The sequence below is a fragment of the Ascaphus truei genome, chromosome 17 (genome assembly GCF_040206685.1).
Source record: "Ascaphus truei isolate aAscTru1 chromosome 17, aAscTru1.hap1, whole genome shotgun sequence".
NCBI lineage: Eukaryota > Metazoa > Chordata > Amphibia > Anura > Ascaphidae > Ascaphus > Ascaphus truei.
In genome coordinates this window covers 2,077,274-2,149,362 of record NC_134499.1, presented here as the reverse complement: position 1 = coordinate 2,149,362, position 72,089 = coordinate 2,077,274, and the positions used below count along the sequence as shown (strand labels likewise).

General features: G+C 46.3%; 1 protein-coding gene across 4 annotated transcripts; it reads left to right on the top strand.

Moving 5' to 3' along the window:
- The first annotated feature begins 18,205 nt into the window (after positions 1-18,205).
- On the top strand, positions 18,206-40,140 carry GALR3 (galanin receptor 3). Of its 4 annotated transcripts, none has more exons than XM_075573710.1 (4): positions 18,206-18,896; positions 25,085-25,353; positions 33,648-34,042; positions 37,314-40,140. In XM_075573710.1, the coding sequence occupies exons 3-4, from the start codon at positions 33,696-33,698 to the stop codon at positions 38,119-38,121; spliced, it is 1,155 nt and encodes a 384-aa protein (XP_075429825.1). In that variant the 5' UTR covers positions 18,206-18,896; positions 25,085-25,353; positions 33,648-33,695; the 3' UTR covers positions 38,122-40,140. The 4 variants fall into 4 exon arrangements, with proteins under 4 accessions (XP_075429825.1, XP_075429823.1, XP_075429824.1 ...); XM_075573708.1 differs by having other exon boundaries at positions 18,206-18,921; XM_075573709.1 differs by lacking the exon at positions 25,085-25,353.
- The last annotated feature ends 31,949 nt before the right edge of the window (positions 40,141-72,089 follow it).

Below are 72,089 nucleotides of genomic sequence, written 5' to 3'. Positions count from 1 at the left end.
TCAAAACCTGTAGTAACCGAGAGTACACCAAACACTTCCATACAGAGACTATGTCGAGTGATGACTGAGGGCTCAGAGATGCTAGATAAGGCTGGGTTGACCAATCAGGGATGGAGGCGGGTCAGGAGGACTGCAGGGATCCTCTCTGGATAGGTGTGGCTGATACAACCCAGGTGAGCACTGGTAGCACTCTGATTACACCCGTGTGGTGTATGGGGGCGGAGCCTCATAGCAGGAGTGGAAGTAGAAGAGTGGATGCTGGGCGTGCGCTCTGTAAGCTGTGTGTGCACACGACCAGCGTTGGAGGACACACGTGTGCGTGCGGGAAGGAGGACCCACGTCTGCCACTGAGAAGGAGGAGGAGTGGTGGGGCCACCGAGGGGAGGGGCCCTGCGGCGACGGAGGAGCTGACGGCCCGTGGAGGCAGGTAAGCGGAGGTTGCGATGCGCGCCCTAAGTCTCCCTGAGGGTAGTCTGTGTGTTGCACGGACGGCGCTGAGAAATCAGATTCCTAACAGTACCCCCCTCTTCAGGAACGGCCTCTGGACGGTCCTCAAAAGGTTTCTCCGGAAACCTCCTTCTGAAGGCTCTAAGAAGAACCGGAGCGTGAATGTCCTTTAAAGGAGCCCAAGACTTCTCCTCGGGTCCAAAACCTTTCCATTGTACCAGGAACTGGAGTTGACCCCTGGACATGCGGGAATCCAATAGAGATTGAACCTCATACTCTTCGTTATTTTGGATGGTAACTGGATCTGGCTTGCGAGTCTGGTTCGGGAAGAAATGACTGGAGACGAAAGGTTTTAAGAGAGAAACATGAAAAACATTGGGGATCTTCATACTGCGGGGTAGCTGGAGGTGAAATGCCACAGGATTAATCTGTTCTAAAATAGGAAAAGGACCCAGGAATTTAGGTGCCAATTTTAGGGATGGTACCTTTAAGTGGATATTTTTAGAGGAGAGCCATAACAAATCCCCTGGCCTGTACCTGGGCGCAGGACAATGGCGGCGATCAGCCTGAAGTTTAGATCTGTGGGAGGAGTTGAGAAGGGTCGTTTGAATCCTGGACCATGCTGTTTGGAGAGAAGAAATGCATTCGTCTACGGCCGGTACCTCAGAAGGAATGTTGGAGATGGGCAAGCAGGGAGGGTGAAACCCATAATTTATAATAAAAAAAAAGGCGACTCATGGGTGGCTTCATTCTTGGCCGAATTAACAGCATACTCCGCCCAAGGGAGGAGTTGAGTCGTGTCATCCTGGAAGTCAGATATAAAGCATCTTAGGTACTTTTCCAGGGACTGGTTAATCCTCTCCGTCTGTCCGTTGGACTGTGGGTGATATGCAGAGGAGAAAGAGGAAGAGATGCCCAATCTCTTAGTGAAAGTTCTCCAAAACTTGGACACAAACTGGGACCCCCTGTCAGAAATGATAGAAGAAGGGATCCCATGAATCCGAAGAATTTGATCCGTAAAGATATCAGCGAGGGCGAGAGAGGTAGGCTGTCCCTTAAAACTGCAGTTCAAGCTCCCGTTTTTTTTTTTTTAGTTTTTTTTTTTACTTCAATAGTTTCATGTGGCCAATCTCTACTTACCTAAAGAACTGCATAGCTGCCGGTCAATTCGTTCTCTGTCTATTGATCAGCAAAGTTTGGCGACATCTTTAAATATGGGGAATGTAAATGGTTGCTATAGTAACAAGCATGCTTGTTAAAATAGAATACAAGAAAATTGGTCGTTCAAAGTTGTTTTTTTTTTAAAACAGAAAATGCTAAAAGTATTTTTTCTTACTACAGAACTGATTTATTAAAAAAACACACTTGCAGAATATTGCTTGAACTGCAGCATTAAGTGGGATAAAATGAGCCATCTTAGAGAATCTATCCACGACCACCAAGATTGTGTTCATTCCTCTGGATTTGGGTAACTCCACAATGAAATCCATAGGTTCCACAGTATTCCAAAACCTTCCATGGGTTACACCTGACCTTATAGTACTCTACCAGTTCAGGGATGCCTTGTGGAAAAGCTACAAAGTAACTGGCACTACCAAGGATCTCAATCACTACAGATGCCTGCGGAACGTGTGCACAAGGCAAACAAGGTATGCAAAAGCACAATATTACTCTGACAATCTCCACCAAAATACATCAAACCCAGCTAACTTCTGGAAGGTTATCAATAACATATTCCAGCCTCCTAACCATCAACAACCAAGTAATATCACTAAGGGGGATATTACTCTGACAAACCCCACTGACATTGCAAATGCATTCAATGATTACTTTGTGGGGTGTGCCACTAACTTATTAGCGAAACGCAGCACAAACCCCAAACATGAATCTCATCCTGGGAGTATCCCTACAGTCCCACCCCCTCCCAACACTGCCCACAATTTTCAATTTAGCCCAGTATCTGAAGAGGAGATTACACAAGCGCTCCTCAAACTAAAACTAAGCAGCCAATGTGGACCCGACTTACTACAATCTAGGTTCCTACGACTTGGTGCCCCAGCCATTGCCAAACCAATTGCGTCCATAGTCAACTCTATCCTGTCTGCAGGCCATATCCCTAAGACCTGGAAAACTGCCAGAGTTGTCCCAATCTTCAAAAGTGGGGACAAAAACACTGTCTCAAACTACAGGCCAATCTCACTTCTCCCAATTCCAGCCAAAGTTATGGAAAAATGTGCCCACTCCCAATTAAGCGATTTCTACACCAAGACAAATTTCCCTAGCCAATTCCAGTCTGGGTTTCGTCCCAAACACTCCACCGTAACTACCCTGCTAAAAGTTTGCAATGAAATCCAGTGTGGAATGGAACGGGGACAACTCACTGGTGCAGTATTCCTAGATTTTGCAAAGGCTTTTGACATAGTTGATCATGTTATCCTGCTTAACAAACTCCAGAGCTCTGGAATAGGGAAACATGCTTTAAACTGGTTTCAGTCCTACCTATCAGGAAGATCCCAACATGTGTCCATCTCAGGCTCTAACTCCAACCCCCTGGATATCACCTGTGGTGTACCGCAAGGCTCTGTTCTGGGGCCCCTACTCTTCTCAGTGTTCATTAATGATCTTCCCACAGCTTGTAAGGAAGCCTCAATACACATGTAAGCAGATGACACAATCCTGTATGCACACAGCCATAGCCTCTCTGACCTTCAACACATACTTCAGTCTGACTTTTTGAGACTCGAAAACTGGATTTCCCAAAACAAACTGTTTTTAAACACTGACAAGACTGTAACAATGGTATTTGGGACCAAGACTAAATTTGTAAAGCTTCCAGTGACTGAGCTCCTGATTAGAACCAACGCTACCACCACCCTAACACCTGTCACTAGTTTTAAATACCTGGGCTTATGGTTTGACTCCCACTTAACATTCGGGATGCACATTGATACCCTGACAACCAAGACCTATGCCAAACTAGGGGTACTTTACAGGAACAAATCCTCCCTAAGTCTCCTGGTCAGAAAGCGTATTGCACAGCAGATGCTAATGCCAATTATTGACTATGGAGACATAGTATATGGCTCGGCTCCTCAAACCCACCTTAGCAAACTTGACACCCTCTACAATTCAATTTGTCGTTTTGTTCTCCAATGCAACTACAACACACATCACTGCGAAATGCTCAAAGAACTAGATTGGTCATCACTAGAGTCTAGGCGCAAAGTTCACCTTTCCTGTCTCACCCTCAAATACTTTCTGGGCAAGCTACCCAGCCACCTGAACAAGCTCCTCACCCCTACCACATGCAGTACCTATCACCTGAGATCAGACTCCAAAAGACTATTCATGGTCCCAAGACTAAACAAAGTATCCGGACGTTCCTCCTTCTCCTTCCGTGCACCCCAAAACTGGAACAACCTACCAGAGACTCTCATATCCACCACCAGCTTAAGTTCTTTCAAATCTAAGGCTGTCTCACACTTTAATCTGGTCTGTAACTGTTTCATACGCTCATAATATATATTTTCTTTAACTGTGCACGCAATGTCTTGTATATAATGTATACCCTGCTCATTATGTAACTGTATTTGTAACCATGTATTATTTTGTTTTACTCTGTGCCCAGGACATACTTGAAAACGAGAGGTAACTCTCAATGTATTACTTCCTGGTAAAATATTTTATAAATAAATAAATAATAGAAATATGGGACCAGGGACGGTCGGGGACTGGAAGAGGTAGGAGGAAACCTTGGGGTTTTTGACGAAGTGTCTTGTTCTGCGCGCAGATAGGACAAGCGCGGGTATAATCCAAAATATCTTGGGACATTATGGGCCACCACAAATTCCGACGAATAAGTTTGAAAGTCTTCTTAAAACCTGGATGGCCTGCGGATTTCGAAGAGTGACCCCAGGTCAGGACTTCAGGGACAAACTTGGGGCGTACGAAGAGTTTGCTGTCGGGAACCACCAAGTCCTTAGGAATGCGTCTCTGAGAATGCATCATTTTATCGAGGTTCTTAAAGGTAGATGTGGCGAGAATCCTCTCCTGTGGGAGACTGGTCTCCAAGGACTCCTCTGGTCTCTCCTCAGAGGAATGTTGTCTGGAAAGTGCGTCCGCCTTTACGTTCTTTGTCCCGGGAATATAAGAACAAAGTACTCCTGTACGAAACGCGAAGGTGCGTTCATTCAGTCCCCTTTTTCCCTGTATGTCTAGCCAGCATTAAATAACTTCTTTTTGTTACTACTTTGGAGTGGCCTGGTCTGTGTTCCTGGATATTTACCACAGGATGTCTGGAGCTGTGCTCTATCTACGCCTATCTCCTTCCTGTATCTACACCAGATGGATTGCACGCTGAAGATTTTGTGAGTGCCACTTGGACAGTACAGGTAAAGTGCCGCAGTGCCTTATTCAAATCCTGTCTCCCATGGACATTGTTCCTCTTTAATACTATTACTGATTGGGTGGTTATATTGTGTACATCACTGTGGATGTCTAAGCCGACTCCACCAGTCACATTCCCCTTAAGTTGTGTTATATTCATTTGGGGGGCACTCCACTACTACTGGACTACCAATTATGGATTTATGATGTTATTACCATATGCATACGGAACCTGGTTCAATTATAGAGCACCACATACACCACGTTTTCCCGGGAATATTAGAAAGGTGAAAATCAAATCTGGAAAAAAAAAGAGACCAACGTGGATCAAGGCGTCGGGCGTTCTCGATGTACTGTAGAGAAGGTTTTTGTGATCCGTGAGGATAGTAAGCGGTTCTTTCGACCCCTCCAGGAGCTGTCTCCACTCTTGGAGAGCCATTTTCACGGCCAAGAGTTCCCTGTTGCCCACTGTAGCAGGACATGTGCAGAGGTACACAATGGAGACTGTTGTAAGGTGAAATTATAACAATTCTTTATTGTGCCTGTCGATTTAAACAGCAAAAAAAATCAACATAAGCGAAAGAGTGAGTCAACCAAAAACCCCTATCTCTGCTTTGGAAACTATCTATACATGTAGCTCAGCCCTCTCTGACTGGGTTGGTTAGCTAAGCTATTTACCAGCCCCAAATCATGGAGACATTTATCAATACACAGACATAGATAATAGTCTTATACGAAAAAGTCTGATCTGTTAGCTGGGCTGCTGTAGGGGAAGTTTCTCTGCTCTCCTGGAACCGCACCCTTGTGTGCACAGAAAATGTCAGGCTCCAAGTTTAGAATCTTGTCCCCTTTGTCTTGTGGTCAGCTTGTCGCTCAAGACATCTGTCCTTCCTTGGTTCAGCCCCATTGTGGACTAAGGAATCTCTGCTCTGTCTCCAAAGTTCAGCTCAGGAGTGAGCTAAGGAGTCTCACTTCCTGTCTCAAAAGACAGGCTTTTCTAAGCAATCTAATCAGGCAGGTGGTGTTAGTTAATTGCCTACCAGCAATTAACCACCACACTGCTGGATTAGAGGCACATTTGTGAACAGAGATAAGTCCCCTGTTACGCCCACGTTGTAATTCCTCTCAGTCGGTGAGTATTTCTTGGAGAAGTATGCACAGGGGTGTAACTTGTCTTGGGGAGTAGGTCTCTGAGACAGCAGTGCCCCTGCGCCACAGTCGGAGGCATCGACTTCCAACATGAAGGGGAAATTGGGGTTAGGATGACGGAGGATAGGTGCGGATACAAATGCTTCCTTGAGTACCTTGAAGGCGGAGTGAGCCTCAGGTGACCAAGCAGATGGGTCAGCCCCTTTCTTCATAAGAGCTGTAAGGGGCGCCACAATGGTATAAAAATTACGTATAAACTTGCGATAGTAATTCGCGAACCCCAAAAAGCGTTTGTATGGCCTTGAGAGTATCGGGTCTTGGCCATTCAGTCACTGCCTGAAGTTTACCGGGATCCAGCATAAAACCCTCGTCAGAAATGATGTAACCCAGGAACTGGGTAGAGGTCTGGTGGAAGGTGCACTTCTTCAGCTTGGCGTACAGATGGTGTTCACGGAGGTGAGAGAGAACGTAGGAGGTGTGGCGAATATGATTCTGGAGGTCTTGGGGAAAAAATCAGGATGTCATCCAAGTAAACTATTACACAAATGTTGAGTACCTTACGAAAAACGTTGTTGATAAAGTCCTGGAAGACTTCTGGGGCATTACATAACCCGAAGGGCATTACAAGATACTCGTAGTGGCTGCTGCGTGTGTTGAATGCCATCTTCCATTGGTCCCCCTGTCTGATGCGCACCAGATTATAGGCTCCACGTAGATCCAACTTGAAAAAAATCTTAGCCCCTTGTAGTTTATCAAAGAGTTCGGTAACCACTCTTTGATCCCATGCTTGTTAACCTGCATATTTTAACCCCACACCCCTTTACAACTTATTTCACTGCAACCTCTCCCAAAACTGACTGCACAAAAATACCTCCCACACCAACACACCCCACCGAAACCCAGAACTGACTAGCATTGCAATGCAGCAAAACATTTGACAAGGAACAGGCACACCCCTGCTGTTTAGTCTGCACACACTCACAACAGCTCCATGCAGTACTGCCTACCTCTGGCATCATGAACCTGCTATGTATCTTAACTTTTTTCTTTCTCCTGGCCTCATGGAGATGTTACTCCCTCTATACACTACAAACTCCTCCATCCTGGCCCACACCCAACATCACCATACACCCTGGACTACTCAAACGCCTTTCACTATCTATGGAATGTTGGTGGAGAACTCTAAAAACCAGCACACCAACCACTGCTCACTCTAATGGCAAACACCACAAATCTACAACTTGCAAACAACTACCCAAATTTCTGCTCATACTATTACTCTCTTTAGCAGGTGATATTGAACCAAACCCAGGTCCTCCCATTTCAAATCTGTCCCATGCCCCATGAGAATTCCACCTTTAAATTCCAAAAAGGGCTATCTGTCGCCCATATAAATATTCGGAGCCTGCTGCCCAAACTGGAAGAACTAAGGGCATGGTGCCTTATGCATAAACCCAAAGCCATCGTTCTTACAGAAACATGGCTAACCCATAAAACCCCTGATGCAAATATCGCCATTCAGGGATACTCCATTTTTAGGAGAGATAGGTCAAAGAGAGGAGGAGGGGTGTTATTTTATATTGCAGACACATTACAATTTACACTGTTAAATTGCCCCCCAAGCCCACGCTCTTTTGAAATTCTAGTTGGCAAAATCTGCCTCCCCTTTCCTAAGCCCATCTTGCTCGCTGGCATCTACCGCCCCCCTAAAGCCCCTCTACAATCCCTGGCTTATATCACCCAATTTCTTGGCTCCATTTCCTCTCTGAACGAGAAGAGTGAACTGCTAGTTCTTGGGGATTTCAACTTCAACTGGCTTGACCCTAAAAAACATCAAATCCAGATACAACTCAAGTCACTTAATCTATCACAACTCATTTCCCAACCCACATGGACAAACCTGAAATCGCATAACCATTCTTTGCTAGACTGGATTCTCTCCTCAAACCCCAGCAGAATCCAATCCTCTGGCATCCTTCCGGACATTTTCAGTGACCATGCAATAGTGTACTGTGTAAGGAAAATTAAAACGCCCCATTCAAGCCCAAAAGTTCTCCTCACTAGAACATTTAAAAACTTTAACCCACAACAGTTTCTGGATGACCTTACCAACTGCCCATGGCACAGAATCGATTTAATTCCCGACCCTGATTCTGCGCTCGACTATTTCCAATCCAAGTTCTTAAAACTCTGCGATACCCATGCTCCACTACGCAAAATAAGGGTACGGGGGGCCCATCTTCCATGGGTTACAACTGACCTTATTGCACTCTACCAGCTCAGGGATACCTTGTGGAAAAGCTACAAATCAACTGGCACTACCAAGTATCTCAATCACTACAGATGCCTGCGGAACATGTGCACAAGGCAAACAAGGCACGCAAAAGCACAATATTACTCTGACAATCTCCACCAAAATACATCAAACCCAGCTAACTTCTGGAAGGTTATCAACAATATATTCCAGCCTCCTAACCATCAACAACTAAGTAATATCACTAAGGGGGATATTACTCTGACAAACCTCACTGACATTGAAAATGCATTCAATGATTACTTTGTGGGGTGTGCCACTAACATATTAGCGAAACGCAGCCCAAACCACAAACCCGAATCTCATCCTGGGAGTGCCCACATAGCCCCACCCCTTCCCAACACTGCCCACAATTTTCAATTCAATTACCCCGTATCTGAAGAGGAGATTACACAAGCGCTTCTCAAACTAAAACTAAGCAGCCAATGCGGACCTGACTTGCTACAATCTAGGTTCCTACGACTTGGTGCCCCAGCCATTGCCAAACCAATTGCTTCCACAGTCAACTCTATCCTGTCTGCAGGCCATATCCCTAAGACCTGGAAAACTGCCAGAGTTGTCCCAATCTTCAAAAGTGGGGACAAAAACACTGTCTCAAACTACAGACCAATCTCACTTCTCCCAATTCTATCCAAAGTCATGGAAAAATGTGTCCACTCCCAATTAAACAACTACTACACCAAGACAAATTTCCCTAGCCAATTCCAATCTGGCTTTCGTCCCAAACACTCCACCGTAACTACCCTGCTAAAAGTTTGCAATGAAATCCAGTGTGGAATGGAACGGGGACAACTCACTGGTGCAGTATTCCTAGATTTTGCAAAGGCTTTTGACATAGTTGATCATGTTATCCTGCTTAACAAACTCCAGAGCTCTGGAATAGGGAAACATGCTTTAAACTGGTTTCAGTCCTACCTATCAGGAAGATCCCAACATGTGTCCATCTCAGGCTCTAACTCCAACCCCCTGGATATCACCTGTGGTGTCCCGCAAGGCTCTGTTCTGGGGCCCCTACTCTTCTCAGTGTTCATTAATGATCTTCCCACAGCTTGTAAGGAAGCCTCAATACACATGTATGCAGATGACACAATCCTATATGCACACAGCCATAGCCTCTCTGACCTTCAACACATACTTCAGTCTGACTTTTTGAGACTCGAAAACTGGATTTCCCAAAACAAACTGTTTTTAAACACTGACAAGACTGTTACAATGGTATTTGGGACCAAGACTAAATTCTTAAAGCTTCCAGCGACTGAGCTCCATATTAGAACCAACACTAACACCACCCTAACCCCTGTCACTAGTTTTAAATACCTGGGCTTATGGTTTGACTCCCACTTAACATTCGGAATGCACATTGATACCCTGACAACCAAGACCTATGCCAAACTAGGGGTACTTTACATGTACAAATCCTCCCTAAGTCTCCTGGTCAGAAAGCGTATCGCACAGCAGATGCTAATGCCAATTATTGACTATGGAGACATAGTATATGGCACGGCACCTCAAACCCACCTTAGCAAACTTGACACCCTCTACAATTCAATTTGTCGTTTTGTTCTCCAATGCAACTACAACACACATCACTGCGAAATGCTCAAAGAACTAGATTGGTCATCACTCGAGTCTAGGCGCAAAGTTCACCTTTCCTGTCTTGCCTTTAAATTCTTTATGGGCAAGCTACCCAGCTACATGAACAAGCTCCTCACCTCTACCACATGCAGCACTTATCACCTGAGATCTGACTCCAAAAGACTGTTCATGGTCCCAAGGCTCAACAAAGTATCCGGCCGTTCCTCCTTCTCTTACCGTGCACCCCAAAACTGGAACAACCTACCATAGACTCTCACATCCACCACCAGTTTAAGTTCTTTCAAATCTAAGGCTGTCTCACATTTTAATCTTGTCTGTAACTGTTACATACGCCCATAACATATATTTTCTTTAACTGTGTATGCCATGTCTTGTATATAATGTATACCCTGTTCATTTATGTAACTGTATTTGTAACCATGTATTATTTGTCTTAACTTTGTGCCCAGGACATACTTGAAAACGAGAGGTAACTCTCAATGTATTACTTCCTGGTAAAATATTTTATAAATAAATAAATGAGGGGAAGGGGGTAACGATTTTTAACGGTGATGCGATTCAAACCCCTGTAATCAATGCAAGGCCTTAACAAGCCATCTTTCTTCTTCATTAAGAAAAATCCAGCCCCTGCTGGGGAGTTGAAGGGGCGAATGAAACCCTTCTTGAGGTTTTCTTGGATTTATTCGTCCATGGCCTGAGACTCTGGTAGGGACAAGGGGTAGGTCTTGGATTTATGCAAACTGTAACCTGGAACAAGATCGATCGGACAATCATAGGTCATGTGAGGGGGCAAAAAATCCGACTGGACCTTATTGAAAACGTCCCGGAATTGATGGTAAACGGAGGGAAGGATAATCTCAGGAACAGTGGCATTAGCCAAACGTTGGGATGCTTCGCCTGACCTCGGTTTCCAAGTGATGGGTAAAGAGGAAGTCCAATCAATCAGAGGATTGTTTAGCTGTAACCACGGAAGGCCAAGGGTTATGGGTATTCCAGGAGCATGGATGGCATCGAGTACTAGGGTCTCCTTGTGAGAATGGGAGGTCAGAAGGAGAGGAGCCGTCTCTAAGGAGATGTATGCTGGGGTAAGAGGACGTCCGTCTATACCGACCAGTGCGATGGGGCTCTCCTTCCTCACGAGTGGTATGTGGTTCAGCCTGGCGAATTCAAGATCCATAAAGTTTCCTCCTGCTCCCGAGTCAATGAACGCTGCGGTAGAGGTATGAAAGTTATCGCCTGTAAGAGAGACAGGTATGGTGAGCTTCTTAGGGAATTCTCCCTTAAGGAGGGGGCGAGGAGACATGACACCCAGCGAGAGCCCCTCTGTACTCACTGGGTGTTTCCGTCTCCCGGCCGCAGGACATTCCCGAACCAGGTGCTCAACGGATCCGCAGTAGAAACACAATCCCCCGGCGTGGCGGAATTGCCGTACAGGTGTGCGGATGCATTGTACCCCCAGTTGCATCGGCTCAGGTAGCTCCAAGGCAGGACGAAGAGGAGTGGTGGTACTTGTACTTGCAGGAGTACTGAGGAAGGGAGTTTGATCCACTCGGACTGCTAGTTCGATGAGAACCTCCAATTGATCTGGCCTGGGTTGGCGAGCAAGTTCATCCTTGATGGGATCAGCCAGGCCTTGCCAGAATACAGACAAGAGCCTCCTGTCCCCAGTTAGTCTCGGCTGTGAGAGTCCGGACTCCATGGCATACTGCGTCACCATTCGTCGCCCTTGCGTGATCTGAAGGAGAGAAACAGAAGCCATCTCCCGGCGTGCGGGGGAATCGAATACTTGTTGGAACTCGGCCTTAAAGGCTGGATAATCCTGGGTAAGGTCAGAACGTTGCTCCCAGACCGGGGAGGCCCAAGCCAGGTCGCTGCCTGTCAGGAGGTTAGAAATGTAGGCTACCTTCTTATGTCCAGTATCGAAGTGATGGGGAGCCATTTCGAACTGCACCTCACACTGGTTGAGAAAACCCCTACATTCTTGCGGTTCGCAAGCGTAGGGTTTGGGAGGCGGAATTTTTACGTCAGAGCTGCTAGCAACTGCTGTGTTTGCGTGCTGGGGGTTAACGCCAGAAGTGGGGTCGTCTGGTACTCGGGCCGAGAGTACCGCGACCTGACGCGTTAATGCCACAATTTGATCCGCCATGGCCTGGTTATGCTGAAGCAGATCGAAGAGAAACTGCCTTAGTTCAGTCTGCTCTGCGTCTTGTAGCCCACAACATAATGTTACGCCGGTGCTGCCCGCAGACCAGACCCGTCCCCTGAGCTGAAGGGGGAGGTAGGAATACACGCACCCGCAGCAAAGGGAGCGTGTCCAGAGTGTGGTATTAAGCGTTGCCAGGCCAGATATAAGTAACGTAGACAATACTTGCCGGTACCGGGTATAGGAGTAGAATAGTGATTGCCTTGCCGAGGTCAGGGAGCAGAGAGATGAGGAAGGTTTAAGTCCCATCCGTGGGATGCCAGAGTATACGTAGTCCAAGGAGAGCCGAAGTCGAGAGCCAAAGGGGGTAATCGTACGAGCCGTGTCACAACCTGTAGTAACCGAGAGTACACCAAACACTTCCATACAGAGACTATGTCGAGTGATGACTGAGGGCTCAGAGATGCTAGATAAGGCTGGGCTGACCAATCAGGGATGGAGGCGGGTCAGGAGGACTGCAGGGAGCCTCTCTGGATAGGTGTGGCTGATACAACCCAGGTGAGCACTGGTAGCACTCTGATTACACCGTGCGGTGTATGGGGGCGGAAAATCACAGCAGGAGTGGAAGTAGAAGAGTGGATGCTGGGCGTGTGCTCTGTAAGCTGCGTGTGCACGCGACCAGCGTTGGAGGAGGACACACGTGTGCGTGCAGGACGGAGGACCCGCGCCTGCCACTGAGAAGGAGGAGGAGCGGCAGGACCGCCGAGGGGAGGGGCCCTGCGGCGACGGAGGAGCTGACGGCCCGTGGAGGCAGGTAGGCGGAGGTTGCGCTGCGCGCCCGGAGTCTCCCTGAGGGTAGTCTGTGTGTTGTGCGGACGGTGCTGAGAAATCAGATTCCTAACAATGAGATATCATTGGATAATATGTCACTGGGGTTTTGTGTTTGCCTTCCTCTGGATCAATAAGTAAGTATAGATATAGGATAAAGTATATGTTGTCTAAATTTAGCATAGGTTGAACTTGATGGACGTACGTCTTTTTTCAACCTCATCTACTATGTAACTATGTAACTATGTAACTATGTAACTGTGTAACTATGTAACTGTGTAGCTGAAAAAACAGACAGAGATTTCAACAACAAAAAATCCTTTTTTTAAAAGAGTATTAGTATTTGAGCTTTATGTATACATTTATATTTGTTGATGTGTTTTTTTTAATGAAGTGTAAAGGAATAAATCCTATTGATTTCAGTGGATTATTTTTCTATTTGCAAAATGTTGAGCTTTTCTTTGCGCTGGCTCCAATTATGCATCTGGAAGACGTCAATAAATAGCTGTCTACTGTAATACTTTTATTAGATAACATATATTATGTTTAACTGTTAATGCAATTTCTTTATATACAATGTATAGCCCTGTTAACCTAATTCAACCATGTATTTGTCATCACAACTGTGTGTATATTTGTTTGTATCCCAGTACATTGGTAAGTGTGTCTCTGCATAGATATAGATCCATCGTGGGTTGTCGTATCTTTTATTGGCCTGACGAGGGTTCTTCATAGATAAGATTATAGTGGAAAAGTCTCTTGTGTGTGTGTCAGTACCTGTGTGCATGTACATGGATCTCTACATGCATGCCTGTGTGTGTCAGTACCTGTGTGCATGTACATGGATCTCTACGTGCATGCCTGTGTGTGTCAGTACCTGTGTGCATGTACAAGGATCTCTACGTGCATGCCTGTGTGTGTCAGTACCTGTGTGCATGTACATGGATCTCTACGTGCATGCCTGTGTGTGTCAGTACCTGTGTGCATGTACATGGATCTCTACGTGCATGCCTGTGTGTGTCAGTACCTGTGTGCATGTACATGGATCTCTACATGCATGCCTGTGTGTGTCAGTACCTGTGTGCATGTACATGGATCTCTACATGCATGCCTGTGTGTGTCAGTACCTGTGTGCATGTACATGGATCTCTACATGCATGCCTGTGTGTGTCCGTACCTGTGTGCATGTACATGGATCTCTACATGCATGCCTGTGTGTGTCAGTACCTGTGTGCATGTACATGGATCTCTACATGCATGCCTGTGTGTGTCAGTACCTGTGTGCATGTACATGGATCTCTACGTGCATGCCTGTGTGTGTCAGTACCTGTGTGCATGTACATGGATCTCTACGTGCATGCCTGTGTGTGTCAGTACCTGTGTGCATGTACATGGATCTCTACGTGCATGCCTGTGTGTGTCAGTACCTGTGTGCATGTACATGGATCTCTACGTGCATGCCTGTGTGTGTCAGTACCTGTGTGCATGTACATGGATCTCTACGTGCATGCCTGTGTGTGTCAGTACCTGTGTGCATGTACATGGATCTCTACGTGCATGCCTGTGTGTGTCAGTACCTGTGTGTATGTACATGGATCTCTACGTGCATGCTTGTGTGTGTCAGTACCTGTGTGCATGTACATGGATCTCTACGTGCATGCCTGTGTGTGTCAGTACCTGTGTGCATGTACATGGATCTCTACGTGCATGCCTGTGTGTGTCAGTACCTGTGTGCATGTACATGGATCTCTACGTGCATGCCTGTTTGTGTCAGTACCTGTGTGCATGTACATGGATCTCTACGTGCATGCCTGTGTGTGTCAGTACCTGTGTGCATGTACATGGATCTCTACGTGCATGCCTGTGTGTGTCAGTACCTGTGTGCATGTACATGGATCTCTACGTGCATGCTTGTGTGTGTCAGTACCTGTGTGCATGTACATGGATCTCTACGTGCATGCCTGTGTGTGTCAGTACCTGTGTGCATGTACATGGATCTCTACGTGCATGCCTGTGTGTGTCAGTACCTGTGTGCATGTACATGGATCTCTACATGCATGCCTGTGTGTGTCCGTACCTGTGTGCATGTACATGGATCTCTACGTGCATGCCTGTGTGTGTCAGTACCTGTGTGCATGTACATGGATCTCTACGTGCATGCCTGTGTGTGTCAGTACCTGTGTGCATGTACATGGATCTCTACGTGCATGCCTGTGTGTGTCAGTACCTGTGTGCATGTACATGGATCTCTACGTGCATGCCTGTGTGTGTCAGTACCTGTGTGCATGTACATGGATCTCTACGTGCATGCCTGTGTGTGTCAGTACCTGTGTGCTTGTACATGGATCTCTACGTGCATGCCTGTGTGTGTCAGTACCTGTGTGCATGTACATGGATCTCTACGTGCATGCTTGTGTGTGTCAGTACCTGTGTGCATGTACATGGATCTCTACGTGCATGCCTGTGTGTGTCAGTACCTGTGTGCATGTACATGGATCTCTACGTGCATGCCTGTGTGTGTCAGTACCTGTGTGCATGTACATGGATCTCTACGTGCATGCCTGTGTGTGTCAGTACCTGTGTGCATGTACATGGATCTCTACGTGCATGCATGTGTGTGTCAGTACCTGTGTGCATGTACATGGATCTCTACATGCATGCCTGTGTGTGTCAGTACCTGTGTGCATGTACATGGATCTCTACATGCATGCCTGTGTGTGTCAGTACCTGTGTGCATGTACATGGATCTCTACATGCATGCCTGTGTGTGTCAGTACCTGTGTGCATGTACATGGATCTCTACATGCATGCCTGTGTGTGTCAGTACCTGTGTGCATGTACATGGATCTCTACATGCATGCCTGTGTGTGTCAGTACCTGTGTGCATGTACATGGATCTCTACATGCATGTCTCTGTGTGTGTGTGTGTGTGTGTGTGTTTATGTACATAGACGTGTGTGTGTGTGTCTACGTGTTTGCATATGTATTTGTCACTTTGTCATGTCTATCTGTTTATACAGAATATGTATCTATATTTGTGTGTCAGTATGTGTGAATTTGTATATGTATCTGTGTGTATACATGTGTGTATCCCTAGGAAGGTCATGTCCATGTTTGTATATGTATCTGTGCATAGAAATAAATGTGTGTCTGTGTATGTTTGTGCGCCTGTATCTGTGTGTCTATGTGTGTACAGTATGTATGTCAACATGTCTGCATGTTACATGTGAATGTAATGTGTCTACCTCTATAAATATAGTTACATAGTTACATAGTAGTTATCTAGTTACATAGTAGATGAGGTTGAAAAAAGACATGTGTCCATCAAGTACAACCTATGCTAAATTTAGACAACAGACACTTTATCCTATATCTATACTTACTTATTGATCCCGAGGAAGGCAAACACAAAACCCCAGAGTCATATCATCCAATGATATCTCATGAGGGGAAAAATTAATTCCTTCCCGTCTCCAAGAATTGGCAATCGGATTACTCCCTGGATCAGCATCCTTCCCATGTATACTTATTTGGTATATCCCTGTATACCTTTCCCATCTAAAAAGATGTCCAATCTTTTTTTGAATATATCTATTGCATCTGCCATCACAGTCTCCATGGGTAATAAATCCCACATTGTAACATTTAATATGTCTGTTGGACAGACAACCTGTTTGTAAGTGCATGTCTGTGTGTGTTCTTGTGTGAATATATGTGTATCTGCGTGTGTGTTGAGTTATGTGTCAGGGTATTCAGACACGCAATAGGAGATTACCTGTATGCCAAAACTATATCCCTCTCTGCATCAGGCCAGCTTTGCTTCTCAGAAACCTGTAATATTGTATTACTCCCACAATGAAATGATTAGATTCCCAGAGAGCTCCCAAATCTGCCCGCCCGGCACATTACCATCACCACATACTTAAATGACACGTTATATTTATTTACAAACACAAAATAAAAGGCATTTTCCTCTGAAACACCAACAGTTTGAGCTGAAAATGCATATTTATATTATTTAGGGTTTGTTTCATCTGAGGATATCAGTAAGTCAGGTAACCCCTCTCTGGCAGCGGGTGTGGGGGGTGTCTGATTTTAGGGTGTCATTTGGCAGAATCATCTGTCTGGTTTTTTTGAAGGCCTGGGGGTAGGGAGGGGGTTTGAGGGGGTGTGGGGGGCAGAATGTGAAAAGACAAAGAGATGGCAAATAGAGACAGAGAGGGAGAAACACACAGAAGAAAGAGACAGTGAGAGAGAAAGAGACAGAAAGACAGAGATGGAGAAACACACAAGAGAAAGAGACAGTGAGAGAGAAAGAGACAGAAAGACAGAGATGGAGAAACACACAGGAGAAAGAGACAGAGGTAGGCACAAAGAGACAGTGAGAGAGACAGAGGCAGAAAGACAGAGAGGGAGAAACACAGGAGAAAGAGACAGAGGTAGGCACAAAGAGACAGTGAGAGGGAGAGAGACATGTGAAAGTGGCAGAGAGAGAGACAGAAAGACAGAGAGGGAGAAAGAGACAGACACAAATAGACAGTGAGAAACAATGTAGAAAGAGAAACACAAAGAGACAGAGACTCAGGGAGAGATGGACACAATAAGACAGAGAAAGACAGTGAGTATGAGAGAGAGAGAGAGAGAGAGAGAGAGAGAGAGAGAGAGGAGAGAGAGAGAGAGAGAGAGAGAGAGAGGAGAGAGGAGAGAGGAGAGAGAGAGAGAGAGAGAGAGAGAGAGAGAGAGAGAGACATGGAGTATAAGACAGATAGAAAAAGGGACAGAGAGGAGAAGACACACAGAGAGAAAGAGACAGCACGCAGGCACAAAGAGACCAACACAGAGAGGGAGAGAGAAACAGAGAGAATGAGACCAACACAAAGAGAGAGGAGACAGAGAGTGAGAGAAGGAGAGAGAGAGGAGACAGAGAGTGAGAGAGGAGACAGAGAGTGAGAGAAGGAGAGAGAGAGGAGACAGAGAGTGAGAGAAGGAGAGAGAGAGAGGAGACAGAGAGCGTTAAATGGAGCTTGCAATTTCCATAGCAAGGAGACGGCAGCTATACAGAGAGACAGTCACAGAAAGATAGGGAGTATGTATGTATGTGTGTATGTATGTGTATATATATATATACACACACACACACACACACACACACACACACACACACACACACACCCTATATTTCTGTGACTATATATATATATATGGAGAGACATACTGAAACAGGTGGAGAGAGACATAACAATGAGAAGAAACAGAGGAGGGGGGGCACAGAAAGATAGAAAGGAGCACAGCGTGAATTATACAAGTAAAGTCTTTGTATATAAAGGTTAAAAAGGAGAGGAGAGGAAGGCTGGAGAAATAAAGATTTGAGGGTGGAGAGAGGTAAAGAGAAAGTATCTGAGAGGAGGAGAGAGAGGGAAAGAGAGACAAATCTGAGAGGAGGAGAGAGAGGGAAAGAGAGACAAATCTGAGAGGAGAGAGAGGGAAAGAGAGACAGATCTGAGAGGAGGAGAGAGAGGGAAAGAGAGACAAATCTGAGAGGAGAGAGAGGGAAAGAGAGACAGATCTGAGAGGAGGAGAGAGAGGGAAAGAGAGACAGATCTGAGAGGAGGAGAGAGAGGGAAAGAGAGACAGATCTGAGAGGAGAGAGAGGGAAAGAGAGACAGATCTGAGAGGAGGAGAGAGAGGGAAAGAGAGACAGATCTGATAGGAGGAGAGAGAGGGAAAGAGAGACAGATCTGAGAGGAGGATAGAGAGGGAAAGAGAGACAGATCTGAGAGGAGAGAGAGGGAAAGAGAGACAGATCTGAGAGGAGGAGAGAGAGGGAAAGAGAGACAGATCTGAGAGGAGGAGAGAGAGGGAAAGAGGACAGATCTGAGAGGAGGAGGCTGGAGAGAGGGAAAGAAAGACAGATCTGAGAGGAGGAGAGAGGCTGGAGAGAGGGACGAGAGACAGATCTGAGAGGAGGAGAGAGGCTGGAGAGAGGGGAAGAGAGACAGATCTGAGAGGAGGAGAGAGGCTGGAGAGAGAGAGGTGAGGATGCTTTCTGAGACAGGAGGTAAGGAAAGGCAACATTTGTTATATACACATGCACAGCAATGCGGAAACGTACAGATATCCCCATGTGTATATACATACATCTATATGTGACTCACACATAGCCACACACAGGCTCACATCTATATATGTGTAATATCTACAGGGAGAAATACCTGCACACAATTCTAATCAGAGCTAAGCCGAGAGTGAGGAATGAGCCCGCGTGTGTGTGTGATCTGCGCTGTGTGTGCAGGGCACGAATGTGTGTGTGTGTGATCTGCGCTGAGTGCAGGGCTCGCGTGTGTGTGAGCTGCGCGGAGTGCAGGGATCGCGTGTGTGTGAGCTGCGCTGAGTGCAGGGCACGAATGTGTGTGTGTGATCTGCACTGTGTGTGTGTGATCTGCGCTGTGTGTGCAGGGCACGAATGTGTGTGTGAGCTGCGCTGTGTGTGTGTGAGCTGCGCTGTGTGCAGGGCACGAATGTGTGTGTGTGTGATCTGCGCTGAGTGCAGGGCTCGCGTGTGTGTGAGCTGCGCTGAGTGCAGGGCACGAATGTGTGTGTGTGTGATCTGCGCTGAGTGCAGGGCTCGCGTGTGTGTGAGCTGCGCTGAGTGCAGGGCACGAATGTGTGTGTGTGTGATCTGCGCTGTGTGTGTGTGATCTGCGCTGTGTGTGCAGGGCACAAATGTGTGTGTGAGCTGCGCTGTGTGTGTGATCTGCGCTGAGTGCAGGGCTCGTGTGTGTGTGATCTGCGCTGAGTGCAGGGCTCGTGTGTGTGTGAGCTGCGCTGTGTGCAGGGCACGAATGTGTGTGTGTGTGATCTGCGCTGTGTGTGTGTGATCTGCGCTGTGTGTGCAGGGCACAAATGTGTGTGTGAGCTGCGCTGTGTGTGTGATCTGCGCTGAGTGCAGGGCTCGTGTGTGTGTGATCTGCGCTGAGTGCAGGGCTCGTGTGTGTGTGAGCTGCGCTGTGTGTGCAGGGCACGCGTGTGTGTGTGTGATCTGCGCTGTGTGTGCAGGGCACGTGTGTGTGATCTGCGTTGTGTGTGCAGGGCATGCGTGTGTGTGATCTGCGCTGTGTGTGCAGGGCACGCGTGTGTGTGATCTGCGCTGTGAGTGCATGTGAGCTGCGCTGTTTGTACAGGGCACGCGTGTGTGTGTGAGCTACGCTGTGTGTGCAGGGCACTCATGTGTGTGTGAGCTGCGCTGTGTGTGCAGGGCACGCATGTGTGTGTGTGAGCTGCGCTGTGTGTGCAGTGCACGCATGTGTGTGTGAGCTGCGCTGTGTGTGCAGTGCACGCATGTGTGTGTGAGCTGTGCTGTGTGTGCAGGGCAAGCATGTGTGTGTGAGCTGCGCTGTGTGTGCAGTGCACGCATGTGTGTGTGAGCTGCGCTGTGTGTGCAGTGCACGCATGTGTGTGTGAGCTGCGCTGTGTGTGCAGGGCACGCATGTGTGTGTGAGCTGTGCTGTGTGTGCAGGGCACGCATGTGTGTGTGAGCTGCGCTGTGTGTGCAGTGCACGCATGCTACTTGTGAACACATCTATTCATAAGTATATACAGGGAACAGGAGCGGGATTGGGAGAAATAGAGACGGAAAGAAAGAGAGACAGAGAGAATTTACAGAGGAGCCCCCATGCACACATTCTGTATATATATATCATTTATAGACATACACAAACAGACACACACACATACATACAGACATACACACATTTATTTGTATATATATATATATATATATATATATATATATATATATATATATATATATATCGCTCTCTTTCTGCATATGTGTGTATATATATATATATATATGAAAATATATATACACATACGCAGAAAGAGAGCGAGATATGTATGTGCAGATTTAATATAATGTACAGCAGACACAGAGCACAACTGATATATGTATAGCACTTATACTGCTCTGCATATATATATGTATATAATATATATATACAGGCATACCCCGCTTTAAGTACACTCACTTTAAGTACACTCGCGAGTAAGTACATATCGCCCAATAGGCAAACGGCAGCTCACGCATGCGCCTGTCATCACGTCCTGAACAACAATACCGGCTCCATACCTGTACCGAAGCTGTGCGCAAGCGGGGAGACTATAGAGCCTGTTACAAATGCGTTATTTACATCAGTTATGCACGTATATAATGATTGCAGTACAGTACATGCATCGATAAGTGGGAAAAGGTAGTGCTTCACTTTAAGTACATTTTCGCTTTACATACATGCTCCGGTCCAATTGCGTACGTTAATGCGGGGTATGCCTGTATATACGCAGAGCAGTATAAGTGCTATACATATATTATATACAGACAGGGCAGACACTGAGAAGGGACCTGTGAGAATAAGTTGGTTTTGTAGGGATGTGTATTTGTGTACATATGTGTGTTTGTGTTAAGGAATGTTTGTTTACATATGTGTGTTTGTGTTTAGGGATGTGTATTTGTGTAGATGTGTTTGTGTTTAGGGATGTGTATTTGTGTAAATGTGTGTGTGCTTAGGGATGTATATTTGTGTAGATGTGTGTGTGTATTTATTTAGGGATGTGTATTTGTGTACATATGTGTGTTTGTTTTAAGGAATGTGTTTGTGTAGATATGTGTTGGTGTTTAGGGATGTATATTTGTGTCGATGTGTGTTTAGGGATGTGTATTTGTGTAGATGTGTAAGTGTGTGTGTTTAGGGATCAGTATTTGTGTTGATATGTGTGTTTGTTGGTTTGTATGTGTTTAGGGATGTATATTTGTGTGTATGTTTATATATCGGTTTGTCGGTATGTTTAGGGACGTATATATGTATAGCTTTGTATATATTATTTAAGGATGCACATTGTTGTAGATATGTATGTGTATTGGTTTATGTGTGTGTTAAGGGATGTATATTTGTGTCAGTGTCTTTGTGTGTGTTGAGGGAAGTAGATGTGTGCGTCTGTTTATGTGTGTGTGTGTGTGTGTTTGTGTGCAGAGTGATGTATATTTTGGTAGATAAGTGTATGTTGTCGTTTGTGTGTGTGTGTGGATTTAGGAATGTATATTTTTGTCAGTCTGTGTTTAAGGATGCATAATTGTGTAGATGTGTGTGGGATGTATAGTTTTGTCATTTTCTGTATGTGTGTTTGTGTAGGGATGTTTATTTGTGTAGTTGTGTGTGTTTAGGGATGTATATGTGTATAGTTGTGTGTTTAGAAATGTAAATTTCGTTCTGTTTGTGTGTATATGTGTATGGTTGTGTGTTTAGGGATGTGTATGGTTGTGTGTTTAGGGATGTGTGTGGCTGTGTGTTTAGGGAGAGAGGTGTGTCCGTCTGTATAGCTCTGTGTTTAGGAACATTTTTATTTATAAAATGTTTTACCAGGAAGTAATACATTGAGAGTTACCTCTCGTTTTCACGTATGTCCTGGACATAGTTAATATGACAAATAATACATGGTTACAAATACAGTTACATAAATGAACATATATGTGTGTATTTTTAGGGATGTAAATGCATGTCTGTTTGTGTATATGTGTTTAGGGATGCATATGCATGTCTGTTTGTGTATGGGTGTTTAGGGATGTAAATTCATGTCTGTTTGTGTATATGTGTTTAGGGATGTATATGCATGTCTGTTTGTGTATGGGTGTTTAGGGATGTATATGCATGTCTGTTTGTGTATGGGTGTTTAGGGATGTACTGCACCGACACACTTTATTCGAGCAAATACCCGGTATGTACCTGGCAGATACCTGGAATGCGCCGCTCCTCACCTCTGACAAGCCCCGTTGCGTTTGCCTTCCCAGCCTGGGTTCATGCCTGGCTGACGGGCGGCTGATCTGTTAAATGATAATGATTAGGATTTAATAGGCTGCAATGCTTCGCGTGTCTACCAGATGGCATAAATTCATGAATTGTAATGCAGTATATATATATATATACTGTGCAGTATTGCAGCCAGCGGGAATAAAATGCTTCAATCCCTGCCTGGAAAATACCTCAATGCACTCGGGCAGAAAACAGTCACAAACCTCAATACACCCGGGTATACCCGAATTCGTGGGACTAGCCGAGCTCGAATAAAGTGTGTCGCCAGTGTATATGCATGTCTGTTTGTGTATGGGTGTTTAGGGATGCATATGCATGTCTGTTTGTGTATATGTGTTTAGGCATGTAAATGCATGTCTGTTTGTGTATGGGTGTTTAGGGATGTAAATGCATGTCTGTTTGTGTATATGTGTTTAGGGATGCATATGCATGTCTGCTTGTGTTTATGTGTTTAGGGATCTATATGCATGTCTGTTTGTATATGTGTGTTTAGGGATATGTATTTGTGTAGATATGTGTGTTTGTTGGTTTGTATGTGTTTAGGGATGTATATTTGTGTGTATGTTTATATATCGGATTGTAGATATGTATGTGTATTGGTTTATGTGTGTGGTAAGGGATGTATATTTGTATCAGTGTCTTTGTGTGTGTTGAAGGAAGTATATGTGTGCGTCTGTTTATGTGTGTGTGTGTGTGTGTGTGTGTGTGTTTGTGTGCAGAGTGATGTATATTTGTATAGATAAGTGTTTGTTGTCGTTTGTGTGTGTGTGTGTGTGGATTTAGGAATGTATATTTTTGTCAGTCTGTGGTTAAGGATACATAATTGTGTAGATGTGTGTGGGATTTATAGTTTTGTCAGTTTCTGTATGTGTGTATGTGTAGGGATGTATATTTGTGTAGTTGTGTGTGTTTAGGGATGTATATGTGTGTAGTTGTGTGTTTAGGAATGTAAATTTAGTTCCGTTTGTGTGTGTATATGTGTATGGTTGTGTGTTTAGGGATGTGTGTGGCTGTGTGTTTAGGGAGAGAGGTGTGTATGGCTCTGTGTTTAGGAACATATATGTGTGTATTTTTAGGGATGTATATGCATGTCTGTTTGTGTATATGTGTTTAGGGATGTACAGTTAGGTCCGGAAATAATTGTACACTGACACAATTTTCTTAATTTTGGCTCTGTACGCCACCACAATGGATTTGAAATGAAACAACCAAGATGCAATAGAAGTGCAGACTTTCAGCTTTAATTCAAGGGGTTGAATAAAAATATCATATGAGACGTTTAGGAATTGCAACCATTTTCATACACAGTCCCCTTATTTCTGGGGCTCAAATGTAATTGGACAAATTAACACAATCATAAATAAAATGTTCATTTTTAATACTTTGTCGAGAATCCTTTGCAGGCAATGATTGCATGAAGTCTGGAACGCATGGACATCACCAAACGCTGGGTTCCCTCTTTTGTGATGCTTTGCCAGGCCTTTACTGCAGCTGTCTTCAGTTGTTGTTTGTTCGTGGGTCTTTCTGCCTTAAGTTTTGTCTTCAGCAAGTGAAATGCATGCTCAATCGGGTTGGGATCAGGTGATTGACTCGGCCATTGCAGAATATTCCACTTCTTTGCCTTTAAAAACTCCTGGGTTGCTTTCACAGTATGTTTTGGGTCATTGTCCATCTGTAAAGTGAAGCACCGTCCAATCAACTTCTCTGAATTTGGCTGACTCTGAGCAGACAATATATCCCTATACACTTCAGAATTCATCCGGCTGTCATCTGTCACATCATCAATAAACACTAGTGACCCAGTGCCATTGTAAGCCATACATGCCCATGCCATCACACTGCCTCCACCGTGTTTTACAGATGATGTGGTATGCTTCGGACCATAAGCCGTTCCAAGCCTTCTCCATACTTTTTTCTTCCCATCATTCTGGTACAGGTTGATCTTGGTTTAATCTGTCCAAAGAATGCTGTTCCAGAACTGGGCTGGCTTTTTTAGATATTGTTTGGCAAAGTCTAATCTGACCTTTCTATTTATGAGGCTTATGAATGGTCTGCACCTTGTGGTGAACCCTCTGTATTTGCTCTTGTGAAGTCTTCTCTTTATGGTAGATTTGGATAATGATATGCCTACTCCTGGAGAGTGCTCTTCACTTGGCTGGATGTTGTGAAGGGGTTTTTCTTTACCATGGAAAGGATCGTATGGTCATCCACCACTATTGTCTTTCGTGGACGTCCAGGCCTTTTTGTGATGCAGAGCTCACCAGTGCATTCTTTTTTTTCTCAGAATGTACCAAACTGTTAATTTGTCCACTCCTAATGTTCCTGTTATCTCTCTGATGGATTTTCTTTTTTTTGCAGCCTAAGGATGCCCTGTTTCACTTGCATCGAGGGCTCCTTTAACCGCATGTTGTGGGTTCACAGCAACAGCTTCCAAATGCGAATGCCACACCTGGAATCAACTCCAGACCTTTTACCTGCTTAATTGATAATGAAATAACGAAGGAATAGCCCACACCTTTCCATGAAACAGATTTTGAGTCAATTGTCCAATTACTTTTGGTCCCTTGAAAAATAGAGGGCTACATATTAAAGAGATGTAATTCCTAAACCCTTCCTCCAATTTGGATGTGAGTATTAAATTAAAGCTGATAGACTGCACTTTAAGTCAATATTCATTATTTAACTGTAACTTGAATATATTTTGGTTCACAGCCGAAATAACAAAACTTGTATCAGTGTCCAATTATTTCCGGACGTAACTGTATATGCATGTCCATTTGTGTATATGTGTTTAGGGATGTATACTGTATGCATGTCAGTTTGTGTATGTGTGTTTAGGGATGTATATGCATGTCTGTTTGTGTATTTGTTTAAGGATGTATACTGTATGCATGTCTATTTGTGTATATGTGTTTAGGGATGTATATGCATGTCTGTTTGTGTATTTGTTTAAGGATGTATATGCATGTCTATTTGTGTATATGTGTTTAGGGATGTATATGCATGTCTATTTGTGTATATGTGTTTAGGGATGTATATGCATGTCTGTTTGTGTATTTGTTTAAGGATGTATATGCATGTCTATTTGTGTATATGTGTTTAGTAGAGTGACCAGATGTCCCAGTTTTTAGTGCTCTTGTGCGCTTGCACAAACGACAAGCTCCGATCGCACATGAGCATACGGCAAGCACTCTTTGTGCATGTGCAGTTGGCGCTCGTCATTCAACTGCGCATGTGTGACATTTGTCACGTTTTTTGCTGTGACAAATATGGTCACCCTAGTGTTTAGGGATGTGTGTGTGTTTAGTGATTGTGTGTGTGTTTGTGTTTAGGGATGTGTGCGTGTGTTTAGGGATGTATGTGTGTGTGTTTAGGGATGTATGTGTGTGTGTATTTAGGGATGTGTGTTTAGGGATGTATGTGTGTGTATATTTAGGGATGTGTGTTTAGGGATGTATGTGTGTGTATGTTTAGGGATGTGTAAGTATATATATATATATATATGTAGCCCTGTTTCCTATTGAATACAGTACGCTACCAATGCTGTACAACCTGTTGGCTCGCAGGGCCTAAGCCTCCGCCACGGAGAGCCTGGAGCACTCGTATTAATATTGATAACCTCGTACTTAGTGCAGCGCCTCCACCTGCGATGGCTCCCAGCAGAGTGGAAGTGGTTCCTCGCAGGACAATAATGTATTACTTCACACACACAGCATATAAAATAACCAATGACTTTACTAATGTAACCATAACTTTGCATATATCAACAGGTGTCCCTCCCTAGAGCAGACACGATGCTAATGAGTCTCGCAGGACGCGGCCCCTTCACCGTGTACCCACACCGTGTCCAGTTCCCACACTCAATATTCCCCCCACCCCCAAAGTGAGGTATATGTGTGTGACTGCGCAGCCACTATGTCCTGATAGATGTATATAGTTGGTGCACTTGATGATGTTACCTGCTGAGCGCTCCCGCGCTCGGGCCTGCCAAGGAACTTCGCAAAGGGTCAGACGTCGCACGAATCCCAGGAACACCGTCTGGGGTGATCCCACCCGGTGGGTGACTGCTGTGCGGCCGAGGTCTGGGCCCAAACCTCTGGATTGATATAGCAACAGTCTCTGGGTGTACCACTCTCCTGCAGATACTAAGGGGAACTGTATCCTATCTGATGGCCGGTCCCTACTTCCGCTTCACTCTACGGGGACTCAGGGCCTAACTGGGCCGGGGTATGTGGCCTAGTGTAGGGGCTGTTGGCCTCCCTACACACAGAGTTCCTTCTCCTTCCTCCTCCCGCTCGGTTCTGCCAAGGCGTGCTCCCCTGCGCAACCTCTCACCCTTCCTCCCGTTATTACAGCAACCCTATTGGCTCCCTGGCGTCACCTGGTCTCGCTATGGCTGCTGGGACTCGTAGTCCCGTGCGCTCCACCCTATAGGAACCGCTCCTCTTTCGCGGGCTTTGCAACCTCTTGCTGCGCATGCGCGACCCCTGCTCCCTTACCACCTCCACGGGCTCACCGCGCATGTGCGAATACAAACATGGCGGCGCCCTATCGCTCAGGTCACTGCAGAGCCTCCGATGCACCGAAGCACTCCCTGCACGCTGCAACCTTCCCTATCCTCCCAACCAGCGGAGATAAGGGTAACCTGGGGGACCTGGCTACATATATATATATATATATATCTCAAAAACGAATAGACGATACCGTTCTGTGGCTAACAAAATGCTTTTATTTGTGCGAGCTTTCGTGATCTCTTCCGGCGATGTTACAATGGATAAAGCAAGAAAGGTTTTTACTTAAAAACAGCGCATCCTGAAATGTATCTGACTGAAGCTTATCCCTCCCCCTGTGCAGTATGCGATTTATGACTTAAGGTGTTAAATGGTCCCTGAATGTTAGTGATGTAAGTTTATGTGTATGTGTAAGTGTGAGTGTATGTGTGTAAATATAAATGTATAAAGCGCCCACAGTGTATACAGCGGTTTACAAGAGGTGTGTGTGGGAGTGTATACCAATTGTGTGGGTAGGTGTAGAAATGTAAGAGGGTGTTGCATTACTATTAATGTGTGTAGATACTATGTGGTCACTATTGGTGTATAGCGATAGAATTACATTGCACATTTGTATGTGTAAGAGACAGCTGTGTGTGCATTCATATAGCGCAGTATGTATAGACATGGCCTTTAGCACTCATGGGAAGAGAGTTCTCTTGTGTTGGTGTGTGTGTTTAGAGATGTATATGTGTGGATAAGTGTGTTTAGGAATATATATAGTTACATATATATATGTGTGTGTGTGTGCAGGGCCGCCAACAGCAGGGGACAAAGGGCAATGGCGTCCCGGGTGCCAGTTAATTAAATAAATTAAAAAAGTTACAAAAATGGCGGCGACTCCCCGCGGTCCTGGCGCGCATGCGCAGGGCCCGCTCTTCCCTCCCCCCACGCTCCCAACTTGGGACGGAGGGGGAAGTAGTAGCTCCTCTTCGGCCCGCTTCCCCCACGGCCAGCTCCCCGCGCGCCCACCTCCCGCGCGCCCCCCGAGCCCACCTCCCGTGGCCCCCTCCCCCGAGCCCACCTCCAGTGCCCCCCCGAGCCCACCTCCCGTGCCCACCTCCCGCGCCCCCTACCCAAGCCCACCTCCCGTCCCGGGCAGCTGCCGCGGGGATATTGGGGGCAGGAGGGGGAAGCGTCCGGCGGCAAGCTGCACCCACCCGGTCAAGGTAAGTCACCCCACCCAGTCGCTGTCACCCACTGTCACTGTCACCCACTGTCACCCACTGTCACTGTCACCCACCCAGTCACTGACTGTGACCCACCCAGTCACTGTCACCCACCTAGTCACTGTCACCCACCTAGTCACTGTCACCCACCCAGTCACTGTCACCCAGTCACTCTCTCCCACCCAGTCACTGTCACCCAGTCACTCTCTGTCACCCAGTTACTCTCTCCCACCCAGTCACTGTCACCCAGTCACTCTCTCCCACCCAGTCACTGTCACCCAGTCACTCTCTCCCACCCAGTCACTGTCACCCAGTCACTGTCTCCCATTCAGTCACTGTCTCCCACCCACCCAGTCACTGTCTACTAACCCACCCACCGTCATTCACCCACCCACCCATCGTCATTCACCCACCTATCCACCAACCATCATTCACCCCACCCACCGTCATTCACCCACCCACCCACCCAGTCACTGTCTCCTAGTCACCATCATGGTCTGCCACCCACCCAGTCACTGTCACCCAGTCACTGTCTCCCACCCACCCAGTCACTGTCTCCCATCCACCGTCATTCAAACATTCAACATTCACCCACCCACTGTCATTCACCCACCAACTGTCATTCACCCACCCACCCACCCACTGTCATTCACCCACCCACCCATCGTCATTCAAACATTCAACATTCACCCACCCACTGTCATTCACCCACCTACCCACTGTCATTCACCCACCCACCCACTGTCATTCACCCACCCACCCACCGTCATTCACCCACTGTTATTCACCCACTGTCATTCACCCACTGTCATTCACCCACCCACCCACTGTCATTCATCCAACTGTCATTCATCTACCCATCCAAACCCACTGTCATTCATCCACCCACCCACTGTCATTCATCCATCCACCCACTGTCATTCATCCATCCACCCACCCACCCACTGTCATTCACCCACCCACCATCATTCACCCACTGTTATTCACCCACTGTCATTCACCCACACTGTCATTCATCCACCCACTGTCATTCATACACCCATCCAAACCCACTGTCATTCATCCACCCACCCACCCACCCACTGTCATTCATCCATCCACCCACCCACTGTCATTCATGCACCCACCCACTGTCATTCATTCACCCACTGTAATTCATACACCCATCCAAACCCACTGTCATTCATCCACCCACCCACCCACCCACTGTCATTCATCCATCCACCCACCCACTGTCATTCATTCATCCAAACCCACCCACTGTCATTCATCCACCCAACCACTGTCATTCATTCACCCACCCACTGTCATTCATTCAACCATCCACCCACCCACTGTCATTCATTCATCCACCCACCCACTGTCATTCATTCATCCACCCACCCACCCACCCACTGTCATTCATTCATTTATCAACCCACCCACTGTCATCCACCCACCCACCCAATGTCATTTATCCACCCACCCACTGTCATTCATCAATCCACCCACCCACTGTCATTCATTCACCCACCCACCGTCATTCACCCAACTGTCATTCATCCACCCACCCACCCACCCACTGTCTTTGATCCAACCACCCACTGTCATTCACCCAGCCACTGTCATTCACCCAAACCCACCCACTGTCATTCTACTGTCATTCACTCACCCACACACCCACCCAGGCAGGCAGTCACATGTCTTTTGTTGAAAATATAAAAATAAACAGGTTGCATTGTAATATTTTTTTTCTGTATCACAATAAGAAAACAGTTAAGTAAAAGTTGCGTGCTAAAAGATGGTAGGTGCGCTATGGGTAGGTGCGCTATGGGTTGGGGGGGGGGGTGCGCTATGGGTTCGGGGGGGGGGGGGGCCTGCTCCTTTCATTTGTCCCGGGCCCCATGATTTCTGTTGGCGGCCCTGTGTGTGTGTGTGTTTAGTGATGTATATGTGTGGATGAGTGTGTTTAGGAATGTATATAATTACATAGTTACATATATACCATGGGAAGGAAGGGGGACGGGTAAGGAAGGTAGAAGGAAGAAGAAGGGAGGTAAGGAAGCTGAACAGGTAAGTATTAATAATGTGGATAAGGTGGTTGACTGAGAATTGTGTTAATAGCAAACCAAAAGAAAAAGAACTCAGCTAAATATAGCACTCAATTATCACTAATGATGAATGTAAATATTAAAATGATCTTTATTCAAATTAACTATTAAAATTAATGGTGCATAGAAGAGGGTACAAATTGATCATAACGCAATGTGTCAGATAAGTGGAACTATGCCAGTAATAGCGGATCGCTACCATTGAATAGACCCCTATTGTCGGTCTGGAGATGGCAGTGTCTGGTTGCTTGAATTAGTATAGGTAGGTGATTGTACCCCCCTGGCCAGGGAGAGGGGTATGGTGGTATGAAGCTGCTGATGGTATGTCTCATCACATGCTATATAATATAGCCTAAAACAGCAGTGTATGCTATAATAATAGGGATTCTAGTTTTTCTCTGAGTCAGAGTAAACCCGTTTCGCTACACAAATGGAGGACAAATCAACTGCAGCTATGCTGCCTATCCTCTCTATGTGCATGTGTAGCTAACGTTTTGCTGTGTATTCAACCATGCTCTGAACCTCCGTAGTCACGGCTAGCATACAAGGTATACTCATATAGCAGCGTAATGCTGATGTAGCGGTGGTAGTAACGGATGTCTAATACTCCCTGCGTGTCAGTTGTTTGCCCTATTGGACAATGTTACATACAGGGGTGAATCCCGCTCCTGATCCCCTCGATAAGTATCAGAAGTGAGTGCTGATACTGGGACCCCTGCTTTTTAACTTGTTTATTAATGACCCTGAGGTTGGCATCGAGAGCAAAGTCTCCATCTTTGCTGATGATACTAAATTGTGTAAGGTAGTACTATCAGAGCAGGATGTAATTTCTCTTCAGAAGGACTTGGAGAGACTGGAAACGTGGGCAGGTAAATGGCAGATGAGGTTTAATACAGATAAATGTAAGGTTATGCATTTGGGATGCAAGAATAAAAAGGCGACTTACAAATTAAATGAAGATATATTGGAGGAATCCTTGATGGAGAAGGATTTAGGAGTGCTTGCAGACAGCAGGCTTAGCAATAGTGCCCAATGTCATGCAGTAGCTGCAAAGGCAAACAAGATCTTATCTTGCATTAAACGGGCAATGGATGGAAGGGAAGTAAACATAATTATGCCCCTTTACAAAACATTAGTAAGACCACATCTTGAATATGGAGTACAATTTTGGGCACCAATCCTAAGAAAGTACATTATGGAACTAGAGAGAGTGCAGAGAAGAGCCACCAAACTAATAAAGGGTAATGGGCAATCTAACTTATGAGGAGAGGCTAGCTAAATTAGATTTATTCACATTAGAAAAGAGGCGTCTAAGAGGGGATATGATAACTATATACAAATATATTCGGGGACAATACAAGGAGCTTTCAAAAGAACTATTCATCCCACGGGCAGTACAAAGGACTTGGGGCCATCCCTTAAGGTTGGAGGAAAGGAGATTTCACCAGCAACAAAGGAAAGGGTTCTTTACAGTAAGGGCAGTTAAAATGTGGAATTCATTACCCATGGAGACTGTGATGGCAGATACAATAGATTTATTTAAAAAAAAGTTGGACATCTTTTTAGAAAGGAAAGGTATTCAGGGATATACCACATACATAATTAATCATGGGAAGGATGTTGATCCAGGGATTAATTCGATTGCCAATTCTTGGAGTAAGGAAGGAATTTATTTTCCCCTTTAATGGGGTTTTTTGTTTGCCTTCCTCTGGATCAATAAGTAAGTATAGATATAGGATAAAGTATCTGTTGTCTAAATTTAGCATAGGTTGAACCTAATGGACGTATGTCTTGTTTCAACCTTATCTACTATGTAACTATGTAACAATATATGTGTGTGTTTAGGGATTTATGTGTTTTGTGTGTTTAGGTATGTGTATATATGTATACATCACTAAACAAACACACACATACATCCCTACACAAACACACACACACACACACACACACACACACACACACACACACACACACACACACACACACACACACACACACACACACACACACACACACACACACACATATGTGTGTATGTGTGTGTGTGTGTGTGTGTGCGTTTAGGGATTTGTGTGTATATATGTGTGTGTTTAGGGATGTGTGTGTGTGTGTGTGTAGGGATGTATGTGTGTGTGTTTAGGGTTGTATGTGTGTGTGTGTGTGTGTGTGTGTGTGTGTGTGTGTAGGGATGTATGTGTGTGTGTGTTTAGTGATGTATATGTGTGTGTGTTTCGGGATGTGTGTGTGTGTGTGTTTAGGGATTTGTGTGTGTATATATATATATACAAGCACAGATAACATTCCAAGAGACACTGTTTTTAAGTTATCCTTGCTTCATTCATTGTAACATCGCCGGAAGAAGAGATCAGTGTATCTCGAAAGCTCGCACAAATAAAAGCATTTCGTTAGCCACAGAACGGTATCATCTATTTATTTTTTGATTATTGAAGCTCGGCTAACACGGTACTGATACCTCTACATGTATATATATATATATATATATATATATATATATATATATATATATATATATATGTATGTATGTGTGTGTGTGTGTTTAAGGAGGTATATGTGTGTGTTTCAGCATGTGTGTGTGTTTTGGGATGTATGTGTGTGTCTGTGTTTTGGTATGTATATGTGTGTGTGTTTAGTGATGTATATGTGTGTTTGTTTAGGGGTGTATATGTGTGGGTGTGTGTGTTTAGGGATGTATATGTGTGTTTGTTTAGGGATGTATATGTGTGGATCTTTGTGTTTAGGGATGTATATGTGTGGGTATGTGTTTTTAGGGATATATGTGTGGATCTGTGTATTTAGGGATGTATATGTGTGGGTGGGTGTGTGTGTTTAGGAATGTATATGTGAATGTGTGTATTTAGGGGTGTATGTGTGGTTGTGGGTGTTTAGGAATGTATATATGTGGATGTGTGTGCTTAGGGATATATATGTGTGTGTGGGTGTGATTAGCGATGTATATGTGTGGATCTGTATGTTTAGGGATGTATATGTGTGGGTGGGTGTTTAGGGGACTGCAACCCCATTGTGTATGTCCTGTAAGGGGACACGGTCCCCGCCCGTACTGAGCTCTGTGTTGCCATTCCTGTCACCGTAGGGTTGGTGTCCCTCCTGTGAGTGGCTCCCGTGGGTCGGGAGGTGAGACATGTCCCAGGCATGGAACGGATCGGTGCCCTCGGAGCTGCCTCCAGGGGGGATCATCGTGCCCGTGGTCTTCTCTCTGATCTTCGCCCTGGGCACGGTTGGGAACGGGCTGGTCCTGGCCGTGCTGCTGAGAAACGGACAGACCAAGTACAACACCACCAACCTGTTCATCCTGAACCTGGGTGTGGCGGACCTGTGTTTCATCCTGCTCTGCGTCCCCTTCCAGGCCACCATATACACCCTGGACGGGTGGCTCTTTGGGGCTTTCCTCTGCAAAGCGGTGCACTTCTCCATCTACCTCTCCATGTATGCCAGCAGCTTCACGCTGGCGGCCGTCTCAGTGGACAGGTAAACAAGGGCTTCAGTGCCCACCGCCCTTTAACCAGTGTGTCTCCTTATATGTCTCTTTCCTTCCATCTCTTTCTATCACATCCTTTCTTTCCCTCCATTTCACTCTCACCCTCTTCTTCCTGCTATCTCTGCCTTTCTCTCCCACTCTGTCACTTTCGCTCGCTCTCTCCATCTCTCCTTTAGTATCTCTATCCCTGTGTATCTCTCTTCTCAGTGTCACTCTGTTGCTCCCTTATTATCCTACAATAAATCTCTCCTCTTCTTTCCTTCAATCTCTCTCTTCCTCTCTTCTTCAATCTCTCTCTTCCTCTCTTCTTTAGCCTCTCTCTTCCTTTCTACTTTACTTTAGTCTCTCTCTCTCTCTCTTTCTTTCTTCTGCCTGTCTGGGTCTCTCTCTGTGTCTCTCTGACAGGTGATACATTTTGTATATATAATGTAATCAGGGCTCTTGTAAGCAGATATTAGCCTCAGTTTACCATCTTCCTGACTGCTTTCTCTCCCCAATTTTATTACCCCCCCCCCCCCAAAAAAAACCCTTCCCTCCCCCCCATTGTGTCTCGTCCACTTTCTCTGGTCTCTTTCTCTTTTCATTTCTTGTAGCTTTTTCTGTAGATACCTCTAGGACTGGATGGTTCAGGGGATTGCGGTCATGATACCTCTAGGACTGGATGTCTCAGGGGATTGGGGTCATGATACCTCTAGGACTGCATGCCTCAGGGGATTAGGGTTATGGTACCTCTAGGACTGGATGCCTCAGGGGATTGCGGTCATGATACCTCTAGGACTGCATGCCTCAGGGGATTGGGGTTATGGTACATCTGGGACTGGATGCCTCAGGGGATTGGGGTCATGGTACCTCTAGGACTTAATGTTTCAGGGATTAGCCACTGCCCTACAGTATCTGTTAGAACCATTAGTGAAGGATGTGAGTTGGTGGTAGGGTGTCTTCTGTAACTCTATAGGGTCCATATAACTGGATATAGGATCAGAGCTGCTACACATGGCGCCAGCAAGAGGCCTCAGTGTGATGGCAGAATTGTCCCCAGCAAACTTGGACCCTCCGAGTATAGAGACTTTATTTCTATTGTGTCCCAACAAATGTTTCCATTTCCAAGGAATGTTTCTCAAATCATAAATCTCATGTTCTGTCTCCTCTTCCCTCTCTCTCTGTCTCTCTCTAAACTCTCTCTGCCTCGCTCTTCCCATTCTCTCCTCCCCTCTGTCTCTCTCCTCTTCATTCTCTCTCTGTCTGTCTCATCTTCCCTCTCCGCCTCTGCCTCCCTCTTTCTCTGCCTCTCTCTTTCTCTCTTCTCTCAGCCTCTCTCTTCTCTCAGCCTCTCTCTCTCTGTCTCCTCTTCCCTCTCTACCTCTCTTCTTCTCTCTGCCTCTCTCCTCTTTCTTTCTCTCTGCCTCCCTTTCTCTCTGCCTCTCTCCCGCTCTCTCTTCCTCTCTCTGCCTCTCTCTCTCTGTTTCTGCCTCTCTCTCTCTGTTTCTGCCTCCCTCTCTCTCTGCCTCCCTCTCTCTCTGCCTCCCTCTCTCTCTGCCTCCCCCTCTCTCTGCCTTTCTCTCTCTCTCCCTCTTCTTGTGTCCTCTGCTGCTGTGACACTTGTGGGGTGACCTCCTGTGTCTGGCCCGTGCTCGGTTTAATCTCAGCCGGTGACGGGAACACTGACCTACTGTAAGCATGGATAATCTCTGCTAGCGGATTTACATACTGCGGCCCTGCCACAGAGGTCAAGGGAGCATGGTACCTCTAGGACTGAATGCCACAGGGGTCAGGGGAGCATGGTACCAATAGGACTGGATGACACTGGATTGGAAGCATGGTACCTCTAGGACTCTATTGCAGTGGATTGGGAGCATGGTACCTCTAGGACTCTTATTACAGAGGATTGGGAGCATGGTACCTCTAGGACTCTTATTACAGAGGATTGGGAGTATGGTACCGCTAGAACTGGAAATCACAGTGGATTAGGAGCATCTAGGACTGGATGTCCATCGGGCCATTATTAGGAGGCTCTGCATGTTATAACGAGGTGCTACATGTTATTACGAGACTCTGCATGTTATTACATTGCTCTGCGTGTTATTACGAGGCTATGCATGCTATTACAAGGCACTGCGTGTTTTTACAATGTGCTGCGTGTTATTACAAGGCTCTGTGTGTTATTGTGAGGCACTGCATGTTATTACATTGCTCTGTGTCTTATGTCAAGGCTCTGCATGTTATTACATTGCTCTGTGTCTTATGTCAAGGCTCTGCATGTTATTACAAGGCTCTGCGTGTTATTACAAGGTGTTGCCTGTTATTACATTGCTCTGCGTGTTGTTATTAGGTTCTGCATGCTATCACGGGGCACTGCATGTTATTACATTGATCTGTGTATTATTATATTGCTCTGTGTGTTATTACATTGCTCTGTATTATTATATTGCTCTGTGTGTTATTACATTGCTCTGTATTATTATATTGCTCTGTGTGTTATTACATTGCTCTGTATTATTATATTGCTCTGTGTGTTATTACAAGGCTCTGGGTGTTATTACGAGGTGTTGCCTGTTATTACATTGCTCTACGTGTTATTATGAGACTGCGTGTTATTACAATGCTCTGCGTGTTATCACAAGGTACTGCGTGTTATTACGAGGCTCTGTGTGTTATTACATTGCTCTGCGTGTTCTTACAAGGTACTGTGTGTTATTACGAGACTCTGCGTGTTATTACAATGCTCTGTGTGTTATTACGAGGTTCTGCATGTTATTACATTGCTCTGTGTGTTATTACGAGGCGCTGCGTGTTATTACATTGCTCTGCGTGTTATTACGAGGCGCTGCATGTTATTACGAGGCGCTGCATGTTATTACATTGCTCTGCGTGTTATTACGAAGCGCTGCATGTTATTACAATGCTCTGCGTGTTATTACGAGTTTCTGCATGTTATTACGAGGCGCTGCATGTTATTACAATGCTCTGCGTGTTATTACGAGTTTCTGCATGTTATTACGAGGCGCTGCATGTTATTACAATGCTCTGCGTGTTATTACGATGCTGAGCATGTTCATACGAGGCTCTGCATGTTATTACAATGCTCTGCGTGTTAATACGAGGCTCTGTATGTTATTACAATGCTCTGCGTGTTCTCACAAGGCTCTGTTAGGAGGTTAACATGTTTAATTACAAAATATTTGCTCAGTTTTCAAGTTTTAAGTGTTGATGTCACTGTCTCCAAACCTGAAATTCCTCCATCCCTCTTCTCTCTATCTGCAGGTATCTCGCCATTCGCTACCCGCTCAAGTCCAGAGACCTTCGGACCTCGCGGAATGCTTTGGCCACCATCGGGGTCATATGGGCCCTCTCCATACTGTTTGCAGGCCCTTACCTGAGCTACTACCACATTATCCTCTACAACCAGGTGCCTATCTGCATTCCCAACTGGGAGGACCAAAGGCGGAAAATCATGGATGTCTCCACCTTCGTCGTCGGGTACCTGCTCCCTGTGGTCATCTTGGGTCTGTCCTACGCCAGGACCATCTGCTTCCTGTGGACCTCGGTGGACCCAGTGAAGACGGCCTCTGAGTCTCGTAAGGCCAAACACAAGGTGACCAAAATGATAGTCATTGTGGCCGTCCTCTTCTGTATCTGTTGGCTGCCCCATCACCTGGTCATCCTCTGCTTCTGGTTTGGCCATTTCCCCTTCAACAGAGCCACCTATGCCTTCCGCCTGGTGTCCCACTGCATGTCCTACGCTAACTCCTGCCTCAATCCTATTGTCTATGCCCTCATCTCTAAGCACTTCCGCAAGAGGTTCAAGCAGGTCTTCACCTGCCTGCTCACCCAGAAGAGGGCACGGAACAAGGTCCACGCGGTCCAAGCTGCTAACACGGTGGCTGGCTTCTACGCTGGGCACACCGAGGTCACCCAGGTCCAGGAAGAGAGGGGGCATGGAGGGAGGGCTGCAAGAGAGGAGGGCCTGGAGAGGAGTAACCTAGAGGGCACCCTGAGCCACAAAGAGGTGGGAGAATGTTGGGGCACACGTCTGCCCAAGGCTGTGGGGTTCCAAACACATACAGCATAAGAAGGTGCATGCCATAAGATGGGACCCTCCATTGCTGCCACCACAGTCCCATGTGGTTGCAAATATAGAACGCAGTAGGGCTGAAGGAGAAATTGCTGCCTTTGAAGTGGTTGAACATGGTTCAGATCCCCTTGTGAGCTCTCCTACCGACCTAAGGCAAGTCATTCTATCTCCCTGTACCTCAGGCACCATAACATTAGATTGTAAGCTCTTCGGCGCTGGGACCCTTTGTGCCTGCATACACTGTCAATGCTGCAATGGGCTTTTGTGAGCTTCTAACGTTTATACTGTCTAAATTGTGAATCCATTTTTTATGTTAGGAGAAGAAACTTCAGCTATCCTTTTCTGAAAACTGAACATTCTGCACTGTATAGTACTGCCAAGTATCTCCACATCTTACCCTTAAAATGCAATCCCTATATTAATATATTTGATATGAACGCATACTGTCTTCTTATGATTTAAGAGGAAATAAGGGAGATCCAATTTGTATTCTGTTGTATATGGGGACTGGGGACGGGGGGGGATGTTTATCAGGGAGAAAGTAGAAAGAACGCAGCATTTCTAAGTTGATTATACCCGTCTCCAAATCAGTGAGACAGACTCCAAATCAGGGAGACAGACTCCAAATCAGGGAGACAGACTCCAAATCAGTGAGACAGACTCCAAATCAGCGAGACAGACTCCAAATCAGGGAGACAGACTCCAAATCAGGGAGACAGACTCCAAATCAGTGGGACAGACTCCAAATCAGTGGGACAGACTCCAAATCAGGGAGACAGACTCCAAATCAGTGAGACAGACTCCAAATCAGTGGGACAGACTCCAAATCAGTGGGACAGACTCCAAATCAGTGGGACAGACTCCAAATCAGGGAGACAGACTCCAAATCAGGGAGACAGACTCCAAATCAGCGAGACAGATTCCAAATCAGCAACATAGACTTTAAATCAGTTAGATACGGAAAATCTGCGAGACATGGAAAACCAGAGGTGACTGGTCTGTAGGAAATCAGAAGGTGGTGATTTATAAAGAAGTCTTTATTTGAGCAATGTTATTGGACGGCAGATTTGAAATATTCCAACCATAACTTATACAGTATAATGTGTGGTTGAAACCTATCCCAGGTTCACATTGGCAAAGTCAGTACAACCAGCCTCACCCTGATGAGATCCAAAAGGTGGAAACAACTGTTTGTGAGAAGGGTTACTGGCTCTGCACTTCTATAACCCAGACTGTGCTGAAAAGAAGTCTATTACGACAGGCAGAAGCTTATAGGGATCCATCTAAAAATGGATTTGAAGCAAAAGGTGACAGTGGGCTCGTTTGCATGTCATTACCCAGAATCCCTGATTGGAGTAGAAGCACTGTATGCTAAGAGATAATGAGGAAAAGCAGGGTCTGTCTGAGACATGTGAATGTGCTCACAAGTGCTATTTATATTTGAAATAAGAATTCAACCTCTTTCTTCAAATAACTTTCAAATCTGAGCTGGATTTCCGATGAAGCTTCTGCAGACATCGATCTCTGTTATTCCCCGTCCATTAGGGAAATTAAAATGCAGCCGCCACGTCATGAAGGCAATGTGTCAGGCTTTATAATGACTTTGCCCCTTATTTACCGGGCTCGCAAACTATGACGCCCATTCATTAATTCCAGCAAAAGCTGAAGAATTACAAGGTTTTGCCAGTGCTAAAAAGGTTAAATTGAGATAGCATGGACCATTTTCCATCTTTAAAGTCAAGCTGCTTCTGGTTTTTAACTTCTTCACTGCCGAAGGGGCCACATTGCTCTAAAAAGGAATATTTTGGGGCTACTCCTTTCGTATTTCTTTTCTCCCTCAATCTATCGATCACCTTTTTCCTCTCCCCCTTCATTAGGAGGCCTCCCAAATTCTCTGCCCTCCCTCTCCTCTTTGTCCTTTTACTATGTACTGTATGTAGAACCTGCTGCAAGATACATTACTAATGTAAATAAAGCATCTTTAACCACACTAGAAAACTCATCTCTGCTCATTTATATTGGATAGAGGGAGGAGGGGTGAAAGGTCATTGGTTTGATCATATCAGTGGAAGCACTGATGAACTCCACATAATGTGTCTCTCACCTGAAGAGATGGCAATCTAATCTACATTTGGACAATGGAAATGACATGGCCCCAAGAGGTGATAACAACCAACAGTTAAAGTGGTACTGTGTCTGATTTCTAGATAAATTAAACAGGTAAGCGCTATTAGAAGGATACATATATATATTTATATATATATATATATATATAGTATATATAAAATAAAAGCAAATAGACGATACCGTTCTGTGGCTAACGAAATGCTTTTATTTGTGCGAGCTTTCGAGATACACTGATCTCTTCTTCCGGTGATATTACAATGAGTAAAGCAAGCAAGGGTTTTACTTACAAACAGCGCATCCTGGAATGTATCTGTGACTGAAACCTATCCCTCCCCCCTGTGCAGTATGCGATTTATGACTTGAGGTGTTAAATAGTCCCTGAATGTTAGAGATGTAAGAGCATATGTGTGTATGTATGTAAATATAAATTTATAAAGCGCCCACAGTGTATACAGTGCTTTACAGAAGGTGTGTGTGGAGTGGGAGTGTATATCAATTGTGTGGGTAGGTGTGGAAATGTAAGCGGGTGTTGCATTACTAAAAGTGTGTGTATATACTATGTGGTCCCTATATAGGGATGGAATTACATAGAGTATTAGTATATGTAAGAGACAGCTGTGTGTGCATACATATAGCGCAGTACAGTATGTATAGATATGGCCTCTAGCACTCATGGGAAGAGAGTTCTCGTGTCAGTAGTGACTCATGAAACTGTGGTCTCGGTTTAGGCCACCACTAAGTGCCCCTAACAGTTGCATACATTTGTATTCATGCAACCATCTCTCTTTCGGTGTGCTAAGATTACCTTTGAGTATAGCCACATTCAGATTGTTCATCTTATGGCCAGAGTAAGAGAAATGTTCGCCGACAGGACTGTCTCTTGTGCTGCGTGTGATGCTGTGGCAATGCAGATTCATTCTCTTGTTTAGCCCCTGTCCCGTCTCACCTATGTAGTAGCACTCCCCTGGGCATTTCATGCTCCGTTGAACCAGGCATCTTGCTTTAAATCTCCATTGTAGATATGTAGGGAAAAACACAAATGCAGAATGGATGGTGCATTAACGTATTAACTCCTTGCACAAACAACAAAAAGGGGAAATTTCAAACTCACAATCACCCCGATGTAGGTAAGCAGGGAGTAACTTGGGGCGCACTCCAACCCTATCCCGGTATAAACAGCTGCTCGTCTGACACGCCCTCCACGTGTGGTAGCCTGCGTCTCTGCTCTCACCGGCAGATCGATTGGGGCCTCTGACGTCAGCAAGCAGGAACTCCAGCCAGTTGGTACGGTGGCCTCCAAGGTCCAAAAAGACCAACGCGTTTCGCCAGTCTGTCGGGTTCTTCTGGGAATATGAGAGTGGTATAGATGGTAGAGAGATAGGTATAGATGATAGACAGATAGGTATAAATGGTAGAGAGATATGTATAGTCGGTAGAGAGATAGGTATAGATGGTAGAGAGATCGGTATAGATCAGGGGAGCGCAAACTTTTATCCTTTGAGTAATACTCCCAATAAAGTGTTTAAACTTATTCACCATATCCTTCACATACACATTTCCCACTCTACTACACTTGTGTCAACTCATGTGTACCCATTCTGTAATCGTTACAGTGAAAGTGTGCTCTCCGCTTGGGGTTCTCTTTCTCTGCGTTCATTTATTATCTGTTACCAGTGATTACAGCACCAATCACTTCTCTATCATCAATAGCAGCAGCGAGGGTCTCCTTTCCCCATCCCCTTCCCTCCCCTTTCCCCATAGTTTGCGCTTCCATAGGAATTAAGATGCTAAATAGCAGAAAGGTGCTGCTAATCAAATGCCCTTGATTAATTGATCATCAGCAAGTGTGACCACCTCTATAAAAGCCGAAGTTTTAGCAGTTTGCTGGTCTGGAGCATTCAGGTGTGTGTTAACACAATGCCAAGGAGGAAAGACATCAGCAATGATCTTAGAGAAGCAATTGTTGCTGCATCTATCAATCTGGAAAGGGATATAAGGCCATTTTCAAACAATTTAAAGTCCATCATTCTACAGTGAGAAAGATTATTCAAAAGTGGAAAACATTCAAGACAGTTGCCAATCTTCCCAGGAGTAGACGTCCCACCAAATTCACCCCAAGGTCAGACCATGCAATGCTCAGAGACATTGCAAAAAAAAACAAGAGTTACATCTCAGACTCTACAGACCTCAGTTAGCATGTTAAATGTTAAAGTTCATGACAGTACAATTAGAAAAAGACTGAACAAGTATGGTTTGTTTGGAAGGGTTGCCAGGAGAAAGCCTCTTCTCTCTAAAAAAAAAAACATGGCAGCGCGACTTAGGTTTGCAAAGTTGCATCTGAACAAACCACAAGACTTCTGGAACAATGTCCCGACAGACGAGACCAAAGTAGAGATGTTTGGCCAAAATGTACAGAGCCACGTTTGGCGAAAACCAAACACATCATATCAGCACAAACACCTCATACCAACTGTCAAGCACGGTGGTATACTGTAGGGGTGATGGGTTGGGCTTGTTTTGCAGCCACATGACCTGGGAACTTTGCAGTCATTGAGTCGACCATGAACTCCTCTGTATACCAAAGTATCCTAGAGTCAAATGTGAGGCCATCTGTCCAACAGCTAAAGCTTGGCCGAAATTGGGTCATGCAACAGGACAATGATCACAAGTACACCAGCAAATCTACAACAGAATGGCTTAAAAAGAAAACAAACAAGGTGTTGCAATGGCCCAGTCAAAGTCCAGACCTCAACCCGATTGAAATGCTGTGGCGGGACCTTAAGAGAGCTGTGCATAAACAAATGCCCATAAACCTGAATGAACTGAAGCAACGTTGTAAAGGAGAGTGGGACAAAATTCCTCCACAACGATGTGAGAGACTGATAAAGTAATACAGAAAACGATTACTTCAAGTTATTGCTGCTAAAGGTGGTTCTACAAGCTATTGAATCATACGGTATACTTACTTTTTCACACATGGCTTTCCATTTTGGCTTTATTTTTGTTAAATAAATCATGACACGGTGTAATATGTCATGTGTTGTTGTTCATCTGAGGTTGTATTTACCTAATTTTAAGACCTGCTAAGGAACAAATTATGTCTTGATATGTAAAACCATAGAATTCAAAGAGGGTGTACTTTCTTTTTCACACAACTGTAGATGTATGGGGAGAGAGATAGATGGGAGAGAAAGACATGAAAGAGATGGTAGAGAGATAGATATAGATAGATGGGACAGAGATAGATAGATAGATATAGACAGATAGATGATAAACAGGTGTGAGAGGATATAACAAGACACAGATCTCAGAAGGAAGGCCTAATATGTGAAAGAGAGATTAAGAGAAGAAACACCAACAGATAATAAGACATGAAAGAGAACAAGACAGAGAAATAATAAGGAAGAGACGGAAGCAAGAGAAACACAAACACAATAAGCAGGACATGGAGCGAGGTAATGAGCGGCCGTCACTTCCCATTGCTAAGTGCTAATTGGAAACCGTGACATCTGAACGACCTTTACGTCTCTTAGTGATACAGAAACCAGACATCCGCTGGCCATGGGGAGGAGAATTACCCAAAGGGGCACCAGGATGCCTACTCTGTATCAGCATCTTAAAGCAGCAATCCCCAGAAACCTCTTTTACAGGATTGAGCCCGAGGATCCTCCTCCGGAGATTAACTGCACTATTTTAATCTCCAGAGACCCATCGATGCCTAATGAAGTCACAAGTACTTTAAAGCTTCACACTTTTTTAAGGGGATTTAAATGGCATCTGTTACGGTAGCCCAGGTCTTTTAACACATTTATATTTTTGGGATCATTCAACAGGCAAAACAAGGCAGTGAAATAAATGGGGTTTATTTGGATAAAACCTCAGAAATACAACAAAACACAAAATACAGAAATATGCACACTTCCTGGGGTCTGGGGTATGAGATCTAGCCTTTCCTAGGTGCAGGGCGCCCGCTTGCAAGGGCCCTGATCGGAACCTTGTTCCGGATGCCCTGAACCGAGATTCAGCAGAAACTCCTGACCGGGACCTAGTCCTGATAGTCCCGGAACTATTTTCGTCAGGAACTCCTGATCGTGACTACTACGTTCTCAGATAAGAACTTGGTCCTCGCGTCTGACTTAGTCTCTGCAGGGCAGACTTTCCAAGCTTGAATTTGGAATTTGGAACAGAGCAACTTTGAAAAGCCCGCCCTCGCTTCATCGACTCAAGCCACAAGATCGTCTGGTTCTCTGACTGGGGCTTCTCCTTACATATTCTCTACTGAGCTATGTTCAGCATGGAGGAAGGAGGAGCGACCAATCAGAGTGTGGGAATTCCTCCCCGCCAGCCAATAGAAACAGGGGCTTGTCTCTGGGCTAACATCAGAGGAGGAGGCATGCCAAGCCGGCTCGAAAAGCCGGGCGAGCGGGAAAATGATTTATCCAATGGGAGAAGCGCTAACGAGCTGTATCTTCCCCAGCTAACTCATTGCCACCCGGTGGGCAGGCTCCACCAAGTCTGGCAGATACAAAAGGCGTCCCCACAGGGTGCCATTTGTTCTCCGGACTTGGCAATTCGCCCTTCCTCGCCCACCAAACGGTCTTCTCACCTCTGGGCACCATCTCCCCTTTGAACTACGGACTCTATACAGACATGCCGGCGTCTGTGCTGAGGCCCTGGCTGACTGTACATACTTGTCCCAGGACATACGTGAAAACGAGAGGTAACTCTCAATGTATTACTTCCTGGTGAAATATTTTATAAATAAATAGTATAGTCTTATAGCAAATGTCTAAAACATTATAAAGTACCCTTTAATAAAGTATACACATTGGGGAACCTTATACTTATAAGGGAAATGGATTTGGGACATTTGGGCTTGAAATCCAGGAGTCTAGGGGACACTGGGATGCCCCAGTGTAATTCACCTCGCGTACCGGCAAATCATGCCTGCTCACGAGGAGAATTAAAGCACTACCGGTAACTTCGGCCCCCGAACTCCTGCAAACAAAATAATTGTATTCCTACCCAAATATCCCCCCTAAAACTGACACACAAGAAATCTCACAGTTCTAGGGCCAAGGGAACATGAAAACAGGGGTCACTTTATTTTCTACATGTATTATCCCTGGTCTCTGGCTTATGTAGCTACCAGGGACCCCACAGTTCAGGGGTAACCAGAGGGCTTAACCTTTATTAGATAGCTTGGTTACCCCCTCCCGTCACAGCATCCAATAGGAAGCCGCAACGATGGTGTTGAGGCTCCCTATTGGCCCAAGATTTGGCAGCCATTTTGTTTGCCCTATGTTTCAATAAATGTATTTAATCATTTAAAGAGATTTTAACTTTACTGGTAAGTATGTCATGAGGGGGGGGGGGGGGAGAGCTGAAAATGGACATGGCCCTTATTCTGGAGCTAAAGGGTTTTTACGCTGGGTAAAATATGGCCAGATAGCTTAACTCATTCCTTTTACAAGCACAAGTTCTTTGTCTTTTCTTCACTTTATTGGGGAAAGCATAGACACACAAAGACACTTGTAGGTGGTTGTGAGAGAGAGCTTCTCTATAGTGAGAGTGCTTGATAGTAGGGAAAGGTAAAAAAACGGTGATACTTGCCAGGAGGTGAATAGCATGTGATGTGCTTGCTCAGCAGCTAGATTATAGGGGAATCTGGGAAACAGGAATAGTCAAGGGACAGACTAACTGTCAGCAAGACAGGGGGGGTAGGAATAGCCCACTCTCAGCTAGGAGATGTAAGGAATCGGGGGCCACGTCCCTTGCGGCGTGACCCCTCCTTATCCACTACCAGTACTGCAGCGCCTGCTGCCCCCGCCCCCACCCATGCCGCCTCCCAGCGCATACCTTGAACTCCGCCGCCATCTTGGATTCTGGCGCTGGTGTTAAAGAGCGCGCGCTTCCTTCTAGGATTTATAGCGCACACATTATGCCTGTCTCCGCCCCCCGCTCGGTGTGGGAGTCTTCACCACGTCTCCAGCACTCTCAGCTGTGCTCTACTACTTCCTGGTCTCTCAGCCACTCGCGAGCAGCTCCTCGACACGCCCCCGCCATGCCCCTCGTCCGGATTGGTCACTGCCGCTTTAAATATCCTGCTTTGCTTTCACTTCCTTGCTCTGCATAGCTCCTTGCTACCTGTGTTGCCTGGAACCTGTGTTGTGCCCTCTTTGTGTTTATTTCCTACAGCTAGTGACCCGGCTCGTCTGAATACCCCCTCTGGCTCCTGAACTCGGCTTTCCTACTGACTACTCTAACCTCTAAGACCCTCGGACTCAGCTACGGATTTTGACTACGGAACTTTCTATATCCTCGGACTCAGCAAGTACTTGACCATTCTTTATCTACATCCAGGCCTGGCTACGCTACTACGCCACATCCCGGACATGCCCCCTCTGCTGTCGGAGCGTATACTCTACATCCCACCTCAGTACAAGGGACTGGTCAGGTCTGCGGGCTGCACAGCGTGACATTATGCAGAGCCCAAATGCAGACCTGGCTGAGGTGGGGGGTCTACTTACGACCCTTGCGCAATGCACCCAAGCTTTGGCTAATTTAGCTAATATTTAGCTAATTTTACTTCAATTTAGGTAAAACATCTCAAATTGTCTGTGTGTCCTGCAATCCTCATACCCTGCTGTCTATTTAGCTAATTTTACTTCAATTTAGGTAAAACATCTCAAATTGTCTGTGTAGAAATCATCCCCCTATTGCCTTAATGTAATTCATCTTTCACACTTGTGCAAGACAACACCCACCTTTGAAAAACAATTTGGTTTAACTACGCTCACATGTGCTAATTAAGTTTGTTGTACCAACCAGGTGACTTTCTACATGTATATAAGTAAACTTACAACAGCCATTGCTGCTAGCAGCCTTTGCTCTTAAGCAGAAATGCTTTTAAGTAGAAATCTTTCAAGTAGTGGAAGTTTAAAAAAGGAAGTTCAAAAAGAAGTGGAAAAAGTGGACACACTCTACTGCTTCTGATTCCTGCATTTGAACTACGCTGGAAAGGAGGTTATCATCCCACTCTGCACATCTCAACACATTACTATTGCTGTGATGCCACCTTTACTTTTTATATTTACTGTAACCTCACTTATTTTCAAATTATGCACTTCCTTCCACCAGCCTCATGTCTCTAACTCTATTCATATTTCGCCATCTCTCCTTACTTCACCACTTCTCAGTTCACATGAACTCCTCTCTTACCTGCGCCCTCTGTCACCACACAGTTATGCCGCCTGCACTAAAACACACCCCTACAAATCATCCTCACACATTCTCTTTCTGTCCATGCTTCTCCTCCTTGCTTCTGGGGATATCTCTCCCAATCCTGGTCCCTGCCTTATTTCTACTTGCTCTCGTCCTCGCCTTCCACATGTAACTTCTACTCCTTCTGGTGTCAACCCCTCTAACCTCATACCCATCCCCTGCCACCCTCCCTCCTCTCTCCCTTTCTCCTGTGCACTTTGGAATGCTCGCTCCCTCTCTAACAAGTTCCTCTCTGTGCATGACTTCTTTCTCTCTCACTCCCTGCTTCTCTTTGCTATAACTGAGACCTGGCTCACTCAGTCTGACTCTGCTCTGGAAGCTGCCCTCTCCTACGGTGGCCTTTCCTTCTCCCACACTCCACGCCCTGATGGCAGGGGTGGAGGCGTGGGGCTCCTGCTCTCCTCTCTCTGCCGTTACAGAACAGTTTCTACTCCCCCCTCTCTTGCTTTTCCCTCCTTCGAGGCTCACACAGTCCAGATCTTCTCTCCTCTCCCGGTCCATGTGGCGGTCATCTATCGCCCACCTTCCTCTACTCATCCCCCTTCTGCCTTTCTCTCTCACTTTGAATCCTGGCTCTCTTTCTTTCTCTCCTCAGACTCCCCTGTTCTTCTCCTTGGGGACTTCAATTGCCACATTGATGACCCCTCTCTCCCTTGGGCTTCCCGCTTTCTTTCTCTAACCTCTTCTTTTGGCCTTCAACAGTGGACTGCAGCCAGCACCCACAAGGATGGCCACTACTTAGACCTGGTTTTCACTAAAAACTTCTCTCTCTCCGACTTCTCCATTTCCCCTTTTCCTCTCTCTGACCATCACCTCATCTCATTTTCTCTCTCTCGCTTCTCTCCATCTCCATCTCCATCTCGCCCTCGTTTTTGCAGAAACCTGCACTCTATTAACCTACCAGCTCTTGATTCCACTTTACGCTCCTCCCTCTCCTCTCTCAGTTCCACTTCAGACCCTGACAACCTGGTCAGGAACTACAACTCTGCCTTATCTTCCTCTCTTGATCTTCATGCCCCACTTTCTCTCTGCCGTCCTCGCCCTTCTAACCCCAGACCCTGGCTAAACTCCCACACACGCATGCTGCGTTCCTCCACTCGTTCCTCTGAACGCCTCTGGAGGAAATCTCATACGCTCGCAGACTTCATTCACTACAAATTTATGCTATCCTGTTTCAACTCTGCCCTCTTTCAGGCTAAACAAACCTACTTTTCATCACTAATCAACACACACAAGTCTAACCCACGCCGTCTCTTTTCTGTCTTTGACTCTCTACTCAGACCACCCTCAGCTGCCTCCTCTTCTTCATCCATCTCACCTCAGGACTTTGCTGACTTTTTTAAGAAAAAGGTGGAGTCCATACGGCAGAACATCCCATCTGTTGCCTCCTCCCATCCCACAATGCTTCCCAACTCTCCTCCTGTCTTTCTTGACTCTTTTCCTGCTATCTCGGAGGAGGATGTATCACTGCTGATCTCCTCTTCGCCCTCTACCACTTGCCCACTTGACCCCATTCCCTCCCATCTCCTAAAACCTCTTGCTCCTTCTATAATCCCTATGCTCACACAGATCTTTAACTCTTCCCTCTACTCTGGTACCTTTCCTTCATCCTTCAAGCATGCAACCGTTATACCATTACTCAAAAACAGCAAGCTTGACCCTACCTGTCCTTCTAACTATCGACCTGTCTCCCTCCTGCCTTTTGCCTCCAAACTCCTTGAACGTCTTGTATTCTCTCGATTGCTACACTTTCTCAACACCTATTCTGTACTAGACCCTCTACAATCTGGCTTCCGCACTGCTCACTCTACTGAAACAGCCCTCACTAAAATAACTGACGACCTCCACGCTGCCAAAGACAGAGGTCATTACACTCTGCTCATATTACTCGACCTCTCTGCAGCATTCGACACCGTGGACCACCCTCTTCTCCTTCACATTCTCCATACTCTTGGTATTCGGAACAAAGCTTTATCCTGGATCTCCTCTTACCTCTCCCATCGTACCTTCAGTGTCTCTTTTGCTAACACCTCCTCCTCCTCTATTGATCTCTCTGTGGGGGTACCCCAGGGCTCTGTCCTGGGACCCCTTCTCTTTTCTCTCTACACACTCTCTCTAGGTGACCTAATCACATCTTTTGGGTTTAAATATCACCTCTATGCTGACGACACACAAATTTACCTTTCAACCCCTGACCTTACACCTGCTATACAGACCAAAGTTTCTGAATGCCTCTCTGGAATATCATCCTGGATGGCCATCCGCCGACTGAAACTTAACATGGCAAAAACAGAGCTCCTTATACTACCTCCCAAACCTGGCCCTACTACATCCTTCCACATTGCTATTGGAAATACGATCATTCACCCAGTAGCCCAAGCACGCTGCCTAGGGGTCACACTTGATTCCTCTCTCTCATTCTCCTCTCATATTCAAAACGTTTCTAAAACTTGTCGCTTTTTCCTCCGCAATATCACAAAGATACGCCCTTTCCTCTGTTACTCAACTGCTAAAACTCTGACTCAGGCCCTCATTCTCTCACGTCTCGATTACTGCAACCTCCTGCTGTCCGGCCTTCCTACCTCTCACCTGTCTCCCCTACAATCTATCCTAAACACTGCTGCCAGAATCACTCTACTCTTTCCTAAATCTGTCTCAGCGTCTCCCCTCCTGAAATCCCTCTCCTGGCTTCCGATTAAATCGCGTATCTCACACTCAATTCTACTGCTCACTTTTAAAGCTTTACATTCTTCTGCCCCTCATTACATCTCAGCCCTAATTTCTCGCTATGCACCATCACGACTCTTGCGTTCTTCTCAAGGATGTCTTCTTTCTACCCCCTTTGTATCTAAAGCTCTCTCCCGCCTTAAACCTTTCTCACTTTCTGCCCCACACCTCTGGAATGCTCTTCCCCTCAATACCCGACTAGCCCCCTCGCTATCCACCTTTAAGACCCACCTTAAGACACATCTGCTTAAAGAAGCATATGAGTAGCACTGGATAATCATGGACACATGACACAAAGCTTGGCCTCCTGCAGACGCACTTACTAGTATTCCCTCCTACTGTCTCTGTACGTTCTCCCTACCTACCAATTAGATTGTAAGCTCCTCGGAGCAGGGACTCCTTCCTTAATGTTACTTTTACAGTATGTCTGAAGCACTTATTCCCATGATGTGTTATTTATATTTGCTATTTATATGACATGTATTACTACTGTGAAGCGCTATGTACATTTTATGGCGCTATACAAATAAAGACATACATACATACATACAACGCAGATTTCCGCTTTGATTCAACAGCTATCCACTCTCTTACTACAGCCCACTCTGCCACCAGCTGCAGCCGCACCTGGAAGCGCCCGGCCTTCGGAACTCAGAATCCCTACACCTAAAGCATATGCGGGTGACCCACTGGCCTGTCGAGGTTTTTTGAACCAGTGTGAAATTCAGTTTTAAATATCTCCAAGCCTCTTTCCTACCGGACGTACCAAGGTAGCCTATCTTTACGCTCTCTTAACAGGGGATGCCTTGGCCTGGGCTTCTCCCATCTGGGAACTGCGTCCGGAGTTCACCTCAAATTACCAGCTCTTCCGCCAAGAATTTCAGCAGGTATTTGATATTCCTGCTCGCAGGGACACTGCTGCCTCTTCTCTAGTTTATTTGTCTCAGGGTCGTAGGTCCGTGGCCAAATATGTACTGGAATTCCGGACCGTCGCAGCAGAGACTCGTTGGAACGAAGAGGCACTTACTGCTGTATTTTGGCAAGGTTTGTCCGAATCTGTAAAGGATGAACTTGCAGTCCAGCCCCGACCCCAAGCATTGGAGGATTTCATCACACAGTGCATACGTGTGGATCAGCGCCTCCAGGAGCGACGTCATGAACGCCAATGTCTCAGGTTCGTGTCTTCTGACCCTCCTTATCCTAGGCCTCCTCCGGCTATTCAGCCTGTTTCTGAGGCTGTGAAACCCATGCAGATCGGCAGTCAGCGGATCCGTACTCCCGACAGGACGGCCGAGAGGGTTTGCCGCCAGAATGAGGGCCTATGCTATTATTGTGAATCACCAGATCATGTGGTACGTTTTTGTCCTTTGAGGCCCAAGGAACAAACGGGACCAGCCACGCTAGAGGGACTTACCCTCGGATCAATTTCTTCTCGTTCCCTCTCTAAAGAGGAACTCCCTAAAAGGATTATGCTCCCAGTTTCTACTACTACTGCTACTTTTCTCGATTCAGGCTCTGGTGGTAATTTTGTGGACCAAGAGTTCGCCACCCGTAACAAGATTTCTCTTATCTCCAAGAAAGCACCAATTGGACTCGAGGCTATTGATGGACGTCCTTTGCAACCAGCTTTCATCACGTTAGAGACTCTTCCTCTCACTTTATCTGCCGGTACTCACACCGAGATCATCTCCTTTGACGTAATACACTCTCCTGATGTTTTAGTTATCCTAGGGTTACCTTGGTTACAGCATCACAACCAACGCATAGATTGGAGGGACTGCAAACCGATTCAATGGGAGCCAGAGACAGACGCCTTATCCTCGCCGGTCATAGCTCCTGCCACAGTTATCGCGGGAATGGAAACGCCTTCTGATAGCAACTCCACTCTTCCCGAAGTATATGCTGATTTCATCGATGTTTTCAGTAAGTATCAGTCAGAGGTTCTGCCTCCTCATAGACCCTATGATTGTCCCATTGATCTGGTCCCTGGTGCCATCCTGCCAAAGTCTAAGTCCTACCCCTTGTCTCTCCCAGAGACTGAAGCCATGGCAACCTACATCAAAGAGAGTATTGAGAAGGGATTAATTCGCAACTCTTCGTCTCCCGCCGGTGCCGGTTTCTTTTTTGTGAAGAAAAAGGATGGATCCCTGAGACCATGCATTGACTACCGGGGCCTCAATCTCATTACTGTCAAAAACCGGTATCCCCTGCCTCTGATTTCGGAACTGTTTGATAGGCTTCAAGGGGCCAAATTTTTTTCCATTCTAGACCTCCAAGGAGCCTACAACCTCATAGGTATTTGAGAAGGCGATGAATGGAAAACCGCCTTCAATACAAGAAGCGGACACTACGAGTATCTCGTGATGCAATTTGGATTATTCAATGCTCCTGCTGTCTTTCAGGATTTTATGAATGATGTCTTTCGCGATCTCCTCAATTCCTTCGTAATTATTTACCATGACGATATTCTAATTTTTTCTAGGAATCTTCAAGATCATGTCTAGCATACTAGACTTGTCCTCTCTCGTCTTCATGTCAATAATCTCTACGCAAAGCTCGAGAAATGTCTTTTTCATCAGTCTTCTACCTTCAGCCTTCTTAGGCTACTGTATATCATTTCGGATAAAGGATTCTCGATAGACCCAGAAAAACTTAAGACTGTTTTGGATTGGTCCCTGCCCAATTCTCTTAAAGCCATTAAGCGTTTTTTGGGCTTTTCCAATTACTATAGAAAATTCATCCGGAATTTTTCTACCACTGTGACTCCCATCACTGCGCTTACTAAGAAAGGAGTCGACCCATCTGTGTGGCCTCCGGAGGCCATCTCCGCCTTTGAAACCTTGAAGCAAGCTTTTGTTTCGGTACCCGTCCGTCGTCATCCTGATACTAGTCTTCCGTTTATGTTAAGATAAATTGCACCCATGTGGATTTTTTTCGAAAAAGTTCTCCCCTGCTGAAAAGAACTATGATGTTGTCAATAGAGAACTCCTGGCCATCAAGATGGCATTACAGGAGTGGCGACACCTCCTAGAAAGCTCCCACGAACCAATTGCTATTTTGACAGATCATAAGAATGTTCTCTATATCGAAAGTGCACGTCGTCTAGGATCTCGTCAAGCCCGCTGAGCACTTTTTTTTCCAAGATTTAATTATACTCTATCGTACATCCCCGGCACGAAGAACATAAAAGCTGATGCCTTGTACAGACAATTTTCCCCTGAGGAAAAATCCAAAGAAATCACAAAAACAATTGTACCTTCGAAATGCATAGTCTCCGCCAACTCTTTTGATATTCTTGAAAAGATTGTAGAAGCTCAGTCACAGATTCCGAGTGGTCTAGAGGTACCGGAAGGAACCCTTTATGCCGCCCCCAAGTTTCATCAGAAAATCTTGGAATGGGGTCACTCCGGCTTCAAGAGAACTTTGGATCTCATTAAGCGCACCTTTTGGTGGCCTAATATGGCAAAACTCATTCACAAATTTACACGCGCTTGTCTAGATTGTGCACAGAACAAGACTCTTCATCAAAAGCCTTCCAGGTTACTCATGCCTCTTCCAGTACCTGATCGTCCATGGTCACATATTTCGATGGATTTTATTGTAGATCTTCCGCCCTCCAGAGGTATGACTACCATTTTGGTCATAGTAGACCGATTTTCGAAACAGGTCCATTTTGTTCCCCTCAAGGGTCTTCCCTCCTCTCCCACCCTGGCAGATATTTTTACCAAAGAAGTGTTTCGTATCCATGGGATCCCTACGTCCATAGTTTCTGACCGAGGATCGCAATTCATATCAAGGTTTTGGCGTGCTTTCTCCAAGAGGCTTGGTACGGTCTTATCCTTCTCTTTAGGCTATCATCCCCAAACTAATGGGCAAACTGAGAGACTTAATCAAAGCCTTGAACAGTATCTATGATGCTTTATTTCTGATACCCAAGATAATTGGGTTGATCTGTTACCATGGGCGGAATTTGCTACCAATTCTCTCCGTAATTAATCTACGCAAGAATCTCAGTTTTTCGTGAATTACGGCTTTCATCCAAGTCGGGTTCCAATCGCCAACACTCCTTCAGGAGTGCCAGCAGCCGATGAACGGGTAACCACGCTACAGAACTCATGGATCAAGATCCAATCCGCACTCCTTAGTGCAGCTCAGAGGTTCAAGTCTCAAGCAGATCGTCGTCGTCAACAGGCTCCCAATTACAAGCCAGGGGACCGAGTCTGGCTTTCAGCAAAGAATATCAGACTGAAGACTCCTACCCCAAAATTGGACCCATCTTGGAGAACCTACCCTACAACCTCCAAGAAAGATGGACATCACAAGGCTCCAAATACAAAAGGGAGTAGCAAGTCGCCTTCCCTCCCTTCTTATTCTTCTTGAGCTTCATCTGCGAAGCGGCAAGGACAAGAAACGATCCCAGTTTCATCTTAGGTGCGCAAACCACATACAGTGCAAGCAACCTGAGGAATGAAAGGCCAACGGCGAGATACGGTAATGCGAGAATGCCTATCTTGGTCCACAGGACGGACGTGTCCCCCACGACCCAAACAGCTCCCGACCAGTCGGTCGCCGGAGACAAGAAACCAAGGGAGCCAAACAGGAACCCATACACAAGAAGCCACACCCACTTAACAGATGCTTTGGGTTCAGGATGAAGTCCCTAGAGGAACGCAAGAAGCTACTCAAAGAATTCAGAGTTTGCTTCAGGTACTGCGATTCCACAACCCATCTAGCCAAAGACTGTAAAGAGGCCATCAAGTGTGTAGTGTGCAAAAGTGACAAGCACGTAACATCGCTACGTCCAGAGGCGCTGACACTCCACCAACTCAACAACCCATCCTCCATAGCGGAGCATGGCGGGGAGGAAGGAGAAGGAGAGCCAACATCTGTCACTTCAAAGTGCACCGAGGTTTGCGGAAAAGGATGTGACAAAAGGTCCTGCTCCAAAATATGCCTTGTCGCGGTGCACCCCACAGGGACAACCTGAGAGAGCTTAAAGGATGTATGTTATCATAGACGACCAGAGCAACCAGTCATTGGTCAGGTCAGAATTCTTTGACATGTTCAACATACAAGACAATGCCTCACCCTACACCCTCAGAACCTGTGCAGGGTTAACTGAGACAACAGGGAGAAGAGCAAATGGCTACATCATACTGTACGTTCAGTTGACAACAGAGTGAAGATAGCTCTCCCCACACTCATCGAGTGCAACCACATGGCGGCAAACAGGGATGAGATTCCCACACCAGACGTGGCACGTCATCACCCACACCTCAGAGGAATAGCCAACTACATCCCGCTGGTAGAACAAGGCGCCAAGATCTTGCTGCTGCTCGGTAGGGACATCCTGAGGGTGCACAAAGCCCGTAAACAGCACAATGGACCCAACAATGCTCCATTCGCCCAAAGACTTGACCTAGGATGGGCGAGAGTGGGCAACATGTGCATTGACAAAGGGCACAAACCAGACTATGTTGACGCCCGCAGAACAGTGATAACTGAATGCGGACACACATCCCTCTCCGAACCATGTCTTGGCCATCTCCAAGTGACAGGAAGGCCAAGTGAGGAGAAGATACAAGGTCATACCCCTGAGATCAACAAAAATACCTTCGTATCAGGAGAGTGTGACAATGGCCCAGGATGCTCAGTAGTCCAGACAACTAAGGATGATGAGTCGACTCCACTGAAGGAAGAAAGTAACCTCCTGAAAACGACCAACAAAGGGAGCGTCCAAAAGAAAAGAAACAATCGGACAGTCCTCCTGCGAGAAATGGCACAGCGAAGACGTACAGTCATTCCTCTCCGCAGAATACCAAGTGGCAAAGCAGCCAACCGCAACAGCTGGCATAGCCGCAAAAGATTGCGCCCTGCAGGTGAAACTACAGAGGCAAAAAGACTGTCCTCTCACATGCCTAAAAAGAGACAGTCGCAGAGACATTTCACAAAGGGATTTACAAGAGCAAAAGAGACTGTTCTTCGTCATGCCCAGGGAAAAAACAACCTCCTGAGGGCAGTTAACAAAGAAACACAAAGGCGTATCACCAAAATACGTGGAGACGTTCTCGTGCAAGAGAAATGCACCAATGACCTAGCGTGCACAGCGCTCCAGATAAAAAAGGACGACGACAAGCAAACACCATCGATGGAAGATAGAGAATTCCTGAGGTTAACGGTCAAGGAGCTCTTCAAAGATGGACCGGGCAGTTGGCTGATCCCTCTACCATTCCGTTCACCAACAACAAAGAGCATGCCATCTCTAGGCTCACTTCGCTCCGCTGCGACCTACAAAGGAAACCGGAGTCCAAAAATAACTTTGTGGCCTTCATCCAGAAGATATTCCTTCACGGCCACGCAAACCAGCACCTCCACTGAAGGAAGGTGAAGAATGCTGGTACCTCCAATCGTTTGGTGTCTACCACCCTCAGGAACCCGATCAAATCTGGGTAGTGTTCAGCTCCAGCACTCAGCAACAGGGAGTCTCCCTGAACAACGTCCTCTTCACTGGACCAGACTTGACAACCAGCCTTCCAGGAGTGTTGACCCGTTTCCGCAAGGAGCCAAAAGTCATCTACTTCTGCCAAACGCCAGGTGACAGAGCGACAGGCTACCATGACTGGCATACCTACAAGGGGATGCACTCTGTAGATAAAATTACAGAGACAAAAGGACTGTTCTTCCATAAGTTTAAAAAGAAACAGTGCCAGAGACTTTCACAGAGAGACATTGTGGTGCACCCAGCTAACCTGAACCGGTGCATCCACCCAACATCCTTTGCTAAAAGACTTTGCCAAAGGACTTTGAAGCCAGTGGTACTGGCCGATATCACATCGTTATGTAGATATGAACTTTGCATTATTATATTATGTTTGTTTGCATTGCACATATGTTCCACATGTTCCAGTTATATAGTGGTATCTCCAGAAACCAGACGGGGAGTGTCCTGGAACAAGATTCATATCTCTGTTCACCCCCCCTTCTTTGCAGCTTCTGCTTGTCAGCTCCCTAGTTTAGCTGCCTGTTATTTTCCCTGTCCCAGCAGCTAGCTGCATGTGAAAAGGCAACATTATTGTTACATGTTGTTTACACAGCCCTAGTCAGTGTTGGTTGCCTGCAACCTCCTATTCTCCTGTCACACTGTGCAGCCCGCAGAGCAGACCAGTCCCCTGTACTGAGGTGGGATGTAGAGTATACGCACCGACAGCAGAGGGGGCGTGTCTGGGAGTGGCTGAGAGACCAGGAAGTAGTAGAGCACAGCTGAGAGTGCTGGAGACATGGTGAAGACTCCCACGCCGAGCGGGGGGCAGAGACAGCCATAATGTGTGCGCAATAAATCCTAGAAGGAAGCGCGCGCTCTGTAACACCAGCGCCAGAATCCAAGATGGAAGCCGTGGCGGAGTTCAAGGTATGCGCTGGGCGGCGGCATGGGTAGCAACGGGTGGCGGGGGCAGCAGCCGCTGCAGTACTGGTAGTGGGTAATGAGGGGTCACGCCACAAGATACGTGGCCCCCGATTCCTTACAGTACCCCCACCTTCAGGATCAACCTCAGGACGATCCATCCAAGGCTTCTGTGGAAATTTCTTGTGGAAGCGATTGAGTAGAGCTAGAGCATGAATGTCTTCCCTTGATATCCAGGAACGCTCTTCTGGACCATAGCCCTTCCAATGTACAAGGAACTGTACTCTTCCCCTGGATATACGGGAATCCACGATGGACTGCACCTCGAATTCTGAGTGTCCTTGGACCGTAACAGGGTTGAGTTTACAGGCTTTTGCAGGGAAGCGATTGCTCTCAACTAAAGATTTGAGCAGGGATACATGGAATGCGTTGGGAATGTTCATGGATGGAGGCAACTGTAAACGGAACGGGACAGGATTGATTTGTTCCTGAGTCAAGAAAGGCCCTAAAAACCTAGGCGCTATCCAGTCTATAAGCGGATTGTGTTGTTGGAGCCAAGGAAGGCCCAGAATTACCTGTAGAGAAGGTGAATGGATAATATCCAGTGAGATCTGTTCCTTGTGACCGTCGGTAGTGGAGAGAGTAAGCGTAGGGGTCTCTAATGAAATGAAGGCTGGCTGAAGGGGACTTCCGTCAATTGCCTCTAAACCCACCAGTATTGATTTCTTGATCATAGGAATCTTATGTTTGGTAGCGAAATCTTGATCCCCAAAATTTACCCTAGACCCGAGTCGATGAAGGCAGAAGCAGGAACTAGGAAGCCAGGACCCTCAAGGAAGATAGACAGCATAACCGTGGTAGGCAGGCCTCTCTTAATAGAAGGGGAAGAATAAATAGTACCCAATGAAAGATAGGAAATATCCTATATCCAAATATCCAATAGGAAAGATCCTATAATAGGACCACGCGCGCACACGGCAGTGTGCACGGAACCGGCCGACAGGGGGGAAGACGAGGAAAAGAAAGAATTTGCGCTTGTTCTGGAACCAAAGGGAGTACGCTGGGTAATGTATGGCCAGACAGCTTAACTAGTTCCTTTTACAAGCACCACAGGTTCTTTATCTTTTCTTCACTTTATTGGAAAGCAGCAGATTACAAAGTTACTTGTAGATAGTGTAGTGAGAGAGAGTTTCTCTACAATATTAGTGCTTGACAGTAAGGACAAAAAGTAAAAACAATACTCTACCAAGAGCTGGGGGGCATGAGTAGTGCTTGCTTAGCCTGCTGAGATAGAAAGAAAGCAAAATGGAGGGTGCCACACAGGAACAGAGCCTGGGCTAAGGAAACTGTGAATACAGGCAGGGGGTAATGGAACAGTCCACTATGCCAGGGGAATAACAGGGGTTGTCATAGCAACCACTTGCAGGAGTCTAGGTAGCAGATAGAGAAAGTAACTAATGTATCCATATCGTCTGCACTGGGAATAATAACTGCAGGGAAAGTACTACTACATAAAGGGCCAGCAGGCAGAGCTGCAAAAAGGGGGAAAAAAGAACACAACTATGATTCTAGTTCCAGGACAGCGCTGCTACCGCCGCTGAAATGTATGTATATGTGTGTGTGTGTGTATGTATGTATGTATGTATGTATGTGTGTGTGTGTGTATGTGTGTGTGTGTATGTATGTATGTGTGTGTGTATGTATGTATGTGTGCACAATGTTAATAAATATTTTATTCACCAACGTGTCTTTTTTTTAATAATAATAAATGTAGCCATGCATAACAATGTCTACAGTCATCTCTCCTGCTGGCAGCAAAACCTGGTAAGTTACAGGAATGCCAGCAGTAATCATGGAGGTTTGCCCTCACACCCTGGTGAGGTGCCCTATGTATGGATGAGAGTGGCTACATGATCTGGCACCGCTCTATATCTAGCCAGAGAAGGCCAACTGTGTCCAGGGACATGGCACAGGGGTGATCTCCCTAAAGGGGAGAGGGGATCCCACTCCATTGGGAGGGCGTACCTTTTAAAGGGGAGCACGGAGCAATGTGCGGCTGAAGCAATGACTGTGAGGGGCAGCTGGCCCATATCACCACGCACAATAAAGATGACTTGTTCAACGAGAACCCCTTGGTGTGAGTCTGAAATTACTCTCCAGGGGCCATCACCACCAAGAAGGAGTTCCTCATCAGGACCATCTACCTGCGGATGCATAGATCCTGATAAGGTGGAGGCGCTGCACCTGATATAGGTAGGACTCGCACCCACTACCTCAGCTGCCTGTCTGGCTTGACATCCCCTTATACCATCATGCGGGAGACTCGGGAGTCCTGTTGCCTGCAGGTGCACCACCAGACACGAACATGTAATGAGGGCTGGATAGACCACAGGGGCCAATGTGAGATTGGGTGGGTCAGACCAGAGGGAACAACCGTTACAGTTGGAGGCGCTGCTGAGATACCTGTCAACAGGACAGGCTTTTGCTAGGCACACTGGGAAACAGGGAGAGTGTCTGCTGCCACTTTGTGCTACGTGGAAGGGAGCCAGGGGTAGTCAGGGGAGCTGCACGAGACGCGGACCGCACGGACGCCCTGGGATTCTGCAAGGAGTTTAGTGGGTCTGGAGCCGGGCTATAGCTGTCACTGAAACCTTGAGGTAGTGCTAGTGGTATGACGCCTAAAGGGATAAACTGGTAACTTAGAGCAGGAATCCTGGAGAGGATCTGCGCTAGACTGACCAACAGCAGGTAGACCCCAAAGTACTGCATGGACGAACCAGAGTACTCTAGTCCATTCCAGACCACTCACCGCAGGGACCACAGACTGGGAGGATGGAGATACAGCAGACACAGAAAGAGTGAGCCTAGCCTGAGGTAGTGCAAACACGAATCAGATCTACATTAGGTACACAAGGTGGTGCACAAGGCATTTTTATTGTATCGTGTGGCAGCTGCCCCGCAGAGTGGAGCTCCATGTACAATAATTCAAGGAACAGTAGCCGAATGGCGACCGCCAGAATGGAGGATCCGCGCGGTGCGGAAGCTCCAATATGGCGGACGGAGGCCGAAGGAGAGAACGAATATGTTATATGTGAGGAAGAAGAGCAAGCAACAGAAGAGACTTTTGTGAGCCTGCTGTGGAATGGCGTGAAAACAGTGATTGTGCCGTGTATGTCCTGCTTATGACCTTGGGGCACTGACCCTGAGGATAGCAAAGGGGACATTATTGTGAGATGGGAGGAACGTAATGGACTTGCTTGTCATTCAACATACAAACAGTCAAACGCTACCTCAACAGTGAACCCGATTGACAGTGCAATCCAAGATGGCGGTTCCCGCGTCCCTGGGACACCGCGTGGGCCAGTTGCAGAGAATATTGCAAATGCTCAATTTGCAGAAAGTTGGCCAGGAGTGGCGCCAACGGAGAGACCCCGCCCTGTTGGGGGATATGGTGCGAAAGCTGGAGCCGCGCCCACATGGACTGTGACTAATTCCGCCCCTGTGCTGGGTCAGCCTACAAGTCTACGGGACCTCCCCCAAGTTTCAACCAGGGGGAGTGGTTTCCTGTCTTTGCGGATGCGGATGGAGAAAGCTGGAGGAGGGGTTGGCAACCCAGCCCATGCCCTTCAGTTGCGAGGAACCAGCAAGCAGTACAGACCACTAGTGCGAGTACCTCCATTAGTGACTATGGCTTGCAAACAAGAAGAAGGGCCTCTGATAACCACTCATCCCTACTCGGCTCCAGGAGGCTTCCTGATCCTCTGAGTAGAGGGTGTAGAGACGGTGGCATGCTTATGCCTGCAGTGCCGACTGCCGGGCGGAGCGGTGAGCTCTACTGCACAATGCGCTCAGTGTGGCCTACAATACTTATGGCCCATGCCGATATTCGTGCCGGTTCAGGCGGTAGAGGCTGCGGAAGATGTCGCTATGTTAACCGCGGAACTTCCCGGTGCGCTTTGGAGGGAGACTACGGGTCCCGGAGAACAGGGAGCAGCTCCGGTCATCAAGACAGAGCCGGCAGAGAAAAACGGTCACCGACGCGGTGATAAAAGGGGGGCGCAATAATTGTTATGGCTTAATGATGTGTTCCTTTTGCAGTGTTTCCTGGAGAAAGGTACACCAAATTTAGGTCCCAGCCAGGCCGGTGGGGATTCACCAGGAGGAGTATGTAGCCATGCATAACAATGTCTACAGTCATCTCTCCTGCTGGCAGAAAAACCTGGTAAGTTACAGGAATGCCAGCAGTAATCATGGAGGTTTGCTCTCACACCCTGGTGAGGTGCCCTATGTATGGATGGGAGTGGCTACATGCTCTGAGTCCACAGTTAGTGACATCAGAGATGTGCCGGCTTCCTGAGGTATATAAGGCACTGCACTGCCTAAAGTTAGTGTGGTTGCTGCAGGTTGATGCTGCAAGGTGAAGGCGAAGCAACAAGTTCTGAAGGTGCCCACTAGTGCAGTAACTAGTGGCACCGCTCTATATCTAGCCAGAGAAGGCCAACTGTGTCCAGGGACCTGGCACAGGGGTGATCTCCCTAAAGGGGAGAGGGGATCCCACTCCATTGGGAGGGCGTACCTTTTAAAGGGGAGCACGGAGCAATGTGCGGCTGAAGCAATGACTGTGAGGGGCAGCTGGCCCATATCACCACGCACAATTAAGATGACTTGTTCAACGAGAACCCCTTGGTGTGATATGGAAAATAGCTGAAGCGCTCAAATGCAGGTATATCTCAAAATGATAATAAGCCAGACCACTGTACCAGGGTACTAACAATTGATATAGTACCTATTGTGTCATATAATGGGTACTATCCTCCTGAAGACAGGTGGTGTGTGGTGCAACCCACTCACCATCAGTCTCATTGGCAGGTTCCCCTGAAAAATATGCAAATACTCACATCCTGGTAGGGCAGGCAGGCAGGCTGTGCAGCTACTCAATGCAATACAGGGAAAAGGGAGACCAAAAAGCGCACCAGCACAAACGGAGCAGGAAGAACCCAGGACAAAAAAAATGATTAAAAGGGCACTTTAATGTGGCAAAAGACCCATCCAATGCATTTCGAACGTCACAGCGTTCTTTTTCAAGGATAAAACACAATGTGATAACATCCATTATATACCCTCTTACCTGTGGGCCATTTCGCGCCAAAAATCAGAACCTGATGACGTCATAACAGAGCGACTCAGTGCTGATCTAAGGGCAAAAGGAAGTACCAAAGGCAGTGTGGCCATCTTGGATGTGGGCAAACATAGGAACACAATAACAAAGCTTTATTGACCATTCCAGCAGAACAAAATACATTGCTGCTAACTGGACAAGCATATTTAAACGAAATAAAGCTGTATTAAACTAAACTAATGCTTAATAAAGGGTACTATTATATCAAGAAAAAACATGAACAAGGTGGATTAAAAAACTAGCTGTGTTGCAACTAAGTTATATACAAAAAAAAGTTAAAAATAAAAACCTCTAGACATGATTAAAAAAATGTGCAAGAAAAGTAAATTTAAAGACATATTACACATACATACTGCATAACACAGATTGTGTACCTAAATCATAGGAACCAGGGAAATACAACCATTATAAAATATGAAGTATTATCCACCGCTCTATATCTAGCCAGAGAAGGCCAACTGTGTCCAGGGACCTGGCACAGGGGTGATCTCCCTAAAGGGGAGAGGGGATCCCACTCCATTGGGAGGGCGTACCTTTTAAAGGGGAGCACGGAGCAATGTGCGGCTGAAGCAATGACTGTGAGGGGCAGCTGGCCCATATCACCACGCACAATTAAGATGACTTGTTCAACGAGAACCCCTTGGTGTGATATGGAAAATAGCTGAAGCGCTCAAATGCAGGTATATCTCAAAATGATAATAAGCCAGACCACTGTACCAGGGTACTAACAATTGATATAGTACCTATTGTGTCATATAATGGGTACTATCCTCCTGAAGACAGGTGGTGTGTGGTGCAACCCACTCACCATCAGTCTCATTGGCAGGTTCCCCTGAAAAATATGCAAATACTCACATCCTGGTAGGGCAGGCAGGCAGGCTGTGCAGCTACTCAATGCAATACAGGGAAAAGGGAGACCAAAAAGCGCACCAGCACAAACGGAGCAGGAAGAACCCAGGACAAAAAAAATGATTAAAAGGGCACTTTAATGTGGCAAAAGACCCATCCAATGCATTTCGAACGTCACAGCGTTCTTTTTCAAGGATAAAACACAATGTGATAACATCCATTATATACCCTCTTACCTGTGGGCCATTTCGCGCCAAAAATCAGAACCTGATGACGTCATAACAGAGCGACTCAGTGCTGATCTAAGGGCAAAAGGAAGTACCAAAGGCAGTGTGGCCATCTTGGATGTGGGCAAACATAGGAACACAATAACAAAGCTTTATTGACCATTCCAGCAGAACAAAATACATTGCTGCTAACTGGACAAGCATATTTAAACGAAATAAAGCTGTATTAAACTAAACTAATGCTTAATAAAGGGTACTATTATATCAAGAAAAAATATGAACAAGGTGGATTAAAAAACTAGCTGTGTTGCAACTAAGTTATATACAAAAAAAAGTTAAAAATAAAAACCTCTAGACATGATTAAAAAAATGTGCAAGAAAAGTAAATTTAAAGACATATTACACATACATACTGCATAACACAGATTGTGTACCTAAATCATAGGAACCAGGGAAATACAACCATTATAAAATATGAAGTATTATCCACCGATCTATATCTAGCCAGAGAAGGCCAACTGTGTCCAGGGACCTGGCACAGGGGTGATCTCCCTAAAGGGGAGAGGGGATCCCACTCCATTGGGAGGGCGTACCTTTTAAAGGGGAGCACGGAGCAATGTGCGGCTGAAGCAATGACTGTGAGGGGCAGCTGGCCCATATCACCACGCACAATTAAGATGACTTGTTCAACGAGAACCCCTTGGTGTGAGTCTGAAATTACTCTCCAGGGGCCATCACACCAAGAAGGAGTTCCTCATCAGGACCATCTACCTGCGGACGCATAGATCCTGATGAGGTGGAGGCGCTGCACCTGATATAGGTAGAATTCGCACCCACTACCTCAGCTGCCTGTCTGGCTTGACATCCCCTTATACCATCATGCGGGAGACTCGGGAGTCCTGTTGCCTGCAGGTGCACCACCAGACACGAACATGTAATGAGGGCTGGATAGACCACAGGGGCCAATGTGAGATTGGGTGGGTCAGACCAGAGGGAACAACCGTTACATAAATAATAAATTACACACATACATACTTAAATACACACACACACTCTCTCTCTCTCGTCCTCTGTCTCTCTCTCTCTCTTTTCCTCCCTGTCTCTCTTTCTCTATATCTCTCCCTCTCTCTCTTTTCCTCCCTGTCTCTCTCTGTTCCTCCCTGTCTCTCTCTCTGTTCCTCCCTGTCTCTCTCTCCCTCTTTTTCTCCCTCTCTCTCTCTCTCTCTTTTCCTCTCTGTCTCTCTCTCTTTTCCTCACTGTCTCTCTCTCTTTTCCTCACTGTCTCTCTCTCTCTTCCTCCCTGTCTCTCTCTCTCTTCTCCTCCCTGACTCTCTCTCTCTTCTCCTCCCTGTCTCTCTCTCTCTCTCTCTTTTCCTCCCTGTCTCTCTGTCTCTCTTTTCTTTCCTGTCTCTCTCTCTCTCTCTCTCTCTTTTCCTCCGTCTCTCTCTCTTTTCCTCCCTGTCTCTCTCTCTCTCTTTTCCTCCCTGTCTCTCTCTCTCTTTTCCTCCCTGTCTCTCTCTCTCTCTTTTTTCCTCCCTGTCTCTCTCTGTCTTCCTCCCTGTCTCTCTCTCTCTTCCTCCCTGTCTCTCTCTGTCTTCCTCCCTGTCTCTCTCTCTCTTCCTCCCTGTCTCTCTCTGTCTTCCTCCCTGTCTCTCTCTCTCTTCCTCCCTGTCTCTCTCTGTCTTCCTCCCTGTGTCTCTCCCCCCTCCTCTCTGTGTGTATGAAGCCAGCCTTACAGATCTCCCTCTCTCTCCCTCTGCTGATGCCCGTGGTGAGGACACAGACAGCAGATCTAACGCACTTTATCCAGCGTATAAATTCCTCGGACCCCCATGAAGCCTGAACAAGGCTGGCAGGTAAAACCTGTCATTGTTCTTTTAACCAGCTCCCCCTGCCTGCTCCTGTCACAAGCCGACCCCTGTGACATCTCATCTTAATCTGTATGCTGCTCATTCCAGTATCTCGATTGCCAAGGGATGGAATGACAAACGTAGTGCTGATCACAAGATCCCACTAGCATTGAGAAAGTGGCTAGGGGCAAGTGGGGAGGGGGAGGGGTGTCATGTGCCACAGACCCTCCAACTGTACCTATTGTGTATATACCTATTAAACCAGGGGTGGCCAACTCCAGTCCTCAAGTGAGGACCTACAAGCCAGGTTTTCTGGATATCCCTGCTTCAGATCAGATGGCTCAATCAGTGGCTCAGTTGAATACTGCAGGAGAAATAGGAGAAAGTAAACAGAGTGACAGCAATTAGAGGAGGAGATAGATGAGATAGATGAGTAGGAGAGGAGGGAGTGTAGTGTGCCCAGAGAGGAGCAGACACAGTAATGCAGGGAGTGCAAAGAGAGGGGGCAGAGTGTGCAAAGAGGAGCAGGGCATGGTGGAGGAGAGAGTAAGGTGGGGAAGACTGCAAGGCATTACAGGGAGGGGTGAAAACAAAGATTCATGTTTAATTAATAACCCTTCAGATCTCCTAGATCGGCGTGTGTTACGCTGGGTACAGCTAGTATACTATATTTCACCCAATAGTGTTCGGAAGAACAACATGATGATGATATACTGTACAGTGTGCTGTGTGTTACTTCCGAACATTGTATTGGCGGAACTCTGCCCAGCAGAGACTAAGTCAGACGCGAGGACCAAGTTCTTATGGGAACGTAGCGGTCGTGGTCAGGAGTTCCTGCCAAAAACAGTTCCAGGACTATCGGGACTAGGTCCTGGTCAGGAGTTTCTGCTGAATCTCGATCCAGGGCGCCCGGAACAAGGTTCGCCCTGCACCTAGGAAAGGCTCAATCTCATACCACAGACCCCAGTAAGTGTGTATATTTCTCTATTTTGTTGTATTTCTGAGGTTTTATCCAAATAAACCCCATTTTATTTCACTGACTTGTTTTGCCTATTGACTGATCCCAGAAATATAAATGTGTTAAGAGACCTGGGCTACCGCGACAGTGTGTATGTACTGTCGCGCCCGAGTTTATTCTTACCTTTGCCTGGTCTCGGCCGCGACAGTAACCGGGCGTGCGCCGGGGTGTCCCGTGCGCGCGCCGAAGCCTCGGAGGAGCGGTCCTCCGATCGGGGCTTCCCCCTCCCCACTCCGGGTCTGCCGGGTCCCCCGGAACCCCCCACCGCCATCCCCCACATCGCGGGACACCAGGGCTCCATCGGGGAGCCCTGTGCACGCGTGCATGGGGCGCAGGCACCCGATGAAGCGTGACCGCGCATCGGTGACGCGCGGCACGCCGAGGGGATTTGGCTAGCAAGCCGGGACATCTCCCAGCTTGCGGAACTAACCAACAAAGAATAAAACGTGTCGCTAGTGTACAGTTGTGTGAATAAGAAAGTACACCCTCTTTGAATTCCATGGTTTTACATATCAGGACATAATAACAATCATCTGTTCCTTAGCAGGTCTAAAAATTAGGTAAATACAACCTCAGATGAACAACAACACATATTACACCGTGTCATGATTTATTTAACAAAAATAAAGCCAAAATGGAGAAGCTATGTGTTAAAAACTAAGTACACCCTTACTGCTTCCATAGGAATTAAGTAGCAGACAGGTGCTTCCAATCAAATGCCCTTGATTAATTGATCATCAGCAAGTGTGACCACCTCTACAAAAGCCGAAGTTTTAGCAGTTTGCTGGTCTGGAGCATTCATGTGTGTGCTAACACAATGCCAAGGAGGAAAGACATCAGCAATGATCTTAGAGAAGCAATTGTTGCTGCCCATCAATCTGGGAAGGGTTATTGTAACGCTTGCGCTGCCCACGAGGAAGACAGGACCCCGGTACTGAGGTGGGGAAATATTGAACCACGCACCCACAGCAGCGGAAGCGTGCCTGGCAGGCAGATTGTCAATGTAGCCGGGTCTGGGTTGGAGAGAGTGGGTTAGTCCAAATACTTGCCAAGGTCTTGGGATGGAGAGATCAGAATGGTCAAAGACCGTATAGCCGTGGTCTGGGGTTGGAGAGGTCAGAATTGTGGTAGTCCGTGTAACCTTGGTCGGGGTTGGAGAGGTCAGCAGAGTCGAGGGTAAGCCGGGGACAATATCCACAGGAGTTCCAACAACAAGTCGGGTCGATACACGTAGGGTTAAGCTGCAGAGAGAAAGCACAAGACAGGGAGCAAGGCACAACAGACGGGGAAGCACAAGGCTACAACTAGTTATGCTCAGCAATGACTCTGAGCATGAGCAGGGTATATATGTGTAGCAGAAACCAATAGAACAGGAGGCGGAGCGGAGGTGCGGCCCCAGCGGGAGCCGCGATAGGCTGCAGGAGACAAGTGGCTTAATGGTAGCTTGCCACGCAGCTGGGGAGCGGTGTACGACGTCACGTGTGCGCGCCGTGTGTGAGAGAAGCGCAACGCGTCCAAGGGGGCGGAGCTAAGCTCTGTGGCACATTAGAAGAGCTGTCCGTGTGCGCGCGCTCTGTAAGCAGAGCGGAGGTGCGCGCACGCGCTTTTGCCAGAGTGGAGGTCTGAGAGACGACAGGTAAGGAGGGAACACGTCGCAAAGGACGTGTTCCCCGATACCTTACAGTTATAAGGCCATTTCCAAACAATTTAAAGTCCATCATTCTACAGTGAGAAAGATTATTCAAAAGTGGAAAACATTCAAGACAGTTGCCAATCTTCCCAGGAGTGGACGTCCCAGCAAATTCACCCCAAGGTCAGACCGTGCATTTCTCAGAGAAATTGCAAAATACCCAAGAGTTACATCTCAGACTCTACAGGCCTCAGTTAACATGTTAAATGTTAAAGTTCATGACAGTACAATTATAAAAAGACGGAACAAGTATGGTTTGTTTGGAAGGGTTGCCAGGAGAAAGCCTCTTCTCTCTAAAAAGAACATGGCAGCACGGCTTAGGTTTGCAAAGTTGCATCTGAACAAACCACAAGACTTCTGGAACAATGTCCTTTGGACAGACAAGACCAAAGTGGAAATGTTTGGCCATAATGCACAGCGCCACATTTGGTGAAAACCAAACACAGCATATCAGCACAAACACCTCATAACAACTGTCAAGCACGGTGGTGGAGAGGTGATGATTTGGACTTGTTTTGCAGCCTCATGACCTGGGAACCTTGCATTCATTGAGTCGACCATGATCTCCTTTGTATACCAAAGTATTCTAGAGTCAAAAGTGAGGCCATCTCACGACAGCTAAAGCTTGGCCAAAATTGGGTCATGCAACAGGACAATGATCCCAAGCACACCAGCAAATCTACAACAGAATGGCTGAAAAAGAAAAGAATCAAGGTGTTGCAATGACCCAGTCAAAGTCCAGACCTCAACCCGATGGAAATGCTGTGGCTGGACCTTAAGAGAGCTGTGCATAAACAAATGCCCACAAACCTCAATGAACTGAAGCAACATTGTAAAGAAGAGTGGGCCAAAATTCCTGCACAACGATGTGAGAGACTGATAAAGTCATACTGAAAATGATTACTACATGTTAATGCTGCTAAAGATGGATCTACAAGCTATTGAATCATAAGGTATGCTTCGTTTTTCACACATGGCTTCTCCATTTTGGCTTTATTTTTGTTAAATAAATCATGTCACGGTGTAATATGTCATGTGTTGTTGTTCATCTGAGGTTGTATTTACCTAATTTTAAGACCTGCTAAGGAACAGATAATTGTTATTATCTCCTGATATGTAAAACCATAGAACTCATAGAGGGTGTACTTTCTTTTTCACACAACTGTATTAGATACTGTACTCTCTCTCTCTCTCTAGATGTACAGAAATATACACACAAAACAAATATATTAATACACACACACATATATATATATATACTTAAATACACACACACAAACATATATAATAAATGATAAATTATAATAACATATTTAAAATATTAAAATAAATTAAAATTACCACAATTTAACCTAATAATATCTACAAACCATAACGTGATAGGGAAAAAAAAAAAAAAGGAAAAATCCAAAATGAATGTCCCACTCAACCAAAAAATCCAGAGAGAAATATAGTCCCAATAGAAGATCCAGGGAGCGTCTTTGCAGCTTTAAGGGGAGTGGTACAGTATAGCCAACCACTTTTGGAATCTATGAACAAAAAAACAAACAAAAGCACAAGCTCCATAGCACGTAACTGAGTAAAAAATAAGGTACATTTATTTAAAAAAACCAGCAACCCATAAGAATGTGCACTTACAGAATTTTAAACAGAACCATTCGTGGGAGAAAAATCTCTATTGTGGTCATCTGCGGTGGTAGGGTGAGTCCCAGGTTTACAGCTGCCAATTTGGGATAGGAGTTCATGGTGAACCTGGGCTGTTTACATCCACTCTGCAAACCTGGGACTCACCCTACCACCGCAGATGACCACAATAGAGATTTCTCTCCCACGAATGGTTCTGTTTAAAATCCTGTAAATGCACATTCTTATGGGTTGCTGATTTTTTAAATAAATGTACCTTATTTTTTACTCAGTTACGTGCTATGGAGCTTGCGATTTTGTTTGTTTTTTATTTATATATATATATATATATATATATATATATATATATATATATATATATATATATATAGTGGTCGACAAATTACCAAAAATTCTACTCGCCGAACAAAAAAATCTACTCGCCACCTAGTACCACACGTGTGCTGCTTGGGCCAATATGAGCTCGCCACGATGTTAAATCCACTCGCCCGGGGCGTGCAAATGTATAGGTTTGTCGAACACTGTATATATATATGTATATCTATATATATATATATATATATATGTAACGGATTTTCTGAACCGGCCTGACCCCCCCAATCTCATATTGGCCCCTGTGGTCTAACCAGTCCCCATTATGGTGTAGTGTCTGGTGGTGCACCTGTTGGCTACAGGACTCCTGAGTCTCCCGCATGATGGTGTGTGGGGATTTGCCAACCCAGACAGGCAGCTGAGGTAATGTGCGGAGTCCTACCTATATCCAGTGCAGCGCCTCCACCTCATCAGGATCCCGGCGTCCGCTTGGGGATGAGTCTGATGAGGAACTCCTCTGTGGTGCTCCTCTCTGTGCAATAACTCCACACTTGCACACGAGAGTGTTGTTAATCAGGAACATCTTTATTAGTATGGTGGGCCAGCTGCCCTCCACAATGGATGTGATTAGCCCTCCATTGTTCACCGTACTTCCCTTTGAAAGGTATGTCCTCCTAATGTAGGGATTCCCTATCCCCACAGGGATACTTCGCCTGTGCCAGGTCCCTGGTCACAGTCTCATTAGTCCTTTTAGTATACTAACTCTGAACTCTTAATCCTCAGAAGAACCTAGACTAACCTAACTTTTAATCAGTGCTGAGCCTTATGTATCCTCTGGGGGCTGACACAATTCTGACATCACCAACCAGGGAGTCAGAGCCTGTGACCACTCCCATCCATACATAGGGCACCTCACCAGGGTGTGAGGGCAAACCTCCATGATTACTGCTGGCATGCCCATAACTTACCAGGCCTTACTGTCAGCAGGAGAGATGACTGCAACCATTTAACAGCATGGTTACATATATATAAAGGTTATGGTGGGTAAAAAAAGTGACAAAAACCCTCCACAGTAAAGCATAAAGCAACTGTAAATATTCCTGTATATTCATTTGCATGTCTTAGTCAGGTCTGCAACCCTGTCTTTCACCATTATCACCCAGCATACAGCACTTCCACTGCAGCAAGGGATTCTGGGAAATTACATGCAAATGAGCACACAGTGCCACCTTTTATCTCAAGCTCACATTACATGAGCAACCCTTAGTCAATGCATGCTGCTTTAGGGCTGGGACCCGCTGCGCCCGGCGGCGCGGGCGGCCGTGTGAGCGTTCCCCACCAGCAGGTGAATCCTCCTGAGCCAGTCCCAGTCCCCCCTCGCTACTGGCTCACTACACACTGTGACGCGTCAGCCGTCAGGGGATGCAAGAAAAATGTGATCTCGAGCGGTGACGCGTCACGTGGTGCGCTGATGAGCCAATCAGCGGTGGGGGCGGGAGCGGGAGCTGTCAGGAAGCAAGGTTGTGTGTGTGTGTGTGTTTTGTTGCTTACCTTCCAGCAGCAGCTCCCTCCTGCAGCCCGAGCCCGTGGAGGGAGGAGGGGAGTAGCGGGTCCCTCCGCTCAAGCCACGCCCCCCCCTCCCACTCACCTCCCGCT

Coding starts and splice junctions, on each gene's coding strand:
- GALR3 (XM_075573709.1), top strand. CDS start 33,696: ATGTCCCAGGCATGGAACGGATCGGTGCCCTCGGAGCTGCCTCCAGGG. Junction 34,043..37,313: donor GCGGCCGTCTCAGTGGACAG/GTAAACAAGGGC, acceptor CTCTATCTGCAG/GTATCTCGCCATTCGCTACC.